General features: G+C 46.9%; 1 protein-coding gene and 1 pseudogene across 2 annotated transcripts; one reads left to right on the plus strand and one right to left on the minus strand.

Annotated features, from left to right (window-relative positions):
• Positions 1–9,171: 9,171 nt before the first annotated feature.
• On the minus strand, positions 9,172–35,098 carry LOC101615340 (annotated as a pseudogene).
• On the plus strand, positions 33,678–58,630 carry Slc22a8 (solute carrier family 22 member 8). Of its 2 annotated transcripts, none has more exons than XM_045141392.1 (11): positions 33,678–33,855; positions 34,538–34,894; positions 51,555–51,658; positions 52,160–52,320; positions 52,842–53,010; positions 55,323–55,446; positions 55,646–55,761; positions 56,685–56,899; positions 57,565–57,673; positions 57,829–58,032; positions 58,112–58,630. In XM_045141392.1, exons 2-11 carry the CDS (start codon positions 34,562–34,564, stop codon positions 58,203–58,205), a joined length of 1,629 nt encoding a protein of 542 aa, XP_044997327.1. In that variant the 5' UTR covers positions 33,678–33,855; positions 34,538–34,561; the 3' UTR covers positions 58,206–58,630. The 2 variants fall into 2 exon arrangements, with proteins under 2 accessions (XP_044997327.1, XP_004656503.2); XM_004656446.2 differs by having other exon boundaries at positions 33,684–33,855; positions 52,166–52,320.
• The last annotated feature ends 12,871 nt before the right edge of the window (positions 58,631–71,501 follow it).

A 71,501-nucleotide genomic window follows, 5' to 3' on the forward strand; every position in this document is an offset into this window, starting at 1 on the left:
ATAGAAATTTAAAAATCCCAAGAGTGCATAATCAGATTCAAAGGAAAAACAATACTAAGTGTTCAAAAATAGGAGTTAAGCCAGGTGTAGTGACATGTGCCTTTAATCCCAGCACTGAGAGGCAGAGGTAGGAGGATCACTGTGAATTCAAATCAATCTGGGACTACAGAGTGAATTCTAGGTCAGCCTGGCCAAGAGTGAGACCCTACCTTGAAAAAAAAAAAAAAAAACCCTGGAGTTAAAATTAAAAAAAGGGTGGGGAGGATGCTGAAGAGATGACTTAGTGGTTAAGGTGCTTGCCTGCAAAGCCAAAGGACCCAGGTCCAATTCCCCAGGACCCATGTAAACTAAATACACAAGATGTCACATGCATCTGGAGTTTGTTTACAGGGGCTAAAGGCCCTGGCTCGCACATTCTCTCTCTCTTCCTCTCTCTCAAATAAATAAATAAAAATAAAATATATTTTAAAACTAGAAAAACGGCAAAGGATTGGTTTTTAACAGATGTATGTATAATTTGAATATTCTTTATTTCTTTTAAAAAGTATACGTCTACCTGTATGTAAATGAATGTGCATTTGTTTCCACATGCATATGCAGAGAAAGGCATAGGCCAAATACCCTGGAAAGAACAGCAAGTACACACTGGTCAGTGTTGAAGGGACATGAGGTAGATCAGAGCCCCAGCAGTGAACTGGCCTGGTGGTCACAGAAAACCACCAAACCACCATTTACACGTGATAGATGTCAGCAGTGTTTTCCAAAGAGATTAATCAGCCACACATAACAAGAGCGCTGACTACCCGGACTTCATCACTCATCTCCTAGCAGATGAAGCTTCCAGATGGCCCTGCTAAATATAATCAGATGCTAATAAGGCAAACAAAAGTTTCTAATAATGCTAACAGATAAGTGGGGCATAATCATAATGATAGGACACCAACCAGAGAAGACTCTGAAAGAATGTCACCAGGGGAGATTCAGAGCTGAGCACTCCCAAAATCTACTTCATATCCCCAGTGAAGTTTAATTATACAGAAAGATGCTCGGCCTCATGACCAGGGCCTGGGATCTGAATGGCCTTGGAAGCTCTTTGCCCTACTTAAAACTCAATCCATTAATGACTCAGATTATTTAATCTCAGCAGGTTTGATGGTTTGTGACAGAAATTGACAGTTAATTTCCAATATCCACTGAGCCATCTTCCCAGCCCCAAGAAAACACTTTTTGTTTATTTTTTCGAGGTAGGTTTCACTCTGGCCCAGGCTGACCTGGAATTCACTATGTAATCTCAGGGTAGCCTCGAACTCTTAGCCATCCCCCTACCTCTACCTCCCGAGTGCTGGAATTAAAGGCGTGCGCCACCGTGCCGGGCTCCTAGAATACATTTTTGACCATCCATGGGGCGAATTACATTCCACAGCCCCTCTTGCCGACAAGTATAGCCTAAGACTCCTCAGCAGCAGTATTTGCTGGACCGTGGGAGGTGAGCAGCCTCCCCTCCCTTCCCCTCCTGAGCCCCAGTGCAGAAGTGGTGGTCATGTGCTATAATTGCTCCTTTTTTTGTTTTGTTTTGCTTTGCTTTTCCTTTTTCACTCTAGCCCACGCTGACCTCAAACTCACAGCTATCCTCCCACCTCTGCCTCCAGAGCGCTGGGCCTAACGGCGTGCGCCACCACACGGGGCTGAACATTGTGTCCCGACCCAGCTTGTTCTTCGGGAATACCGAAACCCATCCACCTTCTGCGTGCAATCTCCTCGCCTGCAGGGGAGCTGCAGAGAACAGGGAACCCCGGGGCTGGTTCCACTGCCCAGTCTCTGCGCTCCTCGTCCTACTGCTCTCTGGTGGAACAACCTGAACTTGGATCACCTCGTAGATTCTTGGCTAAAGGGCCACCAGGAGACAGTGGGACAAGAAGGACATCCTCGCATGCGCATCAGGTGAAAGCCAAGAAGAGATGAAATCGCAGTCAGGCCTCATTATCTGGCTCAGGACCCTCCTCCCCATTTCCTTAGCGACAAGGACCGAACGTGGATATGAGAGCCGAGTACAGAATCACCATGGTTTCTCGTCTATATTTCTGTATCTGTCATTTGCATTGTAAACATCTCGACTGCACCCAGAGTACCAGCCAGGGCTCTGTCACTAATGATCAAGACAGTCTCTGCTCATAAAAGCAAGTCCTCCTCATAACAACCTCGCAGGGCAGAACCAAGAGCTAGCTTTGCTCTCTCTCTCTTTCATAATCTTATTTGGGAAGGCTGAACCCTCAAAACCTAATGACCTCCCAAAGATCTCACCTCCTAATGCCATCACATGGTGGCGGGGGGGGGGGGGGGGGGGGGGGGGGGATTTCAACATAAGGATTTTAATCCATTGCTGGGGAGGAAGAAGAGGAGAAGATGCTAATGAGGAAGGAAGGACAAGGACAGGGGAAGGGACAACAATAATAAATATAGTTGGGACTGGTGCCGCACGCCTTTAATGCCAGCACGTGGGAGACAGTGGTGGGATTATTGCCATGAGTCAGAGGCCACCCTGAGACTACATAGTGAATTACAGGTTAGTCTGAGCCAGAATGAGACCCTACCTCGAAAAACCTTTAAAAAGAAGAAGGAGGAGGAGGGGACAGAGTGAAATGGCACATGTTATGAAAATTCCATAACAAAATCCAGAATTTGATATCAACATTTTTAAAAAGAAATATATAAAAACAATAAAGAGAAGTCGGGCATGGTGGCATACACCTTTAATCCCAGTACTCAGGAGGTTGGGGTAAGAGGATCACCGTGAGTTTAATGCCAGCCTGAGGCTACAGAGTGAGTCCCAGGTCAGCCTGAGCTATAGTGAAACCCATCTGGGCCAGGGGCTGGGGAGACAAAAAGTGGACAAATTAACAGGAGCCAAATTCCATAGAGCACTGAACATCAAAGAAAACAATTGGAGTGTGTGTTTAACCAAGCAACAATACCTTTTATTATATATAAATTTCTCAAATTATTTAATCTCTCCATACACAGGTAAAAAGAACCTCAAAACACCCATGGGATACTTTTATAATCATGGAAAATGTTAATAAAAATTGAGAAAAAAAAACGTGACCATTGCCTAAAGAAGGGCAAATTATTCCCCAAACAAGCTTAACCAAGAGGCTAATTCATCCTCTGACCTCCAAGAACATGGAGATTAAACACAACAAACTTCGTCCACACTTTGATAACACTGCTTCAGGCCCAGCTCAGCAGCAGGTTTCTTGCTAACAACCATGGAGTGTCCAGTGAGACTCAGCATCTTCTACTGCAGACATCAGGGGTATATGTGTGGTATATGTGTGCAGACACATGCATGCACCACACATACACACACACCATACATACTATAACACACAACCAAAAAAGCATTTGTTGCTGGACATGGTGGCATATGCCTTTAATCCCACCACTTGGGAGGCAGAGGTAGGAGGATCATCGTGAGTTCGAGGCCACCCTGAGATGACATAGTGAATTCCAGGTCAGCCTGAGCTACAGTGAGTTCCTACCTCGAAACACCAAAAAAAAATTAAAAAGAATTCATTGCAAAATAATAACCAACCTATAAATGTTCCATAGGAATTGCATTTGTGGAAAGATCTGGAATGTGTGTCTATGGGATACTGAACTTTTCTTGAATGATATGGAAATTCAGTGACGGGACTGAGGTGCGGGGTTAATTTCAACAAAAGGATGAAACTCACATTTGTGTGTGTGCGTGTTTTCCTCCATGAATCCCTGAATCTAAACCCCCAGTCAATGGCCAAGGCCTGTGAACATTACCTTAAATGGCAAATGACGCGACCAAGTAAAGAGTTCAGATGAGAGAGGGAGTTATCCTGGTTGTCTGGATGGGCCCTAAATTCAATGACAAATGTCCTTATTAACTTAAGGCAGAAGACATTCCCTCCAACAGGAGAGAAGGACCTTATGATCACATCCGTGTGACAGGGCCACAGGTCAAGAAACACTGGAAGCTGGAAAAAAGCAAAGAACTGATTCTCCCTTACAACTCCAAGACTCTACCACCCCCCTTCCCGCTCCTCTAACCCCCCTAATCCTTCTTGGGGGATGAAGAGGGGCTCAGTACAATTTACCAGTGAGCAGGAGACAGACTCCCAAAACCGCCTGGCGGGGGCGCTGTCACACCAGCCGAGCCTTTACCCTCTATGCGAGCCACCGTGGCTTTTACCTCCCCCTGAGCTAACTCCCTGGGAATCCTCACAAGCCTCCTGCAACCCCAGCCCCCATCTCCGCTTTCTGACCCTTCCCAAAGAGGCAACATTGGTCAAGGGGGGCTCACAGGACCTTAGAGGGGCTATAAGAAAACCTGCTGTCCCTTCTTTCCGTGGACAACGTGGCACATGATCCCTCTCCCTCTCTCCTGTCTCTCCTCCCCTTCTCCCCGTCTTTCCCCTTTCCTCCCTGACTTTCCCCCATCTCTCTCTCCTCATCCTCCCTTTCCTCCTCTCTCCATCCTTCTCCCTTCTCTCCCTCCCTTCTCTCCCTCCCTTTCCCTCACAACACCTGCCCAGGAAACACAAATTAAAGACCAAAAATAAAATCTCTGCTAACCCAAAAAACCTCTGCCAAAATGGAAGGGAAAGAAGACAATTGTTATTGATGTTATTTAAAAGCCACTTCCTTAAAAATAAACCACAATATGATGAGCAGCACAGACAGCCCACTAAGAGCCTGTGCAAGGAAAGCACTCCCATACTCATACAGCCAAGCTTTATATACATGTTATCAAAAAAAAAAAAAAAAAAAAGACCTTCCTGCTCTGGTTCCTCTGAGTGAGAATAGAGGTGACCATGAACTTCAGGGAACACTGAAAAGACGGCTCAGCTCTGGTGTCTTGTGCTGCCCGAGGAGGGCAAAATCATGGGAGAAGAGAGGCCCTTGGCTGAAGACCCGTGCAGAGGAACAGTTTGCATTTTTAGAGCTGTTAACACCACGTCGAATGTTGATTTCTGCTTTGCTTCATGAATGTGGCGTGTTTGTTCATATGTTAATTCATGCACAGATGCATTTGCTGAGTCGTACAAGTGTTGGTAAGGCTCAGCACCTACAAAATAAATAAAAGGTAGACTATTGGCCAAAGATTGATGAAAGTTTTATCCAGTTGTTTTGCAGGTGTTTAAGGTAATTTCATTTGGATTTGCACCTGCTCCCCACTTTATCTTTTTTTTCTTTTCTTTTTCTTTCTTTCTTTTCTTTTTTTTTTTTTTTTTTTGCCTCACACCTGCAGCTCAAACCATGTCCAGCACATATTCTTTAGAAATCAGTGGGGGGTAGGGGGGCTGATAATATCAAAAAGGGCATAGACTTTAGTAGAGGCATAGTTCCACCTCACAAGTGGATTTAAAGAAATGCAACTTTAGATCATTTAAAATAGGGTCATCTGGTTTCTCTAACCCCCTTTTAAGAATATGTAAAGAGGGCTGGAGAGATGGCTTAGCGGTTAAGCGCTCGCCTATGAAGCCTATGGACCCCGGTTCGAGGCTCGGTTCCCCAGGTCCCACGTTAGCCAGATGCACAAGGGGGCGCACGCGTCTGGAGTTCGTTTGCAGAGGCTGGAAGCCCTGGCGCGCCCATTCTCTCTCTCCCCCTCTGTCTTTCTCTCTGTGTCTGTCGCTCTCAAATAAATAAATAAAAAATGAACAAAAAAAAAATTAAAAAAAAAAAAGAATATGTAAAGAGATGGCTTTGGGGGAATATTGGTTTCTCTTATGCGGTGTTTTGTGTTCTCAGCCATTCACATTTCTTTTTATGTTCAGTGTTTCAAACCCTTTAAAGTAGCAAAATTGTAACTCAGTACAGTGGATTGTTTTCTGTTATAATGTCAATATTATACAATGAAATTATATAAAGTATTATCAATTTAATTATTGACACATATAACATGTTTACAAATAAGCTGGTGATGATGGGGAAAAAAAAAATGAGGAGGATTTGACAGCACAGTCGTCCACAGCTCATCCAAATATGGCAATGCTGGTGGCCACCTGTGTTTGATAGCTATCTTTGTTCAAATGAAAACGCTTTTCTCCTGCTTCATGACAGCAGACAATTCGCAGCTTTTGGAGTCAGGCCCAGCTGAAGTGAGGTCTGGGCACTCCAGCAGGAACTGGGCCATAGGGCACTCGCTTCCCAGTGGGTCTATTTCAAAGAGAGGCTTCCTTCCAGGATGTAGAGCAGTCATCCTGGGAGGCATAGATGGAGGGGAGCTAATTCAATTTGGAATGGTGTTCAGGCATTTCAAAGAGTTAGGGGAAGATCTGCGTTCTAAAGTCAATGCTCTAAGAGAGAGTGGGTGGGGGAAGGCTCTTCCCTTTTCCCCACAAGGACAATAAACTTTTATTACCCTTTAGTAATTGGGATTTGCCCATACACACTGGGACAACAGCATATGAGGTGTCTCTTTTTCCTTTCTAGAAAGTGCAGAAGTACTTCCAGCAAGTGGGAGCAAAGATGAATCCAAGGGAGTGAGGATGGCAGCCACCACCCCACTACCCCTAAACATCTCCCCAAAGCGAGGTCTCAGCCAAGCTGAATAAAACCCTTATGTTGGATGGGAGGCAAATGCTTTTATTTAGATATAACTGAGCTTATTAAAAGTTTCTTTGGGGGACAGGCGTGGTGGTACATGCCTTTAATCCCAGCACTCCTCGGGAGGCAGAGGTAGGAGGATTGCTGTGAGTTCACGGCCACCCTGAGGCTACATAGTGAATTCCAGGTCAGCCTGAGAGTGAAACCCTACCTAAAAAAAAAAAAAGTTTCTTTTTGGAAGTAGAGAGATGTCTTAGTGGTTAAGGCACTTGCCTGAAAAGCCAAAGGACCCAGGTTCAGTTCCCCAGGACCCACGAAAGCCAGATGCACAAGGTGGTACATGTGTCTGGAGTTTGTTTGCAGTGGCTGAAGGGTATGACATGTCCATTCTCTCCCTCTCTCTGTGTCTCTCAAATAAGTAAATAAATGATTTTTGTTTTGTTTTGTTTTTCAAGGTAGGGTCTCACTCTAGCCCAGGCTGACCTGGAATTCACTATGTAGTCTCAGGGTGGCCTCAAACTCACAGCAATCCTCCTATCTCTGCCTCCCAAGTGTTGGGATTAAAGGTGTGCGCCACCACACCTGGCATGAATATTTTTTGTCTCAAAATTTTGTAACAGAATTTTGGAGGTCATGGTATGCTTCACCTCATTAAACTTTGTTTTATTCTCTCTGCCTCTTTCTCTCCCCCAAATAAATAAATTTGTTTGTTTGTTTTTCGAGGTAGAGTCTCACTCTAGCCCAGGCTGACCTGGAACTCACTATGGAGTCTCAGGGTGGCCTCAAACTCACGGCGATCCTCCTACCTCTGCCTCCCGAGTTCTGGGATTAAAGGCGTGCGCCACCACACCAGGAAATAAAGTAAAATTTAAAAAGGCCTGGAGGGCCCATTCTCTCTCCCTCTGTATGTCTTTAAAATAAGTAAATAAATATTTGTTATTGTTTTTTTCACTCTCAAAATTCTGTAACAGATTTTTGGTCAAGTTGTTTCTATTAAAAAGTGCTGGGCTGGAGAACTGGCTTAGTGGTTAAGGCGCTTGCCTGCAATGCCAAAGGACCCAGATTCAATTTCCCAGGACCCACATAAGCCAGATGCACAAGGTGACACATGCATCTGGAGCCCTTTTGCAGTGGCTGAAGGACCTGGTGTACCCATTCTCTCTCTATCTGCATCTTTCACTCCTCTCTCTCTCTGTTTCTCTCTCAAATAAAATAAATAAATAAATAAGTGTTGATTTGGGGCTGAAGAGATGGCTTAGCAGTTAAGACAATTGCCTGTGAAGCCTAAGGACCCAGGTTTGATTCCCTCAGTATTCATGTAAGCCAGGTGCACAAGGTGGAGCATGCATCTGGTGTTCATTTGCAGTAGCTGGAGGCCCTGGCATGCCCATTGTCTTTATATACATCTCCCTCTCACTCCATCTCTTCTCTTCCTCTCTCAAATGAATAACTAAATAAATAAATAAATTTTGTTAAGTACTGATTTTGCTGGGTGTGGTGGCACACGATTTTAATCCCAGCACTCGGGAGGTAGAGGTAGGAGGATTGCCATGAGTTCAAGGCCACCCTGAGACTACAGCCCAGGTCAGCCTCAAAAAAAAAAAAAAAAAAAAAAAAAGTACGATTTGGGGTTTAGCGAGATTTCTTAGTGGTTAATGGTACAAAGCCTGGCAGTCTGGATTCAGTTTCCTAGTACTCCTGTAGAGCCAGACACACACAGTGGCATATGCATTTGGAGTTCATTTTCAGTGGCAAGAGACCCTGGCATGCCAATAGTTTCCCTCTGTCTCTGCCTCTCTCTCTCTCCTTCCCTCTCTCTCTACTTGCAAATAAATAGGATCATGTTTTAAATTCTGGTTTTTAAAACTAACTTAAAATTGCCACACTAGCAGGACTCGGTGGCCCACACCTTTCATCCCAGGACTCAGAAGGCAGAGGTAGGAGGATTGTTGTGAGTTTCAGGCCAGCCTGAAGCTACAGAGTGAGTTCCAGGTCAGCTTGGGGTAGAGTGAGACCCTACCTCGAGAAAAAAAAAAAAAAAAAAAAAAAAACCTGCCCCACCCACATAAAAGGCTCCTTTCCACAAAACATCCTTCCCTTCTGAAGGTTTATGATGCCTTGTTATCACGAACCAGTCTTTTACTATTGAGCTTAAAGGGCCAATTGAGACAAACAGTTATTGTTCTGAGACTGTTTCTTCACTGCTGATTAAGATGGGGTGGCGGATGTTAGGTAATATTCAGTCAGCCTTCTGAACTTCCTGGGCAGACTTTGTGACCTTGCCAGCGTTGTCCACAGCTTTGATGACGCCCACCGCAACTGTGTGCCTCATATCACAGCCAGCCCACTGAGGAAGGCAGTTGGGGAAGTTCTCGGCACTCAGGGTCCTGCCTAGAACCTTATCAGTGTCAGGAATTTAGGAACATCTTCCAGCTTCTTACCTGAAGGACAACTAATCTTTTCTTCCAGCTCGGCTAACTTGCAAGCTATGTGCACTGTGTGACAACCCAGTACATGGGCGCAGCCAGCACTGAAATGACCTGGACAGTTCAAGACAATCATTTGAGTGGTAAAATCTGCTGTTCCTACTTACGGATCATTTTTACTGTCACCAGCAACATTGTCACGTTGACACGGAAGCCCACGTTGTCTCCAGGAAAAGCTTCGCTCAGAGCCTCACGGTGTATGTCAACAGATTTGAATCCACTGATGACGCTGACTGAACCAACATACCAGGCTTCGGAGCCCCAGCAGCACCAACGCCTCCGAATTTCGAAGACGTCCTGGAGGGGCAGACACAGAGGATGGTCAGCTGGACTAGTTGGTGGCAGGGTACAACCCAAAGCCTCCGGCAGCATGGTTCCTCTGACCCTGTAACAGGGATATCGGGGTTCTGGGGTGCTTCCTGGAACCTCAAGCCCCGGGGTCCATACCTTGCAAACTAACCAAAGAATTGGCAATTCCAGATTCAAGAGAATGATTTTTTTTTTGATACCACATTTGATTCAGATTTTTACAAAGGATTGCGGAAAGGGGAAGGCTGAGAGGCCCGGGAAATAAAGGAGGGAGAAGTACACCACGTGTAGCCCAGGAGTCCGTGTGACCAGATGGAGCTGGGAAGTGTTGGAATCCTATGAAAGACCTCCCTCCCAGCAAGGAGACTGACTGTGGAAAAACGTTCTTTGGAACTAGGCAAGAGATAAACTTTCCTGCCCTTTTTACCTTCAGGAGTCCAGTCACCCTAACTCTACCCCTCTCTGGCACTGCCATCTTTACAAGTGACTTTCCAGCCCTTGAACCATGGTATATTTGCACCTGACTCCAGTGTATTATCACCATCCTAACCAAAAATTGGCACCAATGCTACCGTGTCAGGGTTGTAGCCAATTTTCTTAATATAGGTGTGGACTTCCTTAACACTTCCCTTGTATCTTTTCTGGCTACAGGCAGCCCGGCGGGATTCATTTTGTTGACGCGAACAACTGGAACAACTGCCATTTCACACCCAGTGTGAACGCCACAAGGGCATGCTCTTGGGTCTGCCAGTTCTTGGAAATACTAACTTCAAATTCTCAGACACCAGTAGCAACAATCAGGACAGCACAGTCAGCCTGAAACGTGCCTGTAATCTGTTTTTTTATAAAGCCTCTGTGTCCTTGGGCATTGGTGACAGTCACATAGTATTTACTAGGCCCAAATTTCTACAGGGAGATATCAATGGTGACACCATGCTCCGTGTCAGCTTTCAGTTTGTCCAAGACCCAGGCATGCTTGGAGGAGGCCTTACCCATCTTAGAAGCCTCCTTCTCAAATTTTTCATCGGTTCTTTTGTGGATCCCACCGCATTTGTAGATCAGATGACCAGTAGTGGTGGACTTGAAGGAATCTGCATGTCCAGTGATTACAATGTTCTCCTTTCCCACCTCGGCTTCCATTTAGTAGTGTTTTCCACAGCACCTGCGTTCTGACGGCAAAGCCATAACCAAAATGTCACTTTATGTACAAATATATATTAATATTTATTTGTTTAAGTGAGAATGGGTGTGTCAGGGCCTCTAGCTACACAAACAGACTCCAGATATATGCATCACTTTGCATATCTGGCTTATGTGGGTCCTGAGGGATCGAACTTGGGTCCTTAAGCTTCACAGACAAGTGCCTTAACCACTAAGCCATCTCTCCAGCCATATATATATATATATATATATATATATATATATATATGTTTATATAAAAAATATATGTATATTTTTTTAAGAGAGAAAGAGAAAATGGGCATGCCAGAGCCTCTTGCTGCAGTAAACAAACTATTTTGTGCATCTGGTTTTATGTGTGTGCTGGGGAATCGAACCTGGACCCGCAGGCTTTGCAAACAAGTGCCTTTAACCACAGAGCCATCTCCACAGCCTTTGTGCAACAATTTATAAGGACTTTAAAACATTTGGAAAAATTAAAAGAATAGTACCATAAACACCCATCTAGTCACTTAGACTTAAAAGTTATTAACCATCATGTGCTTTGTGTGTGTGTGTGTGTGTGTGTGTGTGTAAATACAGTTGACCACTGGTATCAATGGGAAGTCGGTTCTATGACCTCCTCAGATATAAATGTTGAAGTTCTTTACATAGAATAAAGTACTATTTGCATAGAACCTACACATAACCTCCCATATGCTTTAAGTCTTTAGGTGACTTATGCACCTATTATAAATGCTACATAGGTAGGTTTTTTGGTGTGTGTATGTGTGTGTAGAGTCTGTGAGGTGTGATGGGTGATGTAATCTGTGTGTGGCAATGTGCATGTGGGTACAGATGTGGACAGCTCATGTGGGCGCCCCTGCAGAGACTAGAGGAGAGCGTCAGGCGTCCTGCTCTATTGCGCATTCTGATTTCCTCGAGACAGAGTCTCCGTCAGCCTTGAGCGGTTGTTCCCAGTCAGCAAGTCCCAGTGACTGTTCAGTCTCCTCCTCCCTCTCTCTCCACCACCCCAGGACTACTGTACAGATGTGTGGTCACATCAGGTTTTTAAGTGGGTGCTGTGGAGTTGAACTTGGGCAGTCTCAGGCCCTCATGCGTAAGTGGCAAGGGCTTTTACCTACTGAGCCACACCCTCAGTCCCTGCACAAAGTGTTAATACTGTATTGCTTAGGAGAAAGTGTCAAGAAAAAGAAGTATATGCTCAGTACTGGCGCAGTCTTTCAAAATATGTTCAGTTGGTGGAATTCAATGATGCAGCAGCTGCGGATTCAGAAGGCCAGCTGTACCTGGTTCTGCTGAATGTTTGAAAGCTAGCCAAAGTAAGCCAGGCTCAAAATCTAGATTACAAAAAAAAAAAAAGAAAAGAAAAAGAAAAGGATATGAAAGTAAAAGAAGGACTCTGAGAACAAGAAGGGAACCAGCAGGAGAAGGGAGGCAAGATCTGAGAAGGTAATGGGGAGATATGATCAAAGCATATTATCTTCATGCATGAGAATGTCCTAATGGAACCAATTATTTTGAAGAATGAGCATATGCTAATAAAGCTGTGCATGGTGACACACACCTACCTCAGCATGCCAGAGGCTAAGCAAGATTACTTTTCAAGGCCAGCCTATGCTACATATAAAGAACCTGTCCCCCAAACAAACCACACACACACACACACACACACACACACACTAATAATCAACCAGTTGGAAAATACTAGAAATATAATAAATTCTAGAAAACATTCATTAAAAGAAAAGACATTGGGCTGGAGGGATAGATTAACAGTTAAGGCATTTGCCTGCAAAGCCAAAGGACAGATGCACAAGGGGGCACACATGTCTGGAGTTCGTTTGCAGTGGCTGGAGGCCCTGGCACACCCATATTCTCTCTCTCTTCACCTCTTTCTCCGTCAAATAAATAAATAAAAATATATTTTTTAAAAAAAGGAAAGACATCATGTCACCCTTAAATTCTTCAGCATTAATCTCCTAAAAAAATCCAAACTTTATTTTTTTTAATCAAGTTTTTGAGACAGGGTCTCATGTAGCCCAGCCTGATCTAGAACTTCCAATCCTCCTCCTGCCTCCATCTCCTAATAGCTGGGATTACAGGCATGAACCACCATGCCCAGTTTTGTGTGCAACTCGGGATTGAACTCAGAATTTTGTGTATCATAGGCATGAACTCTGCCAACTGAGTTGCAGCCCAGAACCAAACTTCTTAAAGCCTAAAATCAAAATTGCTCTAATCCCAGCTGCGACGTTTTCAAGGACAAGAGAGAAAAGTAAGAGGACAGGTGGAAGGATGGCAGTGGGAGAACAAGCAAAGGATTTCTTGCTTTCTGCCCTACATAGGCCAGACAGGCGAACGACCTGGATCCACAAAGATAGCAGAATTCTGATCAGGTCAGCTGCCCAGAAGCATACAAAGCAGAGTAGAGGGGGAAGACTAGGCAGTGAGGTAGCACTGCACTGGGCAGAAAGCAGTGAGTTTCCACGGGAAAATAAACGACGTGAGCCCAACCTCAATGACAATGCAAGCCACGGCACATGTTCAAGGGAGAGTGGCCTCTGAGGTAAATGTTCTGAGGGCAGTGTTGTGGGAAACTCTTCCCCTGGGGAGATGAGAACATGTCTTCACCCCAAGTAGGACTCAGATGGCAGACCAAAGTACAACTGCACCAAGACCAGTTGAATGAGCGAATAGGTTTATTGGGGGCCACTTACAGAGCACGGAGAGGGGTTATTGATAGAAGCAAGGAGCCCCCAAAGCAGCCACTTTGATGGGGCTACCTGTGTCAAGATTACTCCTCCAGCCCCGGCATGGTGGCGCACGCCTTTAATCCCAGCACTCAGGAGGCAGATGTAGGAGGATCACCATGAGTTTGAGGCCAGCCTGAGGTGACTTAATGAATTCCAGGTCAGATTGAGCTAGAACAAGACCCTACCTCCAAAAAATAAAAAATAAAAATAAAAAAAGATTACTCCTCCAATGCTCCTCCCTCAGCCTTAATATGAGGGCTTACTGGGGACCCCCAGAGCTGCCACACAACTGAGAAGTCTCATCCTACTTTGAATGACAACGTCCCCTTGGCCACTTCCAGAAGTTCCTTTTCCCTGTCCAGTGAAGAGCCCAAACCAAGGTATCGCCATGACAGACTTTAAAGATATTAATAGGCCTAAGTTTCTGTTTCCCTGCAGGGACCAAATTACTGACACAGCACTTTGCAGATACTGGGAAAACAACCACAATCTGCTCAGTACTCAAAATAATCCCTGTAATGGGCCAATCAAAAAGGACCAAATAGAGGTTATACATTCCTGTGGCTCTTGTGACTATAGATAAGCGTGCTTAACGGTCCTCAGCTACTATGTAACCAATCAGCTTGTAACATGTATACTGTTGCTAAATGTCAACCAATCATGTAACTGCTAAATTGGAAATTTCCCTTTTCTGTGTTTGAACCTAATAAAACTCCTCCCAGATGCCATTCAGGGGTCTTGGATGGACCCACTGCATTGGTAAAGTCTGGAGCCCGAGCTTAAGCCCAAAATAAAGCTCTTTGCTGTTGCATACATGTCCAACTCTCTTGGTGGTCTTTGGGGACTCCATGATCTGGGCATAACATCCAGAAGTCTAGAGATCCCAAAGCAGCACTCCAGTGGGGTTCACTATGTTAGTATACTCCCCATGGATGCTCCTCCCTCAGCCTCAAGGTGAGGGCTTACTTATAGAGCATAGAGACTCCAAAGAGTCACCGTTCTTGTACATTTTACCCTCTATCTATTCTATTGCCCTCAGAGGTCATGAGACCTCATATGTTATCGTATGCAGCTGGCACGGGGAGCGCCTGGTCACCCTCACCACGCCTTCTTGTGAGTTGACCCAGTTGCTTTTGATAAAGCTGTGGAGGAATTTAGCCATACAACAGGCATAAAGGAGCCTAGTATGACAATTTGGTGGCAGAAAGCACTGAAAGTAAAGAAAAGGCAAGGAAAGAAAAGAGGAACAGGGACCAGCTCTTGTGGGGTGAGTCTGAGGAAAATTTTAAGCAGAAATTGATTTGATCTGACATGGTTTCTTGCTGCACTGACTGCTTTCTTGAAACACTTGGGGGAGCAGGGAGATAGGTCCATGAACAAAGCACTTACAGCATCAGCCCCACACTGCTGGGGTGAACCTCCAGACCCGACACAGAAAGGGATTTATTCCAGGTTTACAGATCCCGGGACATTCTATAATGGAGGAAGAAGCTGACCCCCTTCACCAAATCCCTTCACAGAGAAAGACCACCATGAGCACCACAAGCAAGCACGCTCTGGGGAGCCCAGCAGAGCTCAAGCACTCTGCATACCTTAGGCTGGAATTCAGATCAGCCCCCCGTAACACCTTAGGGCCGGACCCCAGGATCTGCCCACAGTGACACCCCTTCCAGCCAGGTGGCTGAAATCCAAGTTACAGCTTTAATAAAATATCTGGGTCTACTGGGTGACATAAATGCAAACTATCACACTGCACAAGTGTGAGTATGGGGGTTTGGGTCCCCTGAACCCATGTAAAAGCCAGATGGGGGCAAGTGCCTGAACTCACAGCACACCTACAGCTGGGAAGAGAATCCTCCTGAAGTTTGGGGGCCAGCCAGCCTAAGGAACGCAGTGATGAGACCCTGCCTCGAGCAAGGTGGAAAGCAAGAGCCCACAGTGGAAGTTGTCCTCTGTCCTCCACATGCCCACTGCAGCGCATTACTACCACCCCCTCCCCCCCCCACCACACACACACACACACACACACGCGCACGCACGCACGCACGCACACACACACACACACCATGTGGTAAGAAGGCAAAGTGCAGCTGGGAGCCCCTCCCAGAAGCCACTTACAATCCTCTAGGGAAGGAGAGTGGTGGCTTTGACCAGATAGTGGCCATGAGGTAAGCATCATCAAATAAACCAGAACCATTTTACAGATGAGGAAACGAAGGCTCAGAGAACTTCACGATTTGGCAGGGCCAGGATTTTCTTTTGGGCACTTTCTCCGTGTTAACCATGGGATTTTGTCTTGTTGTTAAGACACAGTCTCAGATAGGCCAGGCTGATCTTGAACTCCTGCCTCCACCTCCTGAGTGCTGGAGTTACAGGCATGCGCCACCACGCCCAGCTAAGCATGTTTAATTAAGTGTACGTTTCAGTGGCATTTAGCATACACATAGTGGTGTGCAGCCATCACCAGTACCCATCACTAGAATATTGTCATCATCTGAAATAGAAATGTGAAATTCATTTGCCACCTACTCCCTTCCCCATCCAGCCTGTGAGAAACTCTATCCTAATTTCTGCAGGTTTTTAAAAATTTATATATAAATAACTTATGTATAAATAAATAATTTATAGAGAGAGAGAGAATGGGCATGTCGGGGCCTCTAGCCACTGCAAACAAACTCCAAGTGCATGTGCCACCTTGTGCATCTGACTTATGTAGGTCTTGGGGAATTGAACCTGGATCCTTAAGCTTTGCAAGCAAGTGCCTTAACCACTAAGCCATCTCTTTAGCCCTAATTTCTGCAAGTTTTAATTTCCCTTTTCTAAGTGCCTCCTACAAACAAAAGTACACAATATCTGCCCTTTGTGTCTGGATTGTTCCACTAAGAGTCATGTGCTCAAGACTCAGGCACATTGCAACCTGTGCCGGCACCCCCTTTCTCTTTAAGGTTGAATAAATAATAGTAAAGAATGAAATTGTAGGGCCTGGGAAGGTTGCCCAGTGGTTAAAGGCACTTGTTTGCAAATCTTGCCCACCCAGGTTCAATTCCCTAGTTTTCCATGTAAGTTGGACACAAAAAGTGGCAGAAGTGTCTAGTGTTTGTTTGCAGTGACACACACACAGTTTTTAAAAATAAGTTGTATGTATATATCATATTGTATTTTTTTCATGCATGTATTGGTGGCAGTTTTAAGATTTTACTGAAATTCCAGCCCTATGCTGGGTGAGGCAGCATGCTCCACTCTCTCTCTCCCTCTCAAATAACTAAATATTATTTAAAATGAAGACATCGGAGCTGGGCGTTGTGGAGCAAGCCCTTAATCCCAGCACCTCGAAGACAGAGGTAAGAAGATCACCGTCAGTTCCAGGCCACCCGGGGACTGCATAGTGAATTCCAGGTCAGCCTGGGCTAGAGTGAGACCCTACCTCAAAAAAACAAAACAACAACAAAAAAAGATGACATCAAAATAGAAGAGAGACTAGTTGGAAAGAAGGGACTCAGTGGAGAGGGGATTCGGTAGGAGGAAAGAAAGGGTAGTGAGGGAGGATTATGATCATGGTGACATAAGATACTGCGTCTGAGTCCCGAAGCCCGGCGCAGTAATCCCTGCGGCCACGAGGGGGCGCATCGGAACCAGCCGGCGGGCACGCTGCATCAAGGGCGGTGTTGGGGGGAAGAGCCCAGAGGCCAGTTTTGCGCAGAGCAATACATGTGCAAAAACACACCAACGAAATCGAAGCTGACCCGGGTGGGGACTGGGCCGGCCACTGGTCTATAGGATAAGACTCAATTGGAGGAAACTCCGGAGGAACTCAGCTCGGGGAGAGGCCATCCCTGAAATCATGGTCCAACGCCCCAAAATGGAAAGACTCCACGGGCCACCCACGGCTTCCCTGCAAGGTGTCCTCCAGCGCTAGCCGCCCCCGGGCGGGAGCTCAGAGGGGTGGGGGACTGAGTCCAGCGAGGCTCGGGCTCCGGATCCTTTCTCCAGCACAGGGCCACCTCCAACCTGTGGCTGACATGTTTCACAGATGAGAAACGGGAGACTGGTAGATTGTTGATAGGTTGTCCAAAGCAAATGGAAGAGATAAGATTTGAATGCCACCATATGGCTTTTGAGAACTTCTGCAAGCTCCGTGGCCTGGTTTCTTCCACCATCACTAGGATGTGTGGCCTTGGGCCTCGTTCCGCATCTCCTCGGACGGAAGGGCATGGGGCTCTTACGGCTGGCGCCGACGGCCACCTGGCCGCTTGACCGGAATTCCTAGCAGAGTTAAGTCCCTGCGCTTCTCTCACATGTGCGGGTGCTAAGCTGCCTCTCCCCAATTGTGCAGAGTCTTTGGATCCGAGTCCAGGAACTGACATTTATCCCTGTCAAATTCATCTTGTTCATTCAACTGACAAACATTTGTTCAGTGCCCGCCCACGCGGTACCAGACTCTGGGGATAGAGAAACGAAAGACAAGTCCCTGCCCTTAAGAAGCTCCAAGGCAGAGTGTAAGAGCCAAAGGAAGGGAAGTGCTTACGACACTATGTTATTCCGGCCCGTGCAGTGGCTGACCTACACAGAATCTGCATGCCAGGAGGCGGGGAGGGCTGGGGCATGGCTCAGTGGGTGCCAGCCTGGGTTCAATTCTCCGGGACCCGCATAAAGTCAGATGCACAAAGTGACGCATGTGTCTGGAGTTTGAAGTAGCAAGGCCTTGAGGTGCCCATACACACACATTCTCTCTCTCACTCTCAAATTTTTTTTTTTTAAATGGCAACATCAAAATAGAAGAGAGAGTAGTTGAAAAGATTCAGTGGAGGGGGGATTCGGGAGGGGAAAAGAAAGGGTGCTGGGAGGGGATTATAATCATGGTGATGCAGGGTCTGTGAGGAGTTCAGGAAAGCCCTTGAACCCTAAACCCTAGGTTCATGTTTGTATTTAACCAAAGAATTGGGCAAACCAAACTGACAAGAATAATTATTATTAAATTGTTATATTTATTTAGGAATGTACAAAACCAAGAGAGGAAAATGACTACACTTAGGTGGCCTGGGAGCCCATGTGGGTCTAGAAGAAATATAAAAACAGATTTAGAGAAAGTACAGAGAGCTCCTGCCATGTGGGTACAGAGGGGCCAAGGGGGTTCTCCCTATGTGTCAGCCTAGCTCAGGTTGTGAGAAAACAGATCTAGGGAACTCCTTTAGGCAAGAGATAAGAAACCAGCTTCCTCTCTGATCCTTAGCAAAACCCAAGGACATTCCTGCTTTTAACTTTCAGGAATCCAGCCACTCTAACTGCCTAACAAAGCTACCTGACTCTCTTGCAATGGTATGTTTTCTATATGTACGGAGGCTGAAGGTTACCATTAAAAAGTTTAATAATGATAATAATAATAAAAAGAAGCTCCAAGGACATTAATCACAGCAGTAGACACCAGTTACACTAACTATGTACCAAACATTTGGGGCTGATACTGAAACGGTAGATTCCTTTGTTAATCCTCAACTGCAGTGTAGGGTGACATTGTCCCCATTTTGCAGATGGGAAAGCCAGGATTCAAAAGGCTAACATGACTAGGGCTTCCATCGGCAGCTCAAAGGCAAGCGCTGACATGTGTAAAGCTGTGGGCTGGATTGGCCAGGCCTGGAAAACAGCAACACCAAAGCTTGGTGATGTGGATGAGGCGGCGCTGCTGGGAAAGCAGCAGGCCAGCAGTCAATGAGCCAAGGACTCTGGCTCCTCATTTGTCCCCTGTCCCGGAAGCTTTGGCTTCTCTGCACACTAGATGTACAGGACCAATGAGGGCTGGGCATGTGGCTCAGTAGATGACGTGCCCGCCGGGCACTCGTGAAGCCCTGCATTAGATCTCCTGCACCGCGTAAAACCAGATGACATGGCACACACCTGCAATCCCAGCACTTAGGAGGTGGAAACAGGAGGAGCAGAAGTCCAAGGTCATATGCAGCTACATAAGGTGTTCAAGACCAGCTTAGGGGACATGAGACCCTGTCTCAGACCAAAAGAGTGCTGATGAAATTAAGGTGAGGGCAGAGCCTTGGCACCTCACCTATGATTCAAGGCACTGTGACTTCAGCAGTAAAACCCACCTGACTATAAATCACATGGCCCTTTCCCACCACCAGCCCAAGTACCCTTCCTTGTCCAAGCAGCTGTACGTGTGGCCCCACTACCAAATCCTGCACATAGAAGCCCAGCTGGGACTGGCTCTTGCATTCATCATTCTCAAGCTTCTCCTGACCACCCCCTTTTCCAGGAAGAAAACCTGAAGCGGCCAGGGACAGGACAGCGGAGTGTCTCCCGGCATCTGTGACTTCCTCTCTGGGACCATCTGTTCCCGGAGGTCCAGCCCATCTTTATCACTCAGCTCTTCCGTCACTGAGTTTGCTGAAGGTGACCTCCTGCCAAGCTGGCCGGTGTACCAGCCTTGGGCAAGAGACAAGGCAGACAGAAAACAAAAATGCAGCCGAGTGTGGTGGCACACACCTTTTTTAATCTCAGCACTTGGGAGGCAGAGGTAGGAGAATCACTGTGAGTTCGTGACCACCCTGAGACTACATAATGAATTCCAGGTCAGCTTGTGCTACAGTGAGAACCTATCTTGAAAGAAAAAAATATAAATAAATAAACGCACTGCTTGGTTAGGGAGGGGGCCATGCAATAGGCGTGAAGTTCCCGGGCAGGACCCACAGATGCAGGGGCACCATGCCCTACAATAGGATGTGGGCTTACCCCCTCACAACACCACAGCACGCACCCACCCACCCTATGAAGCTGGACTTATGACCACTGTGTCCATTTTACAAGTGAAGAAAACTGTCCCAGCAAGCAGGGTCTGAGGCTCAGCTCTACCTCTGCTAATACTGCTTCTTGAAAACAAACTGGGGCTTCAAGGCCCCAAAAGGATGAATGAAAGCTGGACCCTACCATAGACATACCTTTGTGGGAGGTGACTCAAGTCATAAAGGCCCTTAGGACATGGTCTGAAAACCTCTGATTTAAGACTTTTGTTCCTGGGGTGCATCAGCTGGGCATGAAATGATCAGACGCCTACCATGAACCTAAATAGCAGACTATATGCCAGAGCCAGACCCTGGCTTCATGGCCTCGTAGCCAGAAGACGGACAGGTGACGAGGAAGAACATGACTTCAGGCAGCGATGATGCTCTTTGTAGAGCATAGTGACGTGGAGAACCATTGGTGGGGCTGGGGTGCTCCTCTAACTGCTCTGGAAAGGCTCTCTGAGGCGCTGACATTTGAGGAACAGAGAAGGAGTTGGTCTCTGAAACAATGAATACAAAGATAATGAGAGGGAATGTGTGTGGTGTTGTGCCAAATCCATCCACCCCCACTGTGGATGGCATCCCAGAGAGGAAACCACACAGCTCGGATCTAAGACCTCAGAGAGGAAGGAAGCCCGTGGGAAGGTGTCACCAGGGTGCCTGACACCTGGCATGGACTCTTTGGGTCCCTAGTTCCTCCCTTCTCCCTCCCATGGGTCTTTGAACCCCCAAAGCAGAGCTGTGTCTCAGTTCCTCACAGCATCAGTATCCATCTGCACAAGGTCCCACCCAGGGGCCAGATACTTGCTGAATGAACAAACACCTGAAGGCCAGGAAGGAGGAGGAGTGAGGACAAGTCCATGGCCCTCCCTCCTTCCTCGACAAGGAAGTACTTCGTGGAGCGTGTGGTCCCCAGAGGTGGCACAAGTAGAAGAGACAAAGGGATTCCAGAAGGTGGGAGGAGGGGTCGCCTACACAATTGGAAAATTTTCACACAGAAGTCCAGATTTCAAGCTATTTTTAAAATATCTGAAGATCTGGCAACTCAAAGCCTGCATATCCCCATGGCAACACCAGCTGGCGCAGAGCAGCCCCTGCCCCCTTCAGCACTGGCCGAGCGCTCCCCAGTCTCCCATGGACCCCCACTCTGCTGCCCACACCTAGCCTCCCCAACTCATGCACAGGCCCTGGTCCTCTGGGTACTGACCCTGCTTTAAGATACTTGATCAGCAGAAAGCTGTGCTGCGGACATAAAGACTGTGGTATTCGTTTCACCAGCCTACAGCTAGGAAGTCAGCCTGGTGCGTCCCCGGACTTCCGCCATGCAAGTTCTGGTTATGGTGGTTGTTTTGGTTTGGCTTTGGCTTTGGTTTTGATTTTTTTTTTTTTTTTTTTTTGAAACACGGTCTCACTACGTAGCCTAAGATGGCCTTAAGCTCACAATTATAAGCGTTCAGCACCTCATCAGGCTCCTCTCTGGCCAGTTTTAAGAACACCTGGTCAGTGGAGGAGGGTGGCGGTCCCTTTACTCCAGAGCCATATAAATCTGTCCAATGTGCTGGGCTTCTACAAAATAACCACTCCATCTTGAGAGAGGTGCGGTTTGCGGTGTAAACCAGAAGGGGGCGACTCTCACCACCATTCCTTCCGAGCTGCCGTGAGCCATTCCCAGTCTTACTCAGCTGCCAGGCTCCACAAATTCTGTGATTCTAGACGCACCAAGACCCTGCACACCTGCCCTTTGCCACGCGAGGAAACCGCTGAGGTCCAGCCTGCCTGGCAACATGAAGGGCGCAGGCAGGATTGGCTGGGCCAGAGTCTACTGCAGGTACACCCCGCAGGTTTCAAGAGTTCAGCCTATCTCAAAGGCCCTCTAGCCTGTGCCCTATGGGGCACTCCTCCTGCCTCCTTTCTCCCAGCAGCCTTTTCTTTTGTCTAGAAGAGCTCAGCTTTCCTGGGGCCTGATCTTCAGATTAGATACCATGTCCTTGGCTGTGTTCAAGCTTCATATGCTTTATCTAAAATCCCAAAAATCCTATAGCCACGTTTCACAGGTAAGAGAAGTGAGGTTTAAACAGGTGATTAGCACTTGCCCAAGTCCAGCTAGCAAGTGGTAGAATTAAGGTTCATACTCAGCCCTGTGGAATCTCCTTCCCTGAACTGTCTCCCAGAAAAATAATTGTAGGGTTAGTCCATGGGCAGCCTGAAGGCACCCTCCCTGCAAAGGCCACCCATTTCCTTGGAACTGCCCCAGGACGAGGCTGGACTGGGATCTCTAATGAGATGGTGATGCAGTCCAGGCCTGAAAGGCTCCTGCTCAGCCATCAGGGAAATACAGCTCTTGACCCTTGGGAGTTTACTGAGTGTCTCGTGATCCTCACCTGGCGACATTCGGAGCAGCAGGGCAGTAGACATAGAGGCTAAGCTTGTGCCTTGAGCCCTCAAATGGTGGGGAGTAAGCAGGCAGACCCAGGAGTGAAACTGGCAAAATATTTGTAAGAGAAGAGAGACCCAAACTTGCACAAGGTGAACTTAGGTACTATTGAGCAAAACACATTCAGGTCCTCATAATTTACAATCCTCAAAAGCTTTTCCACTCCCACTCCTGGGGGACAGAGAAGCCCAAAGGATCATCAGCCCTTCTGAAACTGTCACAGAACTGTTCCCACTCCTGACACCAATGCCACGCCTCTAGGTGGGAGAGAGTTCTCCTCTAAATAATTCATCCATTTTATCTCCCATCACCCCAACCACCCGCCACTCACCCCTTTCCAATTTGGCCTTTGGAATTTCCTACATTGCAGTCATCAAAGCCTGGTTTCTGGGCTGGGGAGATGGCTCAGTGGATAAAGTGATCCCTGCACAAGCATGAGGACCCAAGTTCAGATCCCCAGAACCCAGATAAAAATACCAGGCATGGTGGCGCATGCTTGCAATCCCAGCTCTGGGGAGGTGCAGACTGGCAGATCCTTAGGGCTTGCTGGTGAGCTAGTCTAACTGAATCAGTGAGTTCTAGGTTCAGTGAGACACTAACAAACAAACAGAAGAAGGTTGAGAGTGACTGAGGACGACACACAACATTGATTTCTGGCCTGCACATGCACGCATGTGTACCCATGTGTCCCCACACATACAGACACACATACATGCACTATGCACACCACACACACACACACACACACTCGCACACACAAAAGGGCCTGGTACCAATGCCACCCTCTCTAGACAATTCATTGCTTTCTGATTCCTCCACCCTAGTCATCTCCTGCATCACTAAGATCAGTCTCCTTTGTGCTACAATTGTTTCTGGATGAGTTTCTGCCCAGAAAAGCACAAGGGAGGGGAGCATAGGCAACATAGCATGGAGCCTCAGGCATAAAAGCCCATGATACACACTGGATGGGCGGATAGGAAAGTGGTAGGGAAGCAAGCAGGTGGCCCACAGCAAATTCGGTGGGTCCCCTGTGCGCCCCATTGTTCTTAGGGAATAAGATTGTCTTACTCAGCCACTCTCCCACATCAGAAAAGTTAAGATGTTGAAAGCCTGTCTGCTGTGCGGAGTTGCCAGAGAAGCTGGAGATCCAACCGTAGTCTTCCTCACCGGACTGCGCTTAGCTCTCCGCAAATGCGATCAGGACATTGAACTACATGTTTGTTTGTTTGTTTTTAACACTTCTTGGTCAAATCACACACCCTTTCTGGGATCTGGCAGAGAACAGGAGAAACTGAACCCATCTTCAGCTTAAAGAAGATTCTGGAAGAGTTTAGACAAGGAGGAAAAGAAGGGAGAGAGAAAAGGGGAAAGGAAAGAGAGAGGAAAAACTCTATTTCCATATCCCAAAATAAAAATTAATTCAGCGTTAAGATTTTTCTAGTGCATAATTTTTTATAAAGGCAACTTGAACACACTGAATCTAGGAACACAGTGGGACAGATGATGCAGAGAGAAGGGACTCTGAGAAGGACAATGGAAGGGTGGTCTTCTGATGCCTTCTCCTCTCCCACTTTACCCCAGCACCTCCTCCAGCGTCTGCTTGACATAGAGATCTTATGAACCCGAATTATGATCTAAAGAAAATGTCTAGTACTTTTTTTTTCAAAGTCACTTAAATAATAAAGAGAAACAAGTGGTCTAGAGAGAGGTGACTCCTTTTCCCAAGGTCATACACGTGCATCAGAATCCCCAATTGCCTCGATTTAGGTTTGGGGAGCCTAGTCGCTAAGGGTTGGGGGTGCTCTAGGGACACTGCATCCCCTCACCCGGCGGTTGGGACGTGTATACTCTGGCTTGACCCCAGCAGCCTCAGGGAAGTCACCAGGCTCCTTTAAACAACATTCCACTAGGTCAGGAACAGACAGAAAACCCGGGCCAATTAGGAGCCAGAAAACTCTAAGCGGACACACACCCAGAACAGGGGGGCTCAAGGAAGCAGCCCAACTTGCTACAAGCCTCACAGTCGAAATCCTTCCTAAAACAACCCCTTGGCTGCCGTGGAGCATAATTTAATCTTCCTTTGATGACTCCGGATCTCGCCCTGCCTTGGGCCACTCAAGAATATCAATAACTGCTGAGCGCAAGTGGTAAGCACACAGGCGAGCTGGGGTGGGGCTCACCGCTGACCCTGCCTGGGGGGGGGCGCTCAGTTAGAGGAGCCCAGCATTAGCCTGGGGGCTCGGTACTGCCTTGGTGAAGAAGGGGAACCAGGACAGGGGGAAGCCTCTTCTCCCCCCAAAAGGGAACATAACCCCTATCGTAGGTGGGATGGGGCAGCTCCTGGGGCCCTGAAATTAGAACAGACAGCAGGAATGACGGTGGAGATCGGGCTAGGTGACTTTGCTGAAGGAGCAACAGCAGAGAACAGGGCCAAGCAGATTTCAGAGAAAACCTTGGCTTGATCAAGCCACACAGGTGGCACTTCTATAATCCCAGCACTTGGGAGGCTGAAACAGGAGGATCCATTGGGAGTTCAAGGCCAGTCTAGTGAAATCCTACCTCAAAAAAAAAAAAAAAAAAAATAGGGGAGCTAGAGAGATGGCTTAGAGGTTAAGGCACTTGCTTGTGAAGACTAAGGATCCAGGTTTGATTTCCCAGGACCCACATAATCCAGATGCACAAGGTGGTACATGCGTCTGGAGTTTGTTTGCAGTGGCTAAAGGCCCTGGCATGCCCATTCTATCTACCTCTTTTTTTCTCTCAAATAAATAAAATATATTTTTTTAAAACTGAGAGGGCTAAACCGGACATGGTGGCACACACCTTTAATCCCAGCACTCAGAAGGCAGAGGTAGGAGGATCACCATGAGTTCGAGGCCACCCTGATAGTACATAGTGAATTCCAGGTCAGCCTGAGCTAGAATGAGACCCTACCTCAAAAAGAGAGAGAGAAAGAGAGGGCAGGCTGGAGAAATGGCCTAGCAGTTAAGGCGCTTGCCTAAGAAGCCTAAGGACCTGGGTTCAATTCCCCAGTACCCGCATAAGCCAGGTGCATATGGTAGCACATGCCACATGCACCCATTTTTCTTCTCTCTCTCTCTCTCTCTCTCTCTCTGTCACTCTCTCTCTCTCTAATAAATAAATAAAAATATTTTTTTAATGAAAGATGGCCTGGGGAGATGACCCAGTGGTTGCAGGCACTTGCTTACAAAGCCTGACAGCCAGGGTTCGATTCCCCAGAACCCATGTAAAGCCAGAAGCAAAGTAGCACAAGTGTCTGGAGTTTATTTGCAGTGCCCAAAGCCCTTTATCACTCAAATAAATAAGTATTAGAAAGTAATTTAAAATGAGAGAGAGAGGAAGGAAGGAAGGAAAAAGGAAACAGAGAGGAAATGGAAGGGGGAGGTGAGGGGAGGGAAAAGGGAGAAAACTTTGACTCTGAGGGACAGAAGTTGGCTTGAAGCCACATTACCTCTGCCCTTCTACTGACCCTAAACAAGATGTCTTGGTTTTCTAACTTGATAATGCTGGACCTGCAGTGAAGGTAAACTCAGTCTAAAGCGGGCTGCTAAACCAGGTCTTAAGAGGTTAAGTCTTCCAAGAAAAAGAGTGGGAGGAACACCTCAAAACTTGCCCCAGTTGACTCTTGGGTGAGAGGGAGTATTTGGTTTGGGTTGGTGCTGGGTTTCCAGAAGGGAGGAAGAGAGAGACGCAGTTCAAGACAGGTGTGGAAGCAGATTGTTCCTTTTAGGTGAGTTTTATTAGTACCAACTTACAGTGGGGTCTGAAGCGGAAACTTCAGCCCTCCCAGGGAGAACAGAAATATACTCTTAAGGCTTCTTAGGGAAGAGGAGGGCTTCTTAGCCCACGGGAAGGGGGGGCTAGTTTATGTGACTGAGTGAGGTAGGGGAGTGGGCATACGCGGCTGGAGCTATGCGATGGGGCCATTCTCTGGGTGGGGAAGGGGCCTTGGCTACTGTGTGACCCATATTACTACAACCATATCACTAGTGGCCCATGTGATAAGTCACTAGTAGTTACTGGCCTTTTAGGACTAGTTATTTGAAGAATCTGTTTCTAGGAGGGACAGATTTTCTTGCCTATGCCTATTTCCAGACTTAAAGAAATACAGGAGTGATTTTATAGAAAAAGTAGGTGGGGATAGAGAATTGGTACGTACCTAAAGTCGTTCTGACTATTTCTAGTGGAACTGGGGCATCAGTGGGTCAAGAGCCGCTCCTCTATCCATTTTTAAAAACAATCGTTTTATATATTTTTCTTTTAATTTATTTGAGAAAGAGGAAGAAAGAGAGAGAGAAAGAGAATGGGCATGCCAGGGCCTCTAGCCTCTGCAAACGAACTCCAGATGCATGTGCCACTTTGTACATTTGGCTTAATGTGGGTACTGGTGAATTGATCCCGGGTCCTTAGGCTCTGCAGACAAGCACCTTAACCACTGAGCAATCTCTCCAGCCCCTGCACCCATTTTTGTAGCAGGTAGCCAGGTGGTAGCATAGATGGTGATATCCCTGACACAATACCATATGGAGCTTAGTGGCCTTTAATTTAGAAGATACCAGTTGTATTCAGAGGTTAAGTAAGCAGGAACCAAAGACACAGAGTAGAATTAAAACCCGTAAGAAAGGAGTTTTATCAAAGCTAACAGAGTCCTGGCCAATCCTAAAAATCTGCTTAGGGGATGAGAACCAGCAGTTCTACAAGCATAAGGGAGGGCTGTTAGGAGGCAGGATAGGAGAGACATGGTTATTTAGAAAAGGAATTGCCTTGAGGTGAGGCTGTAAATGTCTTCAACCCAACAAAGTACAAAGGAATTATTTTTCTGGGGAAAAGATTTTTTTGTTAAAGATAGAGATGTGTGAGGAAAAAATAGTGTAGTCCCAGTGTAGTGTCACCCCACATTTGACTTGAGGTAAGTAATGATCTTAATTTAGAAAGAGTCTAAGAAGTTTCCTTGAAGAAAGAAGTCTCAGATGAATGTTTTAAATTGAGTCGCGTCCTGTAGGACATTGGGGGAATCAGAGAAGAGAGCGTGTAAAATTAGATCGTAGGACTCAGAAAGATGAGAAGTCATCTTGGCTACTCAGAGAGGTCTGTAGGTGTCGGGGGGGGGGGGGTTGACCCACGTCTTACTACAAGGGGAGGTGGAGATCGCCAAGTGACTCGCAGGAGTTTTTGCTTGAGTTTTGGGGGATGGAACAGTCTTAAGAGTGGCAGGCCTACGCTTGGACACATGAGGAGGACTTGACAGGCCAGACAGTTTTGGGTGGTCTTTTATCCCATGGGAGGTTTTAAGATCAACCCAATATCCTGGGTGAATGTGAGGCGGTGATATTGAAAAGGTGGAGTCTGACTTGGAGCTAGCAAAAAATCTTGGAGCATGTTTATTCAGGGCAGTAAACAGGCCCCTTTTTCTAACTATCTGTGTGGGTTTGGGTCACACAGAGACCATAGGCTGAAGATATGTCAATATTCAATCTTATTTTAGTCCCCAGTTGAATCAAGTCAAGATAAGAGTCCCGATTGAAGGCTGGAAAAAATTTTATTTTGTGAAATTATCAGTTATTTTTGCTCATGCTTTCTTGCTTGGTGTTTAAGAGTATGTAAGTGGCCACAAATTAACCTCGGTAATAACTCTTCTTGTACAGTGTACACTGGCTACAGTCCAACCTCTAGGGTGTCCATGGCTTCTCTGGTCAACAGGACAGTGACTTATTTGAGCTATGGGATCCCTTCAAAGGTGTCTCGTCCCCTAGTCCTCTAGGACCCAACTGACCTAGGGCAAGGATCAAACTATTGACTGTCCTTTAGCTGCCTTTTCCCCATTGGCTTTACCTTCCAAGTGTGGCCCCTGAACACCCACAAGGTCAATTATACCAGATTCAAAGAACAAATAGTGGACTGAAATTCAATCTGACCAAAATAATTGTTAAAATCAATTTTGACTCTGTTAAGACCCAGTTTTTTTTTTTTTTTTTTTTCATGCTTGGCAAACTAGGTAAAAACTATTATAAGCAATTATTTTGATAAAATATACAATTTTGTTCTTTATCAAATTTTAACTTTACCCTTTCTTCTGCTATTTTTATAAACATTTTTATGACTTACACAGGCCTTCTGCAACATGCATCGGTTTTCTGGTTTTGTCACCATTGGGCTATCAATAATTCTTTTTTTTTTTTTTGTCCTACTTTTTAAATAAAACTAATGTAGGCAGGCTTGGTGGTGCATGACTTCAATCCCAGCACTCAGTAGGCAGAGGTAGGAGGATCACCATGAGTTTGAGGCCACCCTGAGACTGTAGTGAATTCCAGGTCAGCCTGAGCTAGAGTGAAACCCTACCTCGAGGAGAAAAAAAAAAAAAAAACGTTGTAATTTAGGCTTTTTTCTTATCACTCACTTTCTGTCTTTTCAAGACAAATCTAGCTGGAGGATAGTATGAAAGCTTAAATTGTTATTGGTTAAGGCTCTTTAACATTAAATTGGTAACATTTTTTTTTTTTTTTTTTTTTTTTTTTTTGGCTTTTTGAGGTAGGGTCTCACTCTAGCCCAGGCTGACCTGGAATTCACTCTGTATTCTCAGAGTGGCCCCAAACTTATAGCGATTCTCCTACCTCTGCCTCCCAAGTACTGGGATTAAAGGCATGCACCACCACGCCCGACGGTAACGTTTTAATAAGGATAGCTTTCCCTCATTAATTTGAAATAAGTAATTAGTTAGAATTACTTACATCTTACATATTAAAAGGAATTAGGACTAAGCTTACATGTAGCCTTTTTATAAAAAATGTTTTTTATTTTTATTTATTTATTTGAGAGTGACAGAGAGAGAGAGAGAGAGAGAATGGGCGTGCCAGGGCCTGCATCCACTGCAAACAACTCCAGACGCATGCTTCCCCTTGTGCATCTGGCTAATGTGGGTCCTGGGGAATCGTGCCGTGAACCAGGGTCCTTAGGCTTCACAGGCAAGCGCTTCACCACTAAGCCACCTCTCCAGCCCTTACATGTACTCTTGACATGTTTGCTTACAGTCCAATTTGTATTAAACTCATTTTGGGAGACTTTATCACATAAACATACCATATGATACATGTCTAAATGTGGATAACAGATGTATCAGATTATAGACACAGCTATCAGCTGGCTAGCAAATGACCCATAAACAATCACATGAAAACAATTATGAACACTATCATAAAACTCAAAGAACATAGAGTGCTATCACATTTAGATCAGCCACGAGTGAGCTGCAAGGGGAAAAAGTAAGTCAGCGTTCTGGAGAAACCAAGAATCTGGCTACACGTAGGTCTCTTAGGTCAGGAAGTTGGCCAGGAAAGAAAACTGCAGATGCACACGCTTTCATGACAGTCAGCCCGTCTCACTCCAAAGGGCTGCCAAACTAGGAGAGGGAGTTCATGCGGACAAGAGGGTCTCCCAATACGTGTGGGTTTGAGAGGAAGGGGGTACTCTCAGAAAGGAGAAAAATCATCCCTTTGCCCTTCTGGAGGGGCTGAGAGGACCTCCTGAGCTTGTAGGGGGGCACTGCTCCAGCCTGCTCCACTAGCACCAGGGTGAAGGGCCAGAGCCAGCCTCGGCCTGGATGAGGTGGACACTGTGACAGACAGAGCTGAGTCCTTGACCAGTGTGGCAGGGTGGTGGGGAGAGTGGAGGGAATGAAGGAGAACCAGAAGGAGGCAGATCGGGAGTGCGGAGGGGAAGCCGGGGAGGAGGCTGGGGGAGAGGGGTGGCTGGTGAAACCAAAGGAGCAGGAGGAGAGGAGTCTGGCTCTTTGCAGGGGCTGTGAGGGGAAAGGCAGGGCCAGAACTGGGTGGAATCGCTGGGGTTTGACGGTGAGGCAAGGACTGGGAGTCCAGGATGGAGGAAAGCTCATGCATAAGGCACCTCTGACCACTTGCCGTTGCACTATGAAAGTAACTCTTTAAGAATTTTGAAATTGAAGGTACCAGGTTTTAGGCACTGACTGCCATTGCCACATTCGTATCGTGGCAAGATAAAGTTAAAAGAAAACGTTAAGGCTGGAGAGATGGCTTAGCAGTTAAGTGCTTGCCTGCGAAGCCTAAGGACCCCGGTTCGAGGCTCGATTCCCCAGGACCCACGTTAGCCAGATGCACAAGGGGGCGCACACGTCTGGAGTTTGTTTGCAGTGGCTGGAAGCCCTGGTGCACCCATTCTCTCTCTCTCTCTCTCTCTCTGTCTCACTCTTTTTCTCTGTCACTCTCAAATAAATAAATAAAAACAAACAAAAAAAAACTTAAAAAAAAAGAAAACGTTAATTTTTTTAGGCTTAATATAACCCCCAGGGAAGATAGAGAATGTATATTTTTCGTTTTAATATAATCCCCGGGATAAAGAATTTGAAGGGTGTGAAGAAGGCAGCTAAGTGGGGCAGCTTGGGGATGAGCCAGATTGAAGGGCACCCACCTGGAGGGCTGGTGCATCAGACAGGCCTGGAAAAGGGAGAGAAGGAAACAGCATCCTCGTGGCCCTCAGCTTCTCCTTTGGGAATGTGGCAAAGCCCCGATGGTAGATGGAGACTGAGTTTGCTGTCCCAGAACTAGGCAGGTTTGGGCAAAAGCCTAGAGGAAAGGAAACCCCGACCTGGTGCTAGGGTGTATGGTGTACGGTCAGTGGGGTTGACATGGAGCGGGTCCTGCTGGGACCGGGAAAGCCTCCTGGAGAAAGACAAAGGCCGGGAGGGTGTGGGGGAGCCCTGGGAGGGAAAGGCGGTAAGCCCTGATAGAGGGAAGAAGCCTCTACAGGTGGATGGGGAAGATGGCTCGATGGGTGCAGGGTACCAGTGTGAGGAGCTGAGTTTATATGCTGAGAACCCACATACAACCCTCAGCATGGTGGCACACACCTGCTATAAAAAATATTTTTGATAATAATAATACATGTATGCAGTGCATTCTGATCATGATTCTCTTTAGCCCCCTCTCACTCCCATTCCTACTGAACCCTTTCCTCTTCCCAGATACTCCCTCTACTACTTACATGTCTTGTGAGAGAGAGAGATTGAGAGAGAGAGAGAGACCCACTGAGTTTAACTGGGATTGCTTGCATGAACAAGTGTGGGAAGATATTAACTGGAGCATGTGACATCCCCCCCAAGTAATCATTAACTGCCCATAGTTCTTCTGGGAGGGGTGGTGCCTCATGAGCCCCTTCCCCAGCGCCTGATGGAATGCTTGACAGTCCCAACCTCACGCAAGTCTCAGCATTCCACGGCACACCTCCCCATCCCCTGGCTCTTAGGTTCTTTCCCAACACCCCTTCCACAGTGGCGGCAGAGGCAAGATGATTCCTGAGGCTCACTGGCTAGCTAGTCTGGCCAAATTAGTGAGCACTAGGTTGAGTGAGAGACTTTCTCAAAAAAATGAGGTGAAAATAATAAAAGAGAGAGAAAATGAGGGGGGAGCTGGATGTGGGGACACATGCCTCAGTCCCAGCACACAGGAACTTGAGGTCAGAAGATCTCTGTGAGTTCAAGGCCAGCCTAGCCTGGATTAGAGTGAGAGCCTGCCTCAAGAAAAAGAAAAAAATGAGGAGGAGCAACTGAGGAGTACAATTGATATCAACCTCTGGCTTCCACATGCATGTACACACATGTGCAGAGCACCCAGCACATACATGAGCCCACACACATACACATACACACCAAAAAAAGCCTTGGCTGGAGGGGCAAGAAGCCCCTGTAGGGGAAAAGGGAAAATATAGTGGCAAGGGTAGGAAAGACCCCCTCCCCCACCACAGGACAATCTGATTTAATAATCCCTCTCTCTCCCAATCACACCACCAGATACTGGGTTTCAGGGGGAAGGAAGAAGAGAAAGACATGGTTAAGGAGTCATGGATTATCCTTTTTTTAAAAAAAGTATTTTATTTATTTGAGAGAGAAAGGCATATATATATAATGTGGGTACTGGGGAATCAAACCTGGGTCCTTAGGCTTTGCAGGCAAATGTCTTAACTGCTAAGCCATCTCTCCAGCCCTGGGTTGCCCTTTTTAGGTGAGAAGTTTTACTAACCCTGACCTGCAATGGGAGCTGAAGTAGAAGCTTCAGTCTGCCCAGAGAGAGCAGAGACATAGATTTAAAATAAAAAAAAACACTTTTGTTTGTCTGAGAGAGAGAGAGAGAGAATGAATGGGTGCGCCTGGGCCTCTTGACACTGCAAATGAGCTCCACATGCACAAGCCATTTTGTGCATCTGGCTTCATGTGGGTGCTGGTGGATCAAACCTGGGCCACTAGGCATTGTAAGCAAGCTCCTTTAACCAGTTAGCCATCTCTCCAGCTCCCTTTTAAGGTTTCTCGGGGGAATGGGAGGTCTTATACTGTGAGGCAGCAGGCCTAGTTAACATGTGACCCAGGCCACATAAGAGAGGCGGAGAACAGGGTACATGCGCTGTAGGCTTACATGATAGGAATCACTCTTTCTCTGGGTAGGATAGAGGCGCTTAGATAATGTACAACCCATATTACATGATATGTGTCACTTGAGGTCACTGATCATTGAGGTCTAGTGACTTGGAGAGTCTATATCTAGGAGAAACAAGCTTCCCTACCTCTGCAGCATGACATTTACAGTTGGACTGGGAATGTTCATGGAGGGTAAGATGGAAAAGTGGCTACCTGTATTGGAGACTCAGACATGGAAAGTTCTGGATGCCCCAAGAACCCAAGGGCATGACAACCCTGAGCTGGTAAAGACAGAGACTGGCAACTTTCCGAGTCTGCCTAACCTTCTTGGGAAGTAATTTCCATGTCCTTACTCAGGATGCACTAGGCAGGAAAAGGTGCTATGGTGCAGAATGAGGCCAGCTCACAGGGAGCAATACTTGTCACATTGGCTGTTTCTGAGCTCCAAGTCCTTGGAACATCAGCTTAGAGGGTTGGACTCTCGGGGCACAGGTCAGACTCCCTTCTTTCCTGGATTGCTTAGCCCTCCGTCTGGGCAGTAGCCCTGTACGGTCAGCCATACTGTTCTCCAATCCCTTCCTCCCCCTCCACCACCAGCCTTCGCTGAGGCAGCCCTTTCAGGAGAGCTGGGCTTGGTGGGTCTGCAGCAGTTCTCCCTGCCTGTGATGTTAATCCTCCAAGGAAAGTCAAACATTAGCCCAGGAAACAGCTTATGCCTTATATAAGGCCCCCCTAGGGGAGGCACAAACACAGCTTGTTGAAGCTGAGCCGTCCCACCACAGCAGCCGCCGGATCCTAGGACAGAGCACCGGCCGCAATTACATCCACCACCGGTCCCGCCGGAGCCAGCCTCAGCCGCCAGGTGAGAAGGGATTGAGGGTCCCCAAGCCCAGCACCCAGGACCACTTCCTGGTCCTGCCACTGCCAGGTCCTACTTCCTCACTGCGATCAGTCAAGCCCCTGGCACCCTTGAAGACGAGCTTGAGCTCTTTTCCTTACTCTAGTCATAGGGACTTAGCCCCAGGGAATAGCTAAAAGTTGGGGGGGGGGGTGTCTCTGAGCTTGGGAGACCCTTCTCAACCTGTAATTGGAGGCAGCTAACCCTGTGCCTGCAGTCAGGGATGTGTGGTGTCCTCCCACCTCCATCCTGTGCAGCTGTCATCCAAGACTGGACCTCTTGATCTCTGCTACGTGGCCTTCATGCTCACAACATATAGAACTAGCCAAGCCGGCTGCACACGTGCACCCACAGGCACCTACATTCAACATATAGGCACAGAGCTTCACACCTCATGCTGCAGCATGAATGTGCATACAGCCATACCTGATTTCCCTCATCCCCCCCATGCATCTGGGTACATCCTCATGTACCCACGTACCTGAGTCCTCACATCTTTACACATGTTCACATACATAGCTTTACACACCCATGCTCACATATACACCGGGCACACGTGCACACATGCAGCTCTGCCGTGCTCCATAGGCCTACATCTCATGCACACATACACACACCTCTACCTGGCCTGATGCTTTGCCCACAGTTCTGGTTCATCTTGCCTGGTGCCATGACCTTCTATGAGCTTCTGGAGCGTGTGGGCAGCATGGGCCCCTTCCAGTACCTGCATGTGACCCTGCTGGCCCTCCCCATCCTCGGCATAGCCAACCACAACCTGATGCAGATTTTCACAGCCACCACCCCTGTCCATCACTGTCGCCCGCCCCCCAACGCCTCTGCAGGGCCCTGGGTGCTCCCCATGGGCCCAAATGGGAAGCCTGAGAAGTGCCTCCGTTTCATGCATCTACCCAATGCCAGCCTGCCCAATGACACCCAGGGGGCCACCGAGCCGTGCCTGGATGGCTGGGTCTACAACAGCACCAGGGACACCATTGTGACAGAGGTACGTCTGATACTCCCTCTTCCTCCACTTACCTCCCACATACCCTGCGCGGTGCATAGGTAGGCGAAGAGGCAAGGGAGCTAGGCTCTCTGGGGCCGGGCAGACAAAGAGGGGGCTGGGTAGAGAGGCCCAGCAGCCCAGGGGTCTGGTTCCTTCACTCTCACAGCCCAAGCATTTCCGCAGTAGCCACGCTGGAGCGTCTGTCCTGTGGCCAGCACAGCGCTGAGCTCTGGGAATACAAAAATGTCCAGTCCCTCCAACCTAGTGGGGTAGCAATAATTAATGAAAACACCACACTGAGAAAGGTAGAATTACATCATCAAAGTACATCACGCTGTGACCTTGGAATGTGGCCTACCTCTGACTGCACTGAAGGAACTGAAGTCCCCCTGCAGAAATGGCCTTGGAACTGAGATAAGAACATCAGGTAAGGGTTATCCAGACCAGGAGGGAAGTGAGGAAAATTCCATCTTGTGCAAAGGCCTTCAAGGTTGGAGGGTGTGTAGGAAGAAGAGAGATTTCACGGAGCAGAGGTTGAAACGCTCCTAAGTAGACACAGGAAATGTCTGTCACCCACACAGGCTTCGTAGCTGTACCTCCCGCCCCCCATTCGCCCTTTCTTGATTTGCTGATTGTCTCACCTGCCATTTCCAGGAACGAGGTTAGCTCAGATTCTTCAATGAACTTACAAGGCATCAGGAAATGGTGGCAGCAGGCAGCTAGGGGAATGGGGTCGGGCACTTCAGGGCATCTACTAACTGTCAGGCATATACCAGTACTTTACAGGCATTGTCGCATTTGATTCCAACAGTGATGCTCTGTGGAGGATGGGTTCTAGCTCCCTTTACTGATCTCGTGAGAAAGCAGGCTCCGAGACGTAGAGAAGTGGCTGCCCATTGCCACACAGAGGGTCATGGTCACAGTTGGAATTTAGAAAAAGCCCATAGGAAATGGGGATGAATATTTAGGTTAGGGTTGAAAAGAGGGCTAAGCTATAGGGTCCCGGGGTGGCATCCCTGGAGGAGAGGTGATGTCTTCATGCCCTCTTGGGGGTTTTGGAGCCCCTTAAGTACAGGATGTAGATAGACTTCACCTCACTGGAACACCTGCCTTCAAAGACATTCCCCAGTATCACCCTATGTGTCTGATGCTCCTAGAATCCCAGGCAATGCAGTCTCTTTGAGAGAAGTATTATCTGTTTCACAGAGGAGGAAACTGAGGCTCAGCCCTGACTTTCTTCAGAGCAAAAGTAGCATTTGAATTCAGGGCTGTAGATACTAGGTGTATATAATTGTTATTTGTGTGTTTAACAAATATTTATTTATATATACAGTACTTGTTATATACACTATTCTAAACACTTCGTAAATATTAACACTCTATACTTTATTTATTTACTTATTGGAGAGAAAGAGGCAAAGTGAGTGTGTATGAGTGTATCGGGGCTTCCTGCCACTGCATATGAACTTCCAATGTATGTGCCACTTTGTGCATCTGGCTTTATGTAAGTGCTGGAGAATTGAACCCAGGCCATCAGGCTTTGCAAGAAAGTGCTTTTAACCACTGAGCGATCTCTCTAGCCCAATATTAACACCTTTGATCTTCTGGACAGCTATAGTGTATTTCATATGTCAATCCCATTTTTCCTTGGGGAAAACTAAAGGTCACATCACTAATAAGCAAATGTCACCTGGCTCCAGCACTGTGCTCCTAACCATCACACTCACTGCTGGCATGCCCTTTACATCACACTTCCTCCCTGTGACATCTCTTCCTCCTCTGCATCAAACATAGCACCCTTGATGCATCAAGCATCCAAAACATCTATTGACATCTAGTCCATCATTCTGAGGTAAGGTTGCAGGACACATTAGCCCTCCAGAAGCTCACTTCAGGAGGATCTGGGTAGTTCAGTGGATCTGCACATTGCCCAACACCCGGAATAATACCTGACAAAAAGGAGGGACTTTGTGAAATAAATAACTGTAGAAGAAATGAACATGTGCTCCGTAAGCTTAGAGTGTTCTGGGAGCCCAAAGGAGAGGTTTCTAACCACCCTAGGAGATCAGGAGGGTCCTGGAGGGCTCACAGAGTCAGCCGTGCCTACCCTGAATGTGAAGAAGAGGTGAGGGGTGAGGAGAGAGCAAGCACACCCCAGACACAAGGCACAGCATATGAGGGGTCAAATGCAAAGTCACAGGAGCATGAAGACTGTACAACAGGCCAGTAGAGAGCAGTGTATGGAGTGTGGAGGCTGACGGGCTGGGGGCTGCAGAGGACAGCAGGAGGCCCTGGCTGGGTCACCAAGGCAAAGTGACCTATAATGTTGCCTATAAGAAGGGCAGTGAGGAGTCACTGAATGTGGTGACAAACAGGAGAGTGGCAGGCAGGCTCAGGTCTCCTCCTAAGGATCCTCCTTCTGATGGCAGGGTGAAGAGAGGCTTACAGAGAGAGTCTCAGTCTAGCACCAGGGTGATCGGTTAGCAAGTTACGCAGGAATCAATGGCAGAGGTGACAGACAGACACAATGGTGGGGTTAGATACCAGAGAGCTTATAGCGTTGGCATCTCTGAAACCTGGTAACTGGGTGGCAAGGAGCAGGTAGGGAATCAACGCCGTGACCATAAGTTTCCCAATGCACAGGTGACTTGCTATGTACCTGGGAAGACAAAAAGAAGAAATCAGTCACCACTCATGTCCTCCAAAAACACAGGGTCTAAGAAACAGCCTACAGGAAAAGCTGGCACGTCACACCTGAAATCCCAGCATCCAGGAGGTAGAGGAAGGGGACCCAGTGCTAACAGAACTAGACCCTGTCTCAAAAAAGAAAAAGAAAGCCAGGTGTGGTGGCGCTTGCCTTTAATCCCAGAACTCCAGAAGCTGAGGTAGAAGGATCGCCATGAGTTTAAGGCCAGCTTGGGCTACAGAGTGAGTTCCAAAAATAAAAAAGAAGGGGAGAGGTGATTCAGTAAAGACTCGAGCTTACAAGCCTGTCCACCTGAGCTCGACTTCCCAGCACCCACATCAAGCCCAAAGCAGTGAGTGGTCTGTGACCCCCATATTCTTACAGCAATGGGAAGCAGAGCCAGGAGACTCTGGAACCTAGCAGGTCCTTAGTCTAGAGCACACAAAGCAAAAAAAAAAAAAAAAAAAAAAAAAAAAAAAAACTAGCAGCAAGGGAGAGCCTGTGTCAAGTAGGGTGGAAGGGGAGGAAAAACACTCCAGTTTGTCCTCAGACCTCCACATGTATGCTGTGGCAGACACTTGATCCCCCAAACACACACACACACACACACACACACACACACACACATCATACATATTCACACCTAAATACAGATACACACACACATACATCATTTTATAAAAGGGAACAAAAAGAAAAAGAGAAAGGAAAGAAGAGGGAAGGAAGACGGGAGGGATGGAGAGAAAGGAAAGAAAGAGAGAGAGAGAGAGAGAGAGAGAGAGGGAGGGAGGGAGGGAGGGAGGGAGGGAGGGAGAACACGAGCCTATGAAAGGACCAACGAGCTGTCACCAGGCACCAGGTGGGTATCAGCAGGGCATGCATGAGCTCATTTCATCCTCCCAGCCTTCTAAGCTCAGCACCTATTGTGTTTTCATGAATGGGGAAACTGAGGAACAGGTCACTAGCCCAAGGTGCCACGTTCATAAATGGTGGAGTGGAGAGTCAACCCCCAAGCTCAGGTTCCTAAACTCATGCTCCTTTAGGGTGCCCATCACAATTCGTGAGATTAACTGTGCCCGCTGAGTCCCACTGAGAGAGTTGGATGAGCTGGCCAGTCCGCAGACGGACTGTCCCTTCTTGCAGCTCTTCGGGGCAGGGATAGTACCTCTCCCATCCATACCTGTCATCGCAGGACTAGGTATGTAGTAAGTGTGCCATCAGTGCTGAACACAAGACGGGTCCCCGGGCATCCACAGGGACATTGCTGACTTTTGGCTAGCAGCTTTCTTTCCAGGCCACTCCTCAGGCCCACTCCAGGGAGTCTCACCAAGAGCAGAGGTTGCAGGCCTCGTACCTATTCAAGCGTCAATTCACTTTTATGCCAACCAAGTTTATAATCGCAGGTCCATTCATTGAGACAGTGTGTCTGCATCCCAGCAGGACGCAGGGATCAGCAGTCTTCATTCAGGGGTGGGGGAGGGGGTGCAGCTCTGCAGCAAGCAGATTCCCTGGGAACTCTTCTTCCATGAGAACCCACAGGAAGGATCCCTGCTGGCCACTGCATCATGAGTAGACAAAACCAGTCACTTACTAGAAGAGCAGAAGCAGGACCTCTATCTTTCCTGTTTGTTCAGCCATGGCAAGTATAGGCTCCATCTGTTTGGGGTGGGGACAGAATGGGTTTCTGGTTCCCACGTGAGAGAAGTAGAATGGTGCTGGGCTTCACCTAGGGATGGGTCTTGAGCTCAGAGGCGGAAGATTACATGTGTCCATGTCTGCTCTGATGGGAAGAAAGGCAAGAGTGTTTGGAAATAAGCGAGCTTAGTGTGGGTGACCCTGGTGAGTAGAGGGATCCACTTCCTGATTTTGCCATTTACTGGTGATGTCACAACCCCCAGAAATCTTGGTTTCCTTGTGAATAAAAATAAATAAATAAGAGATCCGGGCATGGTAGTGCACACCTTTAATCCCAGCACTTGGGAGGCAGAGGTAGGAGGACCACTGTGAGTCTGAGGCCAGCCTGAAACTACATAGTGAATTCCAGGTCAGCCTGAGCTAGCGTGAGACCCTACTTCAGAAAAAAAAAGAGGGGTGAATGTGGGGGGATAAGAACAGCACGTAGCACAGGGCCTGCGCCTTCAGGGTCTTCGGTTAGCGTGCGCTGCTGCGACAGCCTCCTCTGGCCCTCCCGCTTGCTGTCGCAGTTAGTGGGCATGTCTGAGAACTAGAGGGTCTAATCCTCTCCAGAAGAGTAGGGGATGCTTCCCAGCTCGCCCAGACTCCCAGACTTTGCCTCCCCTGTGGCACCTGCCTAATCCTCTCCCTCTTTCTTCCACTGAATGGACAGAGTAAACAAAGTGAAGGAGAGGCTGAGTCCAACACGGGCATCGAGGTGAGGGGGAGCAGAGGCAGCCCCCCTCCCCCTTCTGATCCCCTAAGCTCTCCTGGCAGAGATGGCCACAAATTCCTTTCTTTTGGTGCAGCAGAAACGAGGTCAGGACTTTTCAGAAGGAGCTTTAACTAGGACATTAAGAGGAAACAAAGACCATTCTTTTATGTCTGGAAAGCACGGGAGCCTAGATACTGGGCCCTGGGTTCCCTAGAGAGGAGCAGAGCTCACAGCCACACGCATAGCCTCAGCTCCATGGCTTAGCAAAGTGCACCCCTCTAAGGCCCCTGGGCTTCCTGCCTGGGCCTTGAGCCTCCCTGTCCTGTGTCCAGAGCCACAAGAAACCCATCCTTCACATATATGAGTATTTTGACACCCTGGCCAGCTGATGGAGAGTCAAGGAGCTACCCCCATGGTCTGGATCCAAAAAGACCCCATGCTAGGGAGGGCTGTTTCACTCCCCTCACAGCTCCACACACTAACCCTCAGTGGCTGGGACTGTGTATGAGGTTTTGGCCAGCATGCACACAGGCTCTTGTCCTGGTGATCACGGTCTGTATTACAGGACGGCTTATACTGACCCTCTCGGGTTCCCCTGTCTGCCTTACCCTGCGAGGCTCCTCTGGGCCACTCTTGCTACTGCCTCAGCTTCTAAGCCAATCCTCGCTTCACACTTTGGACCTTAACCAGCCCGCCGGGCTCTTGACCTGGTTCCATCCTGAGCTGTGCTGTCTTACATCAGCTCAGAATGACAGCGCCCACTTAAGCCTTTCTGCTGGTAGCCCAGCGCTCAGAGCATAACACACAGTGGGATGCCTGGGCACTGTGGCCTGGTCAGGGACACCAGCGAGGGGATCCTACAGACCTGGGCTTCAGATTTTGCCTGGAAATGAACCAAGCTATGCTTGAACAAGTTATTTATCTTCTGAGCTTAGGGGGCTTTGCAAAATAGCGATCAGAACAGCAACTACTTCATAGAGGTTTTGTGACATTCCTTGCAAGGCCTCCTTTTGAGCCTAGCAGACCTTCTCTTTCTTTCCTACCACCTTCCTGGCTCATGCAGGAAGATGTGACTTTTTATGCTTTCTTCCACAGTCAGCTCCTTGGGACTTAGCTACATTCCAAGAAAGGAATAAGAAAGTCCATACAAGACTAGGATATTGGAGGCAAGAAGGCAATGCGGAATTGCCAAAAGTTGATGGAAAAAAAAATGCACCTAGGAAATGCCAGGGTCAGGACAGAAACATCAGGAAGCTCATGTTTGGCTCCATCTAACAAGCATATTGCCTTTTCTCTCATTTGTGAAATAGGAATAATAACTCAGCCCTGTTTATTCATTAAACAAACATTAACATTTATTATTACCAACTACTCTGATTGTTGCCAGGGATAAAAAGTCAAATGAGTGGCTCTCTGTCCTCAAGGAGGTTAAAGGATACAGAGGAGGAAAACAAGTAAAGCAGTTAGAAGCCATGTTACATACAGCCTGCTGGCAGTAAACACAGGATGCTGAGAGAGAACAGGGCGCCTTACCTACACTGGGGGTCAGGACAGGTGTCTAAGGCTTTCATCCATTTCACAAATATTTATTGACCACCAGCTTGGACCTGGCATGCAGAAAAAGCAGCTTTTGACACTCAGAAAAGATAGTCTCAATGGGAGCTTGAAGGACTGGCAGTGTTATTAAGCAAGTGGATCCTAACAAGTGTACAAACAGCCATCGCAAGCTTTTGTAGAATCAGAGTCAAACCTGATTACACCTGAGGACTCCACCAACTAATCATGGAGCCACAAAGGAAAATCAAACCACACTTGACATCTGAAGTAATATACTTTTGCTATAAGTTTTATTTTTTCTTTAATATATACATATATATATTTTATTGACAACTTCTATACTTACAGACAACAAACCAGGGTATTTCCCTCCCCTCCCTCCCTTCCCCTTCACCTTCACAACTCTGCTCTCTGTCATATCCCTTCCCTCTCTCCATTAGTCTCTCTTTTAATTTGATGTCATCATCTTTTTCTCCTATTATGAGGGTCTTTTGCTAGGCACTGCAAGGTCTTGGATAGCGAGGCCAAATTCTGTCTGGACAGTTGTATGTAAGGAGTGGTATCCTTCCTTTGGCTCTTACATTTTTTCCACCACCTCTTCTGCAATGGACCCTGAGCCTTGGAGAGTGTGAGATGTTTCAGTGCTAGACACTCCTCCGTCCCTTCTTCTCAGCACTATTTTTTTTTTTAATCTAATTGGTCTATTTGATTACAACCAGAGTGAGAGAGAAAGAGAATGAGAGAGAGGGAAGGAATTGGCATGCCAGGGTCTCTTATTACTGCAAACAAACTCCAAATGCATGTGTAACTTTATGCATCAGGCTTTACATGGGTGGTACTGAGCCTAGGACATCAGGCTTTGCAAGCAAGTGCCTTTAACTGCTGAGCCATCTCTCCAGCCTTAAGAATTTCTTAACATGGCATTCTTGGGGGCTTTGCACAGGGAGTCACACCAGAAGCATGTTAAAATTCTCTCTAAACATTCTTTAAAAGCTTCTCTCATTTTCTGAGCATGCTGGCTCATGCCTATAATCCCAGCACTTGGAAGTCTGAAGCAGGCAGATTGCCATGAGTTCAAAGATAGCCTGGTCTTCCTAGTAAGTTCACAACAACCTGGGTTACAGAGTGTCGAAAGAAAGAAAGGAAGAAAGAAAGAGAGAGAGAGAGAGAGAGAAGGAAAGGAAGGGAGGGAGGGAGGAAGAAAGACAACTTTCTCCCATTTGCTCTATACCTGTTCCCCTAATTGCAGATACACTTCTATTTCCAGTCTATTTCCCCTCACCACCCAAACAACGGAATCATTCAGGGTATCTGTTTCCAATACCATGCTCTATGTTAGACGGCTGAAAATGAGATCTGATTCTCTCACAGATATGAAGGCTAGAAGCCCAAAAATCACAGTATTGATATACTTGACACAAAAACTCTACAAAAAGAAAAAAGAGAAGAAAAAGAGCCCTTGCTGGCAATCCTTGGCATTGTCTGACTTACAAATGCGTCACTGCGCCCATCCTCCCTCCACCATAGCACGCTGTTCTCCCTGTGCACCTCTCTTCTCTTTCTGCAAGGGCCCACCCTGCTCCAGGATGACCTCACTTTAATTCAGCTAATTATTACTAAATAAGCAATTATTACTAAGTAACCCCATGTCAAAACAAGGTCACTTCCAAGGGGTTAAAGCTCACAAGTGCTTTTTGAGTGAGGGGGTGGAGGGATATGCAACTCAACCCATAGCGGCCACATAGTGCAGGCCTGAACCCCACAGATCTGCATTTTCTGCAGTGTACTCAGCTCTGTTGAACCTCATTAGCCATGAACTCTCTGGGAGCAATTTACAGTGCAAGGGAAGTGAATTTTTTTTAATATTTAACCACAAAGCACTTCTTTTACACTTTAAAACTTTGTCAAGAAATGGTAATCCTCCAAAAGATAATTTGCCCAGGTTTTCCCAATATGGTTGTGAATAAAGAACATTTCTCTCTTCAGTAGTGGTTGAGAAGGCTGGGGATACAGCTCCGTTAGTAGAGTGCCTACCTAACATGTGTGAGGCCCTGGTTTGATCCGCCGCATGCCATAAACTGGATGTGTGGTGGCACACCCCTGTAATCCCAGCACTTGGGAGGCAGAGGTAGGAGGATCACCATGAGTTCCAGGCCAGTTGGGGCTACAGAGTAAGTTCCAGGTCAGCTTAGGCTAGAGTGAGACCATACCTCAAAAAAAAAAAAAAAAGTCAGGTCAGGGGTAGTGGCGCACACCTTTAATCCCAGAACTCAGGAGGCAGAGGTAGGATTGCCATGAGTTCGAGGCCACCCTGAGACTCTATAGTGAAGTCCAGGTCAGCCTGGGCTAGAGTGAGACTCTATCTTGAAAAACCAAAAAGTTAATTAATTAATTAATTAATTTTAAAAAATCAAACAAATTAACTAAACTGTAGTTGACTACTCATACTAGACATTGGCCTATACTGACATGCACTCATTCTAGAGAAGCCATTCTCACAGAATTTGAAGCATTTCTCATCCAAACATCAGCATGCCTCTACCTCTAAGACTTTCTGTCTTCTGTCATTTCTACAGAATGTTTACTCCTTCAGTTCCACAGGAACTTATGAATGCCTATTGAGTGTTACATTCGAGACAATGAGAAGCCTCACTCGTTGAGCTGACACTCTAGGGGAGAAATGCACAACACTCCAAACAAAAAGGAAGATAGGACACAAATATCCTAGAGAAAATGAAATAGGATGAAAACTTTAGACGGCTAAGGGTAGTCAAAGAGAGTCTTACTGAGCAAATAGAATTTGCAAAGATCTGAAGCAGATGACGTCAGTGAAGCCAAGTAGATGACCAGGGCAAGAACATTCCAGGTCCAAGAGAATAACATATGCTGGGAGTCTACAACAGGAGACTGTCTGACATTGTACGGAACAGCAAAGAGACCAACTCAACAGAGTGGCATGCCCAAGGGAAAGAGCAGGAGCGAATTTAAAGGCAGCGAGGTTGAGCCGGGCGTGGTAGCACACACCTTTAATCCCAGCACTCTTGACGCCAAGGAAGGAGGATTGCTGGGACTACAAAGTGACTTCCAGGTCAACCTGGGCTAGAGGGAGACCCTACCTCGAAAACAAACAAACAAGAATAAAATAAAACAAAATAAAGGCAGAAAGGCAGAGAGGTGACAAGGATAAAGTGGGAGCAGATCCTACAGAATTCTGACGTGTTGCAAACATGACTGCACTTTCATTCCAGGAATTATATTTCTTGTAAATTGATCTATTTTCTGGCATAAATTGGTCGTGACACTTATGCTTAAAAAACCTGTATGATCACAAGTTTTGTAGTAGAAACCAAGACCCATCAGATCTAGTCTCAGAGGAGCATGCAGTAACCTTAACTAATCCAAAACGGCCTGACATTGACTACGTCCTAATCCAAATAGACCTTTGTTTTGTATTGTTTGTTTTGGTTTGGGTTGGGTTGGGTTTTCTGAGGCTTGGTCTCTAGCCCACGCTGTACTGGAATTTACTATGTAGTCTCAGGATGGCCTCTAACTCACTGCAATCCTACCTCTGCTTCCTGAATGCTGGGATTGAAGGTGTGTGCCACCACGCCCAACTTTGTTTTGTTTTGTTTCAGACAGGGTCATTATGTAGCTCAGGTGTGCCTCAAACTCTCAGAGGTTCTCCTACCTCAGCTGGGACTATAGGCATGAATTACTATGTCTGGGTCAGACCCTTGGTTTCTTTTTTCTTCCTTTCTTTTTTTTTTGTAAAATATTATTTATTTATTTATTTTCAAGCAGAGAGAGAGAATAGGTGTGCCAGGGCCTCTAGCTGCTACAAACTCCAGATGTACACCCCACTTTGTTTATCTGGCTAACTAGGGAATCGAACCCAGGTTGTTAGGCTTTGCAGGCATGGGCCTCAACTGCTGAGCCATCTCTCCATCCTCAACTCTTGGTTTCTTTTTTGTCTTTTTTCTTTTTTCTTTTTTTTCAAATTTTTAACAACTTCCATGATTATAAAAAAATATCCTATGGTAATACCCTCCCTCTCCCCCCCCACTTTCTCCTTTGAAACTCCATTCTCCATCATATCCCCTCCCCATCTCAACCAGTCTCTTTTAATTTTGATGTCATGATCTTTTCCTCCTCTTATGATGGTCTAGTGTAGGTGGTATCAGGCACTGTGAGGTCATGGATATCCAGGCCATTTTTGTATCTGAGGGGAGCACCTTGTAAGGAGTCCTACCCTTCCTTTGGCTCTTACATTCTTTCTGCCACCTCTCTGCATTACACCCTGAGCCTTGGAAGGTGTGATAGAGATATTACAGTACTTAGCACTCCGGTCATTTCTTTCCAGCACCATGATGCCTTCTGAGTCATCCCAAGGCCACTTCCATCTGAAAAGAGAAGATTCTCTACCAAAAGTGAGAGTAGCATTAATAAAAGGGTACAAACATTAAGAGAAGTGCTTACTGAGCAGTTTGATAGACATAGTATACACATTTAGCCAGACAGCAGCAGACGTTACACCCCTAGGGCTCATGACTACCCCTGTTTTAAGTTTTCAGTATCAGGGATGTATTCCCCCCATGGAGTGGGCCTCCAGTCCAATTAGAGGGCAGTTGGTTTCTACCATGACAGATGTGCCACTATTGCACCCATTGGCTCATTTGGCCTGGCTGGCCAAATATAAGGTTTGCAATGTCCACTGTTCAGTATCTTCACTAGAGATTTTTCTTACACCCATTGAACTACATGCAGAATGGCTTCTTCCAGCTTTCTGTCAGCTGGTCTACATGGAGGAGATTATTAGCTCAGTTCCAGCAGGATTTCTCAGTGGCCTTGCAGCCCAAGTATGTGGAGTCTTCAGCAATAGGGCCTTACCATCTCTTCCTGGTGGGAGACCAAGGACCTTGGCAATGGCCTATAATGTTTTGGGAGTATCAGGGACCTCCTCCCTGGCCAACAACTCACTGGAAGGTATCCCATCCCTGGCACTGAAAAATTTCTAGCAACAATCTATGGCTCCTGAGTGTTCTATTGTCCAAAAAAGTAGGATTCCATATGATTTATTTATATCCTCTTAGATTTTGATTAGCCCTCCATCCACCTTTCCTTTACTCAATCTCTTCCCCTGACCTCACTTGACTCTTGCCTTCTTAAGGTAATCAATATCATGGAGGTTGAGATACAAATCCAATTTTTCTTTATAAGCTTTTGGGAACTACATCAAGATACATGCTGCTATAACACATTTGTCAGCAATAATCCATGGCTTAACCAATACAGGAGCATCTCCATTTCTATGGAAGGTTCTAAAGTGAGTAACTTTTCAGGATGACAGTGAGATCTGCTCTACAGGGTCATGCAAGAACCCAGAATGGCAGCAGCGCTACCTCATTCAATATTTGTTGTTCCGGTTACCACCATTCTGGGGGTGCTCAGGAAAGGAGAAAGCACAAAAGCCCAGGCCAGAGACTCCTTCACAAGCAAGTGAGGTAGAATTAGCACATCTGTCTTCCATTCCCATCTCATGAGCAAGACCCACATGGCCGCCAGGCATGGCAGCATATGCCTTTAATACACGTTTTTAAATTTTCATTTGCAAGCAGAGAGGGGGGTGGAGAGAATGGCACACCAGGATCTCTTGCTATTACAAATGAATTACAAAAGCATATGACACTTAGTGCATCTGGCTTTACGTGGATACTGGGGAAGCAAACCCAGGTCATCAGCCTTTGCAAACAAGTGGCTTTTACCACTGAGATATCTTTCCAACATGTGCCTTTAATGCCAGCACATGGGATGCAGAGGTAGGAGGCTCACTGTGAACTCAAGGCCAGCCTGAGACGAGATAGCGAATTCTAGGTCAGCTTGGGCTAGAGACCCTACCTCAAAAAAGAAAACAACAAAAAAAGGCTCCACCTAGCTACAATGTCACACAGAAAATGTGCTATTTACCATGAAGGAAAGAAGTAAATGAGTATATATGGACACCAGGGCTTTTTCTTAGACTTGCTTAAAGAGCTTTACCCAGCATGATACAAAGTACTAGAAGTCTCTCTAGGCACCCACTATTATGCTGCTCTTCCTACACCCTCACTTTCTCCTTTATCCTTTTCCCTCCACTACCCCTCTGCTCCCCCTGCACTATGCTATATAGGTCCCCTTCCCAGCTAGAAAGGTCCACCAGGCTTGCTGGTCATGCTGGGCCGTTCTGAGATAGCTGGAAGACCTACAGTCTTCATCCACCCTCATCCTGCCTCACTTCCAAAGGAGGAAAGTAGAAAAGAATTATCTGAGACCCATGGCTCTTCTCCCATACTTTACTTCCGAAACATTTTTGGGAGGCCTTTCTAGTGAAGAAAATTCTCCAGTTCATTACACAAGTAATTTAGGATATCTAGAGTAAAGACTGTGTGTGGGGATTAGCAAGAGATTAGAGCAGTCAGGAAGCCCAGGGTCAGAGCACGGCAGGTTTTACAAAACTGCCAGCAGAGTGTTACCTTTACCCAGGGACAAGGAGGAGCCAGGGAGTAGTCTTGGCCAAACAAGAACCAGCCTGCAGCCTGTGTTATAGAAAGTCACTTCTGTCAGCAAAGAATAGAAGACAGGATAAGAAGGAAAGCTGAGAGACTGGTCAGAATCTGTCACAGTTATCCTTTCTGAACTTATTTCCTCATCTGTAAAATGGGAAACATTAAAAAAATTTAATTAAAATATGGTAAGCCGGGCATGGTGGCACACGCCTTTAATCCCAGCACTCAGGAGACAGAGGTAGGAAGATCACTGTGAGTTCAAGGCCACCCTGAGACTACATAATGAATTCCAGGTCAACCTGGGCTAGAGTGAGACCCTACCTTGAAAAAACAAAAAAAAAATTAAAATATGAGGCTGAAGAGATTGCTCAATAGTTGAAGGTACTTGTATACAAAGCCTGCCATCCAGGGTTTGATTCCCAATACTCACAAAAAGTCAGATGAACATGGTGCTGCATGCATCTGGAGTTTTTCTGTAGGGGCAAGAGACCCTGGCATGCCCATACTCACTCTTTCTCTCTGTAATAAATAAATAAAAACATTTTAAAATAAATTAATTACAACATGGATAGAGTTTAATCAGAACAGTGCCTGTTACTTAGTAAGCCCCTAGCAAATATCAGATGTCACTATTCACTTCAGGATGAGGCCTAGACTAAAGCAGTTGTAATGAAAATAGAAGAATTCAGATTTTAAAAAATACAAAACTAGCTAGGTGTGCACTCCTTTAATCCCAGCACTCAGAGGCAGAGGTAGGAGGATCGCCGTGAATTCGAGGCCACTCTGAGACTCCATAGTGAATTCCAGGTCAGCCTGGGCTAGAGTGAGACTCGACCTCAGCAAACCAAAGTAAATAAGTAAATAAAAATTTAGAAACTTGAGGATCGAATGATCGTAGGGTAGGGGAAAAAGGGAGAAGTCAAAAGAGGGCACTAGTATTCTCTTTTATATGTGTGTGAAATCTAAAAGCATAATTCTTAAAAGTAGAGCAAAGAGGGCTAGAGAGATGGCTTAGTGGTTAAGTTTCTTGCTTGCAAAGCCTGATGGTCTAGGTTCAAATCCCCAGTACCCATATAAGCCTCAGCCAGATGCACAAGGTGACACATGTATCTGGAGTTCATTTGCAGTGACAGGAGACCCTGACATGCCCTTTTTTTTTTTCTCTCTCTCTCTCTCCCCATCTCCTTGTCCCTCTCCTTGCTTGAAAATAATAAATTTCTAAAAAGTAAGTGAGAGAAAAGGAACTGTCAGGTAACTCAGCAGTGAGAGCACTTGTCCCACAAGCATGTGGGTCTAAGAGACCTGAGCCTTCTCATATCAAATCCCAGGACCACTTAATTGCACCCCATAAAAATTTGGGTGTGGCCACATATGTCTACAGGCCTCCCCCACCTTACCAGTCTTTGGAAGGAGAAGGGGGCAGAGATTGGAAACCAAAGAATCTCTGGGGTTTACTGACCAAAAATCAGCAGCTCCAGATTTAGTAAAAGACTGTCTCAAGCAAATGCAAAGACCAGCTAGCTACAGAGGACACCTGATAATCTCCTCTAACCTCTGCAAGTACACATGGGACATGCATCTTCATGCACACGCATGCACACAGGCACACACCACATACATCATATACACATACTAGACACACATGCCAAAAAAAAGTAGAGAGAAGACTAATGTCAGAGGCTGGGGAGTGAAGAGTCAAGAGGAGCAAAGTTTCAGACAGGAAGAATAAGTTTAAGGATCTATTGCATAGCAGGGTGTCCACAGACAATAATAATGCATTTTATCATTTCCAAATAGCTAAGAGGACATTTCAAATGCATCACTACAAAAAATGAAGTAAGGGAGATGATGGGTATGGTCATTAGCATGATTTACATATGTGAAAAAAATGACAATATTTTCCACAAATGTAATACCTCTGTGATAGATCAATTAAAAGCCACTTACATATCTCTTTCTCCTCTCTCTTTCTTTTCTTTTTTTTTTTTTTTTTTTTTTGGTTTTTCAAGTTGGGTTTCACTCTAGCCCAGGCTGACCTGGAAATCACTCTGTGGTCTCAGGGTGGCCTCAAACTCATGGCTATCCTCCTACCTCTGCCTCCCGGGTACTGGGATTAAAGGCGTGCACCACCATTCCAGACTCTTTTTTAATATTTATTTATTTATTTGAGTGAGAAGGAGAGAAAGAGGAAGAGGCAGATAGAAAGAGAATGGGCACACCGGGGCCGCCAGCCACTGCAAATGAACTTCAAACGCATGTGCCACCTTATGCATCTGGCTTGTGTGGGTCCTGGGGAATTGATCCTGGGTCCAAGGCTTCCAGGCAAGACCCATGAGTATGAGATACTCATATGACATTATCCAGATGGCATTTTCCAATAGGTTACAGAATCTGCTGGTTTGAAGGCCAAAAAGGAGGTTGTGCTGGAGAAACAGACTTTAGACTCTTTGGCAGCAATAGTAATGGAAGCCATAGGAACAGATGGCAGTGCCCAGGGAAAGTGAATGGAGAGGAGGATCCAGAGAAGCTCTAAGGGCTGGGCAGAGAGGATAGAGTCCAGGTGGGAGGCGAGGCAAACAGCAAAGAGCAGGAGGACAGAGGAAAGCTGAGTAGAGGGAGAGGTCAGCAGAATCCACAGCTGCCCAAGGCCAAGCCAGGCCAGGGTGCCAAAAGTCCCATGTGCTGGTGAAAACGAAGTTGCAGGTGGCTTTGATGAGCACAGCTCCAGTGGACCATTCAGGGCTGAGAAATGAGTGGAGAGGAAGAGGGGGCTGCCCTACTCAAGAGAGTTAGCTTTTTGAAGGGAGTGGAGAAATAGAGTAAGGAAAGATTCTTAAAATGCAGAGATTTGATAGAGATGGAGTCAGGAGAGAAAGACCAAAGTTGTGGGATGGAGGGAGCTGACACCAAAAGTGTCCCTAGAGAGGAGGAAGATCAAGAGTGCAGCTGGAGGGACTGTCCTTGGATGTATAGGGGGAAGGAAGGCAGTGAGCAAGGAGTGAAGGCCATGGGTGAGCTTGAGAGGAGACATCTGAGGACGGAGGGCAATGGGGGTAGCTAAGTAGTAGTTTGTCAGCCATTTGACAAGCCACACACACACTTGAAGGACGTTATCATCCCATAAGCATGGATCAAGGACCCAAGACACACAAGCAGACATGAGGAGCCCCCAGCAGATAGAAACAGAGATCACTGCTTGGGAGGCAGGAGCCAGGCTCGAGGAAGCCAAGCTACAGCAGTGGGAGAGTGAGCATGCGTGGGGAGGCTCAGGCTGAGCTGGGCTGGGGGACTGGCTGGGCTGGGGGACTGGCCTGCGCTGAGCTGGGCTGGGGGACTGGCTGCGCTGAGCTGGGCTGGGGGACTGGCCTGCGCTGAGCTGGGCTGGGGGACTGGCCTGCGCTGAGCTGGGCTGGGGGGACTGGCTGTGCTGAGCTGGGCTGGGGGACTGGCTGTGCTGAGCTGGGCTGGCCCTCCCTTGCTCTGCAGTGGGACTTGGTATGCAATGCTGGCAAACTGAAGGAGATGGCCCAATCAGTCTTCATGGCGGGCATCCTGGTTGGAGGGCCCATGTTAGGAGAACTATCCGACAGGTAAGATTTGACAACACAACTCATGGGAATATCCCCTCCCCAGTCTGTCACAAAGAGGCAAGAATTGGAGGGGGTGGGCTATAGGAGGGAGCAGGTACCATTGCCTTCCAGGCCACACCCTTCTCTCTGTCCCAAAGCCCTCACAACTTAAATCTTCTGACCTCCCCAGAACCAGGAGGAAAGCCTCCAGGTTTTCTGACACATCCTTGTGGCCGGGTAGAATAAAGCCATGACTGGTGGACTGCTTAGAAATAAGAGGTCCTTTGACCCCTGCCCAGTCAGCTAAGCTGAGGTGGAGGAGATAACTCATTAACTTAACACTTTAACTGCAAAACTGTTGAAAAACAGCAATTAGCAGCAAGGTTTTGTCTGGGGAGGGATTATGTACTCTACTCGGTCCTTGGGTAGAGGGATGGGCCCCTGCCCTTTGTCCCAAAGCCTGCAGAGTCACTCATCTTGGCACATTCACAGTGACTAGCCTGGTCCTTCCTCTCCTTTGAGCTGCAGGTTTGGCCGCAAGCCCACCCTGACATGGAGCTACCTACTGCTGGCAGCCAGCGGCTCAGGCGCTGCATTCAGTCCCAGTCTCACCTTCTACATCATCTTCCGCTTCCTCAGTGGCTTCAGCATCTCAGGCATCTCCCAGAGTACCGTCATCTTGAGTGAGCCACAGGGGTGGGGGCCGGGAGCAGGGCTCTGGGAAGCACCAGCCAGCGGTTGAAAGTGGGTCTGGGCTCGGCTCAGCCAAAGGGCTGCACATGCCCCTGACCCATCAGGATGTGAGGGGTTCCCTCTGAGCTTAGCAGCAACTACGAGCATCATAACGGCAGCCGTCAATATCGAGAGCTTTTTCTGGGCCTAGCACTCAGCCAGGTATACGATCTCATTTTGCGCACACACTAGAGTGAATGATACTAACTCTACAGATGAGGACGTCAAGGCAAAATAAGCCACCTGTCACTGGAGAAGGAGGTCAAGAGTGAACTGGGGGATGGAGAGTCCCAAGTTTGAATCATATTTCCTTGAACTTCAGCTGCAACATCAGCTGCAGCCAAGTGAGCGAGGACCCTTAGGGATTATGATGGGGTCAGGTAGCTATTGGGAGGCAGGAGCTGGTTGCCTTCATAGAAAGGTGCCTGGAGCCTGACAGGATCCTAATCTGGTCCTTGGGTTCCTCCCACAGATGTGGAATGGGTGCCCACGCGGGTGCGAGCCATCTCATCGACAGTAATTGGGCACTTCTACACCATTGGCCAGTTCATCCTGTCCGGCCTGGCCTACGCCATCCCCCAGTGGCGTTGGCTACAGTTAGCCACGTCTGTTCCCTTCTTCGTCTTCTCCCTGCTGTCCTGGTACGTGACCCTCTGTTCCTCTCCTCCCTCCCTCCCTAGGCCCACCGGAACCAAACAAGGGGATCCTATGCCTAACCTGGCTGCTCCCAACACCCTGACCACAGAGGGAAAGAAGACTTTCTAAAATGGGAGTCACATCTGCAAAGGCACATTGGGAGAGGGAGCAGTGTAGGAGTACCAGGCTGCTGGCAGCTGAAAGCGGGTGCTATGTTGTGATAGATTAAATGGAGAGTACAGAAATCCATGGAGGCCTCCACCTCCCATGGAAGAGGATGGAAAGTTATGGAAGATAGCTATGTTGGCAGCCCGGCCTAGGTTCTGTTTGTGAAGGAATGGCCCACAAGGACGAAAAGACAGCCTGCTGGAGACAAGCACAGAAAGGGTCTGTGAGCACAGGGGGATTCTGAGGGGCAAATGCACAAGACACTTTGAAGAAAGAATCTGTAGAATTTGGAGGTTTCCAAATCTGAAGTTCAAAGATAAGGAAGTCCAAAGCGGGGCCCCAGCCTGGGAATCTAAGAGAATTAAGGAGACCCAGAGTGGGCAGAGAGCTCAGCGAGTGTCCCATGACTGGACGTCACCAATGATCCAGGAAAAGTGTGAAATCTTGGCATCCCTTTTATCAATGATGCATAAGACCCTGCTCTAGACTTAAGCCCATGTTGTCTCTGATCTCAATAGCATCTTTTGGGATGGGAACATCATCATCCCCACTTAATAGATGTGAAAACTAAGGCTCAGAGAAAAGCAATTTTCTAAGGTTACATGGACAGGTACAAAACTGAGATGAAATTTCAACTTGGAAATGAACATAGAGCTCTTAGAGAGAATGGGTGACTTGAGATGAAATAATAAGAGATCAATCTGTCACAAAGAGGCAAGAATTGGAGGGGGTGGGCTATAGGAGGGAGCAGATACCATTGCCTTCCAGGCCACACCCTTCTCTCTCTGACATCAGGTCAGAGGGAATGGGGTGGAGGCAGGGGATGTCACAGCCTGGGGTGGGAACAAAAAGGAACAGTCAGAGTCCAGAGACAAAACAGGGGCAGAGGACCAAGGAGATGGCTCAATGATAAAAGACCTCCCTGCACAAGCCTGCCAACCAGAGTTGGAGTCCCCAGAACCCACTGACATGCATCCGCAATCCTGGGAGGTGGCGTCAGGAGAATCCCAAAGCTCATGGGCCAGCTCGACTGGCATTTCCAACAGAGTACTAAGAAGAGAGATCTTGTCTCAGATACAAAGGGGGAGGTGAGGACCAACACCTGAGGTTGTCCTCTCACCTCTACGTAGGCACTGTGGCACACACATGAAATTAAACAAAAAACATAGAGGCAGGTTGTCAGCAGAGTATAGTTGACAGCTTGGCCCCCTTCATCATGTGACTTGGGGAAAGTCTCACCCACTCTGAGCCTCAAGACTTTTCTAGGTAAGATGGGAATAATATTGCCTGTTAGGCAAGTTTTGTGGGGCTATCCCGCAGGAAGACTTGCTGACTGAAAGCCAGGGCTGTCATTATTCTCAAGGAGACGAGGCTGAAGTCGAGGCCCTGGCCGGTATGCGTGGGCAGAGCTCCTTGATAATCCTGGAGACAGCAGGCTTACAGGACTGTCAGGATAGAATCGGAAACCACAAGCCCATGAGGATGAATAATGACAGGACCAGAAAGCTGGAAGCACTAGTCTGAGGCCAAGAGACCAGTTTCCACTGTCTAAGGACCCTGGAACTGTGACCTTGCCCCTTCTTCACCAAAGGAATGGGGAATTGGCCCAAGGGAGGCTGAGAGAGAGGTGCGGGACCCTCCAGTTGTCCAACCTCAAGAATGCTGCCCCCTTCCCAGGCTCCACCTGCCTTAGCCTAAGGCCTGGGGCTCCTAACTTAGAAAGACACCCAACAATAACAAACAGTTCAAGTAGGGGGTAGAGGAAAGACTGTTCTGGAAAGGAAAGATGAGAATGCTGGAATTTATACTAACTACAGGCAGCCCAGGTGCAAAGTTGGGCCAAGTTTAAATTCCATGAATCTGCTATGAAGAAGCTCAGGTTTCTGGACTTCCTACCCCTTGGCCCTGTTTACAGATGTTCTTGAAACCTATCAAAAGAGGCTCTAAGCCGGGCATGATGGCACATGCCTTTAATCCCAGCACTGGGGAGGCAGAGGTAGGAGGATCGCTGTTAGTTCAAGGCCATCCTGAAACTACATAGTGAATTCCAGGCCAGCCTGGGCTAGAGTGAGACCCTACATCAAAAAGAAAAAAAAAGAAAAAGAGGCTCTAGAGTGGGAAGCCACTATGTTTTGACTCTGGCCCCCAGGTGGGTACCAGAATCCATACGCTGGCTGGTTCTATCTGGAAAATTCTCGAAGGCAGTGAAGACACTGCAACGGGTGGCTACCTTCAATGGCAAGAAGGAGGAAGGGAAAAAGCTCAATGTGGAGGTAGGTGCAGAGGGGGATTGTATTCGGGGTCAAGACCATGTGTCTCTCTCTCCTTGCTTCTGTTTCCTCACCTCACAGCCCACAGCCCATTTGCTCCCCCCAAATGAATCCTCCAGAGGCATCAGACCTGCACCTCCTTCCCTTCTGCCCATCAGCTAGTCCACTAACAAGCCCCCCCCCCCTTCTACTCTGTCCCAAGGAGCTGAAATTCATCCTGCAGAAGGACATCATCTCAGCCAAGGTCAAGTATGGCTTATCTGACTTGTTCCGGATACCCATCCTGCTCCGTGTGACCCTGTGTCTTTCTTTGGCCTGGTAACCCACCACCCCACCTTGCCCATAACCTGCCAAGGCAAGGGTGATGCACAAGGAGGCTTCTGGCAGGGTTGCCCAAGAGCAAGGCCTAGGGTACCTATAAAAGAAGTCAAATGAATTCCCCTCAAGACCACAGTTTAGCCTCAGGCCAGAAGTCTGCAGCCCGCGCTGGCCCATAGCCAGGTCTAGCCATAAGGGTCAGTTTATAAAATCACAGCCCTGCCCATAGAGGAATGCTTCAGACCCCTTGACCAGCCCACAGCCCAGTCACAGAAGTTCCCCCGCATTCCACTGCCGCCTGCTGGCCCAGCTGTATGCATTCTGGGACCACACATAGCAAGGCTCCCTCTCGGCAGAAATTCCATGTCTCCCAAGTTTCCTCTTCTGTCTGACATTCTACAGCTTCCTCAAAGCCCTTTCTGTGACCTGGCTGTGAGATCATTCTCCACCCTAGCTTTGCCCCAGTCACAGAGGATCAAATTTGTCTAACACTTTGCAAAGAGAATCCCCTAATTCTGAGAGGGGAAAGAGGTGTATTTGACCCCTGCTGGCAGCTTGACTTACATGTCCCAAAGCCCAGATGTTGTACTTCTGCTCCACCAGGACAGATCCACTTCCTGCCTCCTTTGGTCTCTGAGACCCGTTATTCTCTGGAGTTTATGCTCCAGTCCTGTTACTCTCTAGAGCTGATTCCATTACACCTTGGGCCATGCCCATGTCAGACATGACCAATCAATTCCAGCACTTTCTCACTGAGCCCAGACACAATCTCACAAAACTCAAAATTGTACTCAAGCAGCCCCTAAGCAGTTCCAAATGGCACAAGAAATGAAAATATTTGCCATCCTGGTGAGGCAAGGACCACAATGGGAGGAGGCCTCAGCTTGGCAGCAGGTGCTAACTAACCCCTCTCCGTCCTTCAGGTTCTCTACTGGTTTTGCCTACTACAGTTTGGCTATGGGGGTAGAAGAATTTGGAGTCAACCTCTACATACTCCAGATCATCTTTGGTGGGGTCGACATCCCAGCCAAGCTCATCACCATCCTCTCCATAAGTTACCTGGGCCGGCGCATCACTCAGGCCATTGTCCTGCTCCTGGCAGGAGGGGCCATCTTGGCTCTCATCTTTGTGCCCCCCGGTGAGAGGTTGGGGCAACCCCACAACCCTCTGGAAGAAGCTGTCACAGGCTGGACCCCAGCTCTGTGGGCTCTGCCTCTAATTCACTGTGTTGCTTTAAACAAGTCCCTACCCTCTGAGGCTCAAGTCACACCTCTAGAAAATAATTCAGTTGGGCTAGATGGCATCAAAGCTCCTTCCAAGATCTAATTTGAACTTGGCAAAGCCTAGTGGTGTCTGGAGACTATAAGGAATTTCTTGAGGCCTAGGTAAGTCCTGGATGGCATTTCTGCAAAAGACCTGCTGAAATGAAGAAATAATAGATTCTAGTACTTTAGGAAGACTACACAGCTCACTCCATGACCTTGGAAGAGCCACTTTTATGTATATAGAGATGTTGGTTAATCAACCTCTATCCTCCCAAAGGAACTTGAGATATTTTAGGACAAGAACATATGCAACAAAATATGAGTGGGAATTGATCATTCAAGCCAAGAGAAAACACAAATACAGCAGAACACAACATACAAAGCATTAGGAATAACAGAGAGTTATTACTCACCTTTAAGTCTGAAGCTGAGCTTCCAAGCAGCCAAAGCACAAAGGGAGACAAGTGTCCCAAGCAATAAGAGCACTCGGGTACTCCTGAACTCCACGGTCCATCACTTTTTCCCCCTCCCTGTGCAGAGATGCAGCTCCTTCGGACATCACTGGCTGTGTTTGGAAAGGGATGCCTGTCTGGCTCTTTTAGCTGCCTCTTCCTCTATACCAGTGAACTCTTCCCTACAGTCCTCAGGTAGGTGCTGGACCGGGGACAGAGCACAAGCAAATGATATAGGGCCAGATGGGACTGTCGCCTCCTGCCCTCCACCCCCCGCACCCCACGTTCCCAGGGCCATCCTTTAAAAACCCCATACACAGGCTGTCAATCCCTGCTCTGCACCCTTTCAGGCAAACAGGTTTGGGCGTCAGTAACGTGTGGGCCCGTGTGGGAAGTATGCTAGCCCCACTGGTGAAGATCACAGGTGAGATGCAGCCCTTTGTCCCCAATATCATCTATGGGACCACGGCCCTACTGGGAGGCAGTGCTGCCTTTCTTCTGCCCGAGACCCTCAATAAGCCCTTGCCAGAGACTATTGAAGACATGCAAAACTGGTGAGTGCCTCTGGTCCCCAGGGCTCCCCCTTAGGGAAGCAAGTCAGCTCAGGACTTTTCCTACACTCTCTGTCCCCAGGCAACAGCAAGCCAAGCCAGTAAAGCAGGAGCCAGAAGCTGAAAAGGCATCCCAGATGGTCCCTCTGAAGACATGTGGATCAGACCCCAGCTGAAGACAACAGAACCCCTTTTCCTGCCCTCCAGATACTAATCCCAGCCCAGGCCCTGCCAGGACTCTTCAGGCACCTTGGAGGTTGGGGAAGGCCTGGATTGGGTCCATGCTCCCAAGAATGAAGCTTTCTAAGACCCAGCAAAGACGTCTCCACCATCACTGCCCTCCATCACAGCCCACAACCAGCCCTCGCTGTTCAAAGTTCTGGCCATAGGCCCTTCCATACTCACCCCTGGACTCATCCTCCGGGTAACCCAGGCCCTGTCATTCTTCTGTATGTCCTACTGTCTGTCCTTAGCCACCTTCCTCCATTATCCTACTTTATTTGTGCCCGAGTGTCCCTAGATCAGTTTTAATAGTTTCTGTTTCTTCCCCGGAACTCTTTCTTGGATGGGAAATTCCAATAAACAGAAATAATGAACTCAAGCCACGCCGCTGAGGAGTAAGGGTGGGGAGGAAGGCTGGCCACTATGTGGAGGTGTGAACGCACACATGTCTGTCCTATACATACATGCAGATATGAGCACCCAAGTGCATGCAAGCTGGGCTGCTATGAATATGCATATGAGTCCTAATCTATGCTGCTGTAACAAATGGCCCCGGGCTATGCTGACTAAATGACTGAAATTTACTACGCACAGTTTTGGAGGCTAGGAAGTCCAAAACCTAAAGTCATCGGTACTCAGTGTCTGATGGAAACCTTCTTGAAGTTTCCCCCATGTCAGAATAATGAAAGACCAGTGCTGATTACATCCAACCATTTCATCAAGCACAAATCCATTCACAAGAACAGATCTGTATTAGTTAGCTTTCCATCACTATGAGAAAATATCAGAGGTAAACAACTTAAAAGGAAGAAAATTTGATTTGGGCTTATAGTTTGAGGTTTTAGTCCATGATCATTAGGCCTTATTTCTTTAAGGCCAAGGCAAAATATCACAGGGAACACCTCATGGTTGTCCAATAGTCCCTTCAGGGGCACAGCCATGATGACCTAACTTCTTTCCATTACACTATGCCTCCTAAAGGTTCCACACTAGTTAGAGACTAAGCCCTTCAATGCATGAGCCTTCAGGGGACATTTACGATCCAAACCATAACAAGAGCCCTATGATTCATCACTTCCCCAAAGGCTCTTATTATACCACAATGGAGATTGTTTCAACACATGCATGTTGGGGACCTTCTGTGCATGGCAGAACAGCTGTGTGAATCCATAAGACCTGTGGTGCATCCATAAGACCTGTGCTGGCCAATACCATGTAAGACTGTGTACCTCAGCATGCCTGTGAGCAGATAACTGAATTAGCCCAGAGTGGGCTAAAGACAGTTTGGTCTCTCTAATTCCAACTCTTTCCCCCTCTGATTCTTGTCCCTTCACCATGCTGTATGGATGGTTTTATCTCTTGTTTAACTGAGAAAACTGCACCCATAGCAGATTGTCATCAGCATCTGCTGCCATGTTCCTTGATTCCCTGCAGTCACAACAGAAGGTCCTTTTGTCAGGGCTTTGGATCCAGCCTCTCTTACCAGGAGCCACACCCTTTACTCCTTGAATCTGCTCATTCCCTTTTTCCACTTAACCAATCCAAAAGTAACCCAATCAACCCTTTCTGAATACCATATCTCCTTCCAGGACCACTCAATGACTAAAAAAGTTTCTCATCTTGGGCTGGAGAAATGGTTTAGTGGTTAAGTGCTTGCCTATGAAACCTAAGGATCCTGGTTGGAGGCTCGATTCCCCAGGACCCACATAAGCCAGATATACAAGGGGGCTCATGCGTCTGGAGTTAATTTGCAGTGGCTGGAGGCCCTGGTGTGCCCATTCTCTATCTGTCTGTCTGTCTGTCTGTCTATCTATCTGCCTGCCTGCCTGCCTCTTTCTCTCTTTGTCTGTCTGTTGCTCTCAAATAAATAAATAAAAATAAACAAAAAATTAAAGTTTCTCCTCTTATAGCTGGTCATGGTGGCGCACTCCATTAGTCATAGCTCTCAGAAGCCTGCAGTAGGAGGACGATTGCCATGAATTCAAAGCCAGCCTGAGCTACAGAGTGAATTCCAGAACAGCCTGAATAAGACTCTGCCTCAAATAAATAAATAATAAAGTTTCTCCTCTTTGTAGCCAAACTTCATAAAAGAGCTACCTGCCTCCCTTGCACCTTCCTTGTAATCTCATTCATCTCCCCACTGAAGCCTGGCCTGAACCCCTTTCTTCTCTGGTGCAGCCTCCATCAGGGTCATTCATTGCCTCACTGGCTGAATCTGCAGACCCCTTTTGTTTACCCCTCCTCTTACTCAGCCTCTAGGCAGACTTGGCACTATTTCATTTGTTTCTGAAATGCCTCGTGTCTTCAACTCTCACAGGTTGACTGCTTCTGCTCATGCTCCTTTGAGGTTTCCTGTCAATGAAGTGTCACAGTGGTCACTTTGTCCATCCCTCATTCCCCATCTCTCCTCCAAGTGTACATCTCCAGGATATGTCAATCAAATACATCCAGACCCCTCCATGTCTTGTCATAACTGACTAAGCCAACAAACACTCTGGATCCAAATCTCGTTAGTGACATGTTCCCTCCTGGGCTGGGATTTGAGACAGTGCATTAGTCTCTTTTCTATTGCTATAGGAAAATATCTGTGGCTGGGTGCTGTACTTATCGCACCATTTGAGAGCTAAAAGTCCCAGGTAAGGTGGTCCAATCTGTTCAACTTCTGACAAGGGCCTAGGGTAGACGACCTCATGAGAGTGGAAGCCCATGTAAACACAATCATGTGCAAAGCAGGAACCAGAGGCACTCAAAGACCAAGAGTGCTAGTTTTCCCCCTAAGCAGGGTCTCGCTCTAGCCCAAGCTGACCTGGAACTCACTCTGTAGCCCCACGCTGGCCTCAAACTCACGTCTGTCCTCCTACCTCTGCCTCCCAAGTGCTGGGACTAAAGGTGATAGAGAGCGAGAGGGATGTAGTTTTACGTAGTAGTCAGTCAAGCGCAGAGGCCCAAGGGGAACATGGATGCCAACCTATCCAGGCCAGACTAGGAAAGGGCCCCCAAGAGCCACTTTCAAGTCCTTGACCATGAAAAGTATTCGCAGGCTTTCCCCAAACCTGCATTTCCATCCCTTTCCAGGTTGGAGGATCCCTTCTAAGCCTGCATACCTTTCCTATGTGCCCACCAACCAGTCAAGATGTCTGTTATGCACCTAAACCTGACCATGAGACACATCCCAACTAATTTACATTAGCCTCTTAATTTACTTTTCCAGGGTTATAAAGAAGGTCACCTGGCACCCCACTCAGGACCTTCCCAGACACTCAGCTTAGGAGCTTACCTTCTCTTCTTTTCCCTATGTTCTTTCTTAAAATAAGTCTAATAATTTTACCCTTTCTGTCTATGGTTTTCTATTCTGTTCTAATCTCACCAGAAGCTCAAGTCCCACATTAAAGGCATATGCCATTATACGTTCGCTTTTTTTCTAAAAAAAATAAAATTTCCTTTTAAAATATTTATTTATTTGCAAGCACAGAGAGTGCTAATGGGTATATCAGGGCCTCTAGCCTCTACACATGAACTCCAGACCAGATACATCTGGCTTTACGTGGGTACTGAGAAATTGAAACTGAGTCATCAGGCTCTGAAAGTAAGCACCTCTAAGTGATGAACCACCTCTCCAGCCCAATATTGCTTTTTTATTTTAAAAAACTCTCATTAAGGGCTGGAGAAATGGCTTAGCAGTTAAGGTGCTTGCCCACAAGCCAAAGGACTCAGGTTCAATTCCCCCAGGACCCATACGGTGGCACATACATCTGGAGTTTGTTTGCAGTGGCTGGAGGCCCTGGCATGCTCATTCTCTCTCTCTCTCTCTCTCTCTCTCTCTCTCACTCACTCTCTATCTCTCACTCACTCTCTATCTCTGTTTCTTTCTCTCCCTCTCTCTCAAATAAAATAAAATAAAAATATCTTTTTAAAAACCTCTCATAAAAATCAGTAGGTGTCCTACAAGAGTTACATTAACATATCTAAATGTTATCTCAACATTAATCTATGATCACTAACCCAATGATCTGATCTCTTTCCACTAGCTCCATCTTTTAAAAGTTCTACCAGTTCCCAACATCACCACACTGAGGACCAAGCTTCAAGAACATGAATCTTTGGGGGACAAACTATAACTAAACTATAGAAGTTTTATCTAGACCATCCTTTTCCTAGTGTCTTCCCTGAGAAAAAGGCAAGTTAGTATGAGGCTGGGATGGCCCAAAAGCAAGTAAGAAGGCCAAAGAGGGCTGGAGAGATTGTTAAAGGTGTTTGTTTGCATAGCCTGCAGCCCGGGCTTAATTCCTCAGTACCCATGTGAAGCCCGATGCACAAAGTGGCACATGCATCTGGAATTTGTTTGCAGTGGCAAGAGGCCCTGGCATGCCCATACATAGTCTCCTTCTCTCCTTGGAAATAAATGGATAAAGGTTTTTTTCTTATTAATTTTTTTTATTAGTATTTGAGAGCGACAGACACAGAGAGAAAGACAGATAGAGGGAGAGAGAGAGAATGGGCGCGCCAGGGCTTCCAGCCTCTGCAAACGAACTCCACGCGTGCACCCCCTTGTGCATCTGGCTAAAATGGGACCTGGGGAACCGAGCCTCGAACCGGGGTCCTTAGGCTTCACAGGCAAGCGCTTAACCACTAAGCCATCTCTCCAGCCCAAAAGTTTTTTGTTTTAAAAAGAAAGAATAAAACAGATACCCAGGGAAAAGAAGCCTACTGGGCCCAAATAAAGAGCAGACAAGGAACTGAGGAGATGGCTCCATGGATGTAGTACTTACTGAGCAAGTATGGGTACATGAGTTGCATCTCATGAACCCATATAAAGCTAGATGTTACAGTGATGGTGTCTGTAATACCAGTGTGCCTAAGGCAAGGAGGGAGGTGGAGATGGGAGACTCACTGGCCAGCTAGCCCAGTAAATGCAGCAGTGAAGTAATGTGAGACCCTGCCTCAAACAAGGCAGAAGGTGAGAACTGACACCCAAGGTTACCCTTTGCCCTATACACATGCCATAACTCATATAGGCATGAGTATGTGTGAAAGGTAGGGTGTGTGTGTGCATGGGTGTGGAGGCCCGAGGTCAACAATGAGTGTCTTTTTCAGTTGCTCTCTGCCTTATTTATTGAGACAAGGTCTCCTGCTGAACTTGGAGCACACCAATCCCACCATCCCTCCGGCCTTGTTAACCAGCATGCCCTGGACGCTTCCTATCTCTACCTCTGGAGTGCTGAGATTACAGGTGCCACCACTCTTGGCAGTTGTATGTATGCTGGAAATCCAAACTCAGGTTCACATGCTTACACAGCAAGTGTTTTACCAGCTGACCACCTCTCTGGCCTCTATATTGATTTTTTTTTTTTTTTTTGTAATTTTTGTCTGAGAGAGAATTGGAGTTCCAGGGCCTCCAGCTACTACAATTGAACTCCACACGAAAGCGCCACCTTGTACACATGTACAACCTTGCACGCTTGCATCAATTTGTGCATCCGGTTTAGTCAAACATTGGCTTTAGACTTCACAGGCACCTTCCTTAACCACTAAGCCATCTCTCCAGCCCTACATTGATTTTTTTAACATATTTGATTAATTTATTTATTTGAGATAGAGAGATGAAGGGTGCACTTGGACCTCCAACCACTGCAAACGAACTCCAGATGCATTAGCCACTGTGCATCTGGCTTTACATGGGTACTGGGGAATCAAACCTGGGCCATCAGGCTTTGAAAGCAAGCACCTTTAACCACTGTGTACTCTCTCCAGCCCTCCACATTGATTCTTGCTGGATTCTAAGTCCCAGTTCCTCATCAGCCCTGTATGTACTTTCTGTCCCTGGGTTCTATTAAATATCCCTGAATTCTCCAAATAAATCCCTCTTTTTATTTAAGTTAACTAAGGGAGTTCTCTTCCTTGTAAACAAACAATTCCAAAAGCAGCTGCTCTTCCTCTATCATCTCTTACACACTGATGCTGTTAGAAAGCTTTCCCAGGAAATCTGCCTTTAACATCCCAGGGGAAACATAATGCAAGACACATGTGTGAATTTAAAATTCAAATTTCCTCCTAGCCATTTTGAAATGTAAAAGAAACAGGTGAAATTAATATCAATAATCTACATAGACGTTATTGATGAGATTTTGGTCATCCTTAATTCATTCAAAATCTGGAATGTATTTTGCACTGCAATACCTCTCAGTTTGGGCTAACTCCACTTGAGTACTTAGAAATGGCTACTGGCTGTCATACTGGACAATTCCAATATACTCCAGAACTTCAATTATCAACCACACAGCTAATGACCATTCTTAAATCTGTATTAGAGATCTAATAGAGAGTTTAATAAACATGAAAAGGATTTTATTACATTCCTGCCTCAATTTTCAATGACTTATCATGGAGAGAAAATGTCAACCCCCCCTTGTAAGACTCACCAGAATCAATCCCCAATCTGCCCCAACAGCTTCAGTTTTTGGTGCCTTCCTTTTGCATACCACAACTTCCCTCCGTTCATAAACAGCCCTAGCACTTGACTTCCCATCCAACTCCTAATGCACTTGACTCACCCTGATTCATCCTCAACTTGAGCAACTTCCTCCAAAAAGCCTTCTGTGGCCCCAGAGTCTGAGTTAGATGCTGTAGTAGTTACCGTCTCATTGCTAGGACAAAACACCAAACAGAAGTGGCTTATGGGAGGAAAGGGTTTGTTTTAGCTCTCAGTTTGAAGGGGAAGTTTCACCTTGATGGGGAAAACATGGTAGAGCAGGCAGCTAGAGTGTCACATCTTGTCACAGCAGCAGCAGGAAAGAAGGATTCCGAGTGAGCTAGCTCTGACTACCCAGCAGGGTTGAACTAATAAACTCCAAGGTCTGCCCCTGGCCTGCTTTCACCTCATCAATTCCTGGGATCATGGTTGCACTCAATGGCCCTATAGTTCCCAAATTTCTCATGATTCCAAAAACCAGTTCCAGGTAGGTATCACCATCAAATCTGTAAATCCAGTGAGGATGAATCCTGACCTTGAGGAGCAGAAAGCTCCCTGGCATTACTCCTTCAGGTCCCTTCCTTTCAAAAGAATTTGCATTCTTAGTAGTTTGAGCCTTCAATGGGTTGGATATTGCCCTCAGGGCATTCTTCCTATTGTCCCAGAGCAGGACAATTGGCTTAATCTTTAATGTGGGCAACCTCTTAAATTATTGACACTGAAGCAATTTAAAACCAATCTCTGTGTCTGAGACTTCAAAATTGCTTATATTCCTTTCTGTGACAAACTTTTTTTGTTTTTGTTTATTTGAGGTAGGGTCTTGCTGACTTGGCTAACTTGGAATTCATTCTATAGTACCAGACTGGCCTTGAACTCATAGCAGTTCTCCTACCTCTGCCTCCTGAGTTCTGGGATTAAAGGTGTGCATCACAACATTTGGCAACAAACTGTATTTTTCATACCCATATGCTTTATGCTTTACCCCCATCAAACACATCAATCCATTAACACAGCCAACCTCTCCACCAAAACATGTGAACTGCCTCTAGGCCAGTTCTGACAAAGTCCTTTATCTCAACTCTGAACCCTCATAAGCCAAGCCTTCACAGTCCATTGCAGTCTTTCACACTCTCACTATATTGCTTATAAAGCTCTACTTTCAGTACTGTGAAGCTTCTCTAATCCAAATCCTTCCACATTCTCCCCATAAATCAGCACTAAAACATCAAATACCATATGAGCAGGTTTATCTCAGCAATGACCACACTCCTGGTACCAAATTTCTGTAGCAGTTACATTTTTGCTGCTGGGACAAAACATCCAATGCGCAACAACTTATATGAGAAAAAGGCTTACTTTAGCTTACAGTTTCAAGGGGAAATTTCATCCTGGTGGGAAAATAATGGTAGAGCAGATTGCAAGGATGCCATTGTGTCACAGCGATAGCAGGAAGAAAGCATTTTCAGTGAAGTAGCTCTGAATGAACAGTGGGCTAGACTAATAAACCTCAAGGTCTGACCCCAGTGACATACTTTCTCCAACAAGTTTCCACCTTCCAAAGGCTCCATCAGCTAGGCACTAAATAGGAGGGTTAATCACAGACACTTGTGGCTATGGGGGGGACATCTTACATTCGAATGACCACAAGTTCTCTGCTAATTACACACTGAAATATGGTCACAATTGTGAATTTCCCTAGGTAACAATACACAGATTTGAATGCAAGTGGCTTATTTGGCCAGAAAGAAAAAGAAAAAGTGAGGGCTGGAGGGATGGCTCAGCAATTAAGGCACTTGCCAGCAAAGCCTAATGACCCAGGTTCAATTCCCCAATACTCACATAAAGCCATATGCACAAAGTGGCACATGTATCTAGAGTTCATTTGCAGCAGCTAGAGGCCCTGGCATGCACTCTCCTCCCTCTCTCTTTCTCTTTCTCTCTCTCTCTCCTCTCTCTCTCTGTCTCTATCTCTCTCTCTCCCTATCTCTAAATAAATAAATAAAAGTTGTGTTTGTGTTTTTTTTTAAGTGAAGAACTACATCCAAAAAGGGAAACAAGAGCCAGAGGAGAGAGAATGAACAGAACAGAAGGCTGACCCTCCTGTCACCCAGCCTTATGGGAAACTTCTAAAACTTGTCATTTACAGATGTTTTCATGCATGACTCCCCTTACTAACCTTTAGGTGATCTGGGGCTTGCACCTAGGACCAGCCGCACTGACTACTGAGATATGACCTGTATGCTGGGGTTATCAGAGCCCACCTGAATTCTGCCTATGAAATGTAGACCTTGGAGCCTACCTGAGGTCAGCTGACAGTGGTACTAGCAGTGCATCCCCTTGGCTTTACTGGACCTCCACAAAACAGGGAAGACCGAGGCTCAGTGTAAATTGCAGGGCCCCATATGGTCTACCTTCATCAGTGACCCAGAACTCAGGATGGCTCCTGGCATGTGCTGGTCATGCCCATCCTGCACTGCTTCAAGGTGTTTATTACAGACATATAGTGAGGGAAAGGAAGACACACAGGAAGCACTTCCCGCTCATATGTTCAGAATTCACGGTAAGATAGGCCGCCCACCTGACCCCCAGACCCCCTGCACCTCTGTCCACTGCAGCTGCTCCTCTGGTATCCTTTACTCCCTTCTCTCTGTCCCTGAATGGGGACTCCAACCAACTCAGTGAATCACCACCCAGTATGCAGCACCCCCATGGACAGAATCCTCATACTGGGCCACCTCATTGGCCACTGGCCTCATGTATAGTCTCCCAATGGCAGTTTTTGATTGTAGTTACAACATTTTCTGGTCAGGATAGCCAGGCACAAGGCTCAGTTTGGCTCAGAATTCCTTGCTCAGTTGCTGCCATGAGGCTGGCAGGCATGTCTTTTGAACTCTGCAGGTCATTTCAAACCCATGCGTAGAGCATGTGATTTGAGCAAGGGTGTTTTCTTTGATCTGCAAATTATTTATTTGAAAGGTGTCACAAAATAATAAAAGTCAGATGTAGTCCTGCTTTGAATCCCATTGATTTAACAGAATATGCTTATACAAACTCAGCGTTTATCCCAGAAAAATCTGGGCTATATGACGGCTGCTCACACAGTAGGAAGAACAGAAGTCCAGAGCTGAGTTCTGCACTTGCCTGCTGTGTGTGCATGGGAGAACCTCTTGCCTCTCTGGGCCTCAGTCTTCCTGCTATACCACACGACGTTTTCACTGGATGGCTTTCAACCCAATGGTGTGTGGCTCTAAGAAAAAAGAAGCTTCCTGCCTCAAACAAGGTGGACAGATGAGGACAGACCCAAAAATTGTTCTCTGACTTCCACTCATTTGATACACACACACACAATAGTTTTTATTTATTTATTTATTTTTATGTATTTATTTGAGAGCGACAGACACAGAGAGAAAGACAGATAGAGGGAGAGAGAGAATGGGCGCGCCAGGGCTTCCAGCCTCTGCAAACGAACTCCAGATGCATGCGCCCCCTTGTGCATCTGGCTGACGTGGGACCTGGGGAACCGAGCCTCGAACTGGGGTCCTTAGGCTTCACAGGCAAGCGCTTAACCGCTAAGCCATCTCTCCAGCCCTAGTTTTTATTTTTATTTTTAATCCTTTCCAAAGCAGGGTTAGGCACAGGCTTGTAGGCACAGGGAGGGTACTTGCAGGGGCTACCATCACCTGCCCCCTGCCCTCAGCATTCCACCCACTCCTCTATAAGGGCATCAAGTCTTGGCAGGGGACAGGCCCTTCATCCTCCAAGCTGTTTGTCCAGCTGTCCTTGCCTCCCCAGGCCACAGGCTGTTATATACCTTGGCCCAGAAAATGTTATCAGGCATCTGGATACCCACTGGGCCCAAGCTAGAACCAACACTGGGCGGGGGGGGGGGGGGGGAGTTGCTGGGCTGAGCTATAACCTCCTCTGGGCCTCTTTTGTACATATTAGACCAGAATCTCTCCAGAATGCTTTTAGCTTGGCAGTCTACACCTTCAGAGCCACAGTTAAGAGCTCAGATTTTAGCCAGGTAATTGTGGCACATGCCTGTAATTCTGGCATTTGAGAGGCTGAAATGGGAGAATCGTGAGTTTGAGGCCAGTCTGGACTATATAGTGAGAGCCTGTGAAAAACAAAGAAAAAGTTGTGGCATGGTGACACACGCCTTTAATCCCAGCACTTGGGAGGCCGAAGTAGGAGAATCACCTTGAGTTTGAGGCCAGCCTGGGGCTAGAGTGAGACCCTACCTTGAAGAAAAAAAAAAAAAAAAAAAAAAAGGAAGGAAGGAAGGGAGGAAGGGAGGGAGGGAGGCAACGAGGGAGGGAGGGAGGGAAGAGAGGAAGAAAGTGGGGAAGTGAAGCGGAGAAACCTAACTTTGAAATGAGACACCAATCTAACACTTAGTGCATCCAAGATCCTCACTACCAGTAAAAACCCTCCTAATTTAGGATAAGTTAGGAGTTTGCCTAGCATGCATGTGGTCCTGGGTTCAATACTCAACACCACATAAACCAGACATGGAGATGCATGCCTGTGATTCCAGCACTCAGAAGGTGGAGGCAAGAGGATCTGAAGTTTAAGGTCTTCCTCAGAGAGGGAGTTCAAGGCCAGCCTGCACTAATGACTCTGTCTCAGAAATATATATGCAATTTGCATAAATACAGCATCTTAACATTTTAATATGTTAATTAGCTTATTTATTTGTAAACAGAGAGAGAGAGAATGGACATGCCAGAGCCTTTAGCTGCTGCAAACAACTCCAGATGCAGGTGCCGTTCTGTGCATCTGGCTTTATGTGGGAAATGGGGAATCAAATTCAGGTCGTTAGGCTTTATGGGCAAGCACCTTAATGGCTGAGCCATCTTTCCAGCCAATTAACTTTTTCTTTTTTGACAGAGGGTCTCATATATGCAGACTGGGCTCAAAGTTGCTATCAAGCCAAGGCTAGGTTTGAACTACTGATCCTCCTGCCACTACCCCCAAGTGCTTGGAATTACAGATATGTTGCACAGTGCCTAACTCAGCATCTTGACTTCTTTTTTTTAATATTTTTATTTATTTATCTGAGAACTAGAGATACAAAGAGAATGGGCACATCAGATAGTCAAAATGATAGAAATGCCACAAAATCAGATAAGCTAACTAATTTTGTTTTGTTTTGTTTTGTTTTTCAAGGTAGGTTCTCACTCTGGCTCAGGCTGACCTGGAATTCACTATGTAGTCTCAGGGTGGCCTCGAACTCACAGAGATCCTCCTACCTCTGCCTCCCAAGTGCTGGGATTAAAGGCATGCGCCACCACGCCCAGTCCCTCCTCTGCTTCTTGATTGCAATTTGACCAGCTCTGCTCCCACTCTTACTGCCAAGAAATTTCCCTCTCAAAACTGTAAGCCAAGCCAGGTGTGGTGGCGCACACCTTTAATCCCAGCACTCGGGAGGCAGAGGTAGGAGGATCGCTGTGAGTTCAAGGCCACTCTAAGACTCCATAGTGAATTCCAGGTCAGGCTGGACCAGAGTGAGAGCCTACCTCGAAAAACCAAAACAAAAAAACAAACAAACAAAAAAAAATTGTAAGCCATGGGCTGGAGAGATGGCTAAGCAGTTAAAGGTGCTTGTTTGCAAACTCTGCTGGCCTGGGTTTGATTCCCCAGGACCCATAAAAATCCAGACACACAAAGTAGCACAGTAGCACATGAAGGCCATTTGCAGTGGTAAGACACCCTGGTGCATTAATCCATTTTCTAATAAAAGAAATAAATAAAAATAAAATATTGTTTAAAAAACATAGACAGAAGATACATCAAAAGAAAAATTTGAATAAAAACATCAAGAACATAAACCAGGTATGGTGGTGCATGCCTGTAATCCCAGTACTCGAGCAGTAGATAGAGGTAGGAGGATCAGAATTTCAAGGACATCCTTGGCTACATAGTAAGTTTGAGGCACGTCCGGGTTACATGAGACCTTGTCTCAAAAAAAGAGACTCAACAGCTGGGCATGGTGGTGCACACCTTTAATCCCAGCACTCAGGAGACAGAGGTAGGAGAATTGTCATGAGTTTGAGGCCACCCTGAGACTCCATAGTGAATTCCAGGTCAGCCTGGCCAAGAGCAAGAGCTTACCTGGGGAAAAGAGAGAGACAGAGAGAGAGAGAGAAAGAGATACTCAAGATGATGAAAACTGAGATTTCACCCCCCACAAAGAATGAGCCCCTGATGTGTGATGCAACTCTTGGGCCCCACTCTTTCACAGTTAGCAGCCTCTAACTGTAATTGTTTCTTTCAATTGCACGAAGCCATGATCTATACATGTGAGCTGTCCCCAGAAGATCAAAGTCTGTGGTTACCCAATGTAGCAAATAAGAATGCAAGATGCTCAGTCAAATTTGAATTCTAAATCAATGATTAATTTTTGGTATAAATATGTCCAAAGCAATACTAAGAATACACTCATACTTAAAAAACAATTCTCATTGATCTGAAGTTTCAACTGGACTTCCTGTATTTTCTCTGGCATCATTCCCAAAGACAGACTATCCAGTCCACTAAAAAAGGGACAGAAATTCTTCAGGAAGCCACCGTACTTCCCAGGCCCCAGTCCCCTCAGTAGAAGGAAGACAGAAGTTCCCACCATGTCTCCTTCCATACCCAGATGGCCCCTGTCTCCACATTCACTCCCATCCAACCTCTCCTGCCCTTTATACCCACTTGGAGAAATTCCACTGACACAGGAATACTCAGAGGGTTAATCCTTCTGATACCAAGTCACACTTTAACTCATTCTCTCCAG

Source organism: Jaculus jaculus, chromosome 1 (genome assembly GCF_020740685.1).
Source record: "Jaculus jaculus isolate mJacJac1 chromosome 1, mJacJac1.mat.Y.cur, whole genome shotgun sequence".
Lineage (NCBI taxonomy): Eukaryota > Metazoa > Chordata > Mammalia > Rodentia > Dipodidae > Jaculus > Jaculus jaculus.

Coding starts and splice junctions, on each gene's coding strand:
- Slc22a8 (XM_045141392.1), top strand. CDS start 34,562: ATGACCTTCTATGAGCTTCTGGAGCGTGTGGGCAGCATGGGCCCCTTC. Junction 56,900..57,564: donor TCTCATCTTTGTGCCCCCCG/GTGAGAGGTTGG, acceptor CTCCCTGTGCAG/AGATGCAGCTCCTTCGGACA. Junction 57,674..57,828: donor CTCTTCCCTACAGTCCTCAG/GTAGGTGCTGGA, acceptor GCACCCTTTCAG/GCAAACAGGTTTGGGCGTCA.